Here is a 72089-nt window from a genome sequence, read left to right on the forward strand (position 1 = left end):
AGCTTAGATTTAGAAACAAGAACTAGGAGATTTGGGTGAGAATTGAGAAAGTTAGGAGATTTTTGGTGTGGGTTTGTTTGAGAGAGTATGAGTGTTTGTGAGAGGAAGGGAGAGTGAAAGAGATGAAGGTCGTGGGTATGGGTAGTTCTAGGGTCGTCCGGTTAGGTTTAGGGCTGGTTAACTCGAATTAAACCGGACAAAATCGAAGAGGGACTTACCTGGACCGGCTCGGGAGCGACCTGGAGTGGTCGCTCTGATGGGTCGCTCCGTGTCGCAGTAAACGCGAGCGACCTCACGTGGTCGCTGCGTCACGTCGCTCCCAGCGACAAAAACGCGAGCGACCTCACGTGGTCGCTGCGAGACGTCGCTCCGAGAGCGATTCTCGAGCCTCGGAGACAGAAAACGCGAGCGACTTAGCCGAGTCGCTCTGATCACGTCGCTCCCAGCGACAGAAACGCGAGCGACCTCACGTGGTCGCTGCGAGACGTCGCTCCCAGAGCGACTCTCGAGCTCCGGACACCGAATATGCGAGCGACTTGGACCAGTCGCTCTGATCACGTCGCTCCCAGCTGGAGCGACCTCGTGGCGTCGCTGCGGAACCTCACTCCCACGCTCGAGTCCTTGCCTTGACCGGATCGATGAACCACCTGAACAATACTTCAACACTTTCCCTTCTTTTTTTTTTTTTTATGAAATATGATGAAAATGAAAATACCAATGCAATATGTACAAGGATACGCATGGGACTTCCTCCCAAGTGAGCTTGTTTTAAGTCTCTAGCTTGACTTTGCCTCCTTTTGGACTAGGCTGGGGTAGGATCAGACAGTGGAGTTGAAACTCCATCTTCCTCAGGTGCATCAGCCATGTAGAGCTTAACCCTTTGCCCATTGACTGTGAAGTCTCTTCCATCAGTACTCCACAAAACTATTGCTCCATATGGCTTAACCTCTTTGACCTTGAAAGGGCCGGACCACCTTGACTTAAGCTTTCCTGGAAACAACTTCAGTCTTGAGTTGTAGAGAAGAACTTGATCTCCTTCTTTAAACTCTCTCTTTAGGATATTCTTGTCATGGAAAGATTTAGTCTTCTCCTTGTAGATCCTTGAGTTTTCGAAGGCATCCATTCTTATCTCATCAAGCTCATGTAGCTGAAAAAGCCTTTTCTCCTTGGCACTCTTGATGTCAAAGTTCAGCAACTTTACTGCCCAAAGTGCCTTGTACTCAAGCTCCACTGGTAGATGGCAAGCTTTCCCGTACAATAGGTTGAAAGGTGTGGTCCCCAGAGGTGTCTTGTAAGCTGTCCTGTAAGCCCAAAGCGCATCATCAAGCTTAACTGACCAATCCTTCCTTGTAATCCCCACAATCTTCTCCAGAATGGACTTGATCTCTCTGTTAGAAATCTCAACTTGACCACTTGTTTGAGGATGGTAAGGAGTTGCAACCTTGTGCTTAACACCGTTCTTCCTGAGAAGTCCCTCAAGCAGTTTGTTGATGAAATGAGACCCTCCATCACTGATTACAACTCTTGGAACTCCGAACCTTGGAAAGATGGTGCTCTTGAACATCTTGATTACCACTCTTGCATCATTGGTGGGACTTGCAATAGCTTCCACCCATTTTGAGACATAATCAACAGCTACCAGGATGTACTTGTTGCCATGTGATGATGGAAATGGCCCCATGAAGTCAATACCCCACACATCAAACACTTCAACTTCAAGGATTGGATTCTGAGGCATCTCATTCCTCTTGGTGATGTTTCCCCTCCTTTGGCATGAATCACACCTTGAAACAAAGTCTTGTGTGTCCTTGAACATGTGTGGCCACCAGAATCCAGCTTGTAACACCTTAGCAACAGTCTTGAAGGTAGCAAAGTGGCCTCCATAAGATGATCCATGACACTGTGTAAGGATCCCATCAATCTCCTCATTAGCAACCACTCTCCTATAAAGTTGATCTTTGCAGAGAATGTAGAGGTAGGGCTCATCCCAGTAGTATCTCTTCACATCCTTGTAGAACTTCTTCTTGGCATAACCCACAAGATTCAAAGGCTCTTTTCCTGTGGCTAGGTAATTCACCAAATCAGCATACCAAGGTTCTTTCTCTTCTGTTGCCTTGACTTCTTCAAGCTTCCTTCCAGTCTCACAAACTGCTATCACTGCTCCAATAGCCATGATCTGTTCCTCAGGGAGTCCTTCATCAATGGGAATGCCACACTCCACTCTCAGCCTGGACAAGTGATCAGCTACACCATTCTCAACTCCTGGCTTGTCCTTGATCTCTAAATCAAACTCTTGCAGCAAAAGAATCCATCTCAAGAGCCTGGGCTTTGCATCCTTCTTCGCCAAAAGGTGTCTCAACGCAGCATGATCTGTGTAGACAATGACTTTAGATCCCACCAAGTAGCTTCTGAACTTCTCAAAGGCAAAGACAATGGCTAGCATCTCCTTCTCTGTTGTGGCATATCTCATCTGAGCATCATTCAGGGTTTGGCTCGCGTAGTAGATCACATGGGTCTTGCCATCTTTCTTCTGCCCCAAAACAGCTCCCACAGCATAATCACTAGCATCACACATGATCTCAAAGGGGAGATCCCAATTAGGTGGCTGGACAATTGGAGCACTGATGAGTTCACCTTTCAGCTTCTTGAAGGCTTCTAGACACTCCACATCAAAGCTGAAGGTGGCTTCTTTGCACAGCAGCCTGGTCAATGGTCTAGTGATCATGGAGAAGTCCTTTATGAATCTCCTGTAAAACCCAGCATGACCAAGAAAACTTCGGATGTCTTTCACTGTCTTTGGTGGGGGCAAACCAACCATAACATCGATTTTGGCCTTATCCACCTCAATCCCCTTCTCTGAAATCTTGTGCCCCAGCACAATCCCTTCTTTGACCATGAAGTGACACTTCTCCCAGTTCAGCACAAGGTTGGTGTCTTCACATCTCTGTAGGACCCTGCACAAATTTGACAAACAAGCAGAAAACGAAGATCCATAGACAGAGAAATCATCCATGAACACCTCCACAACATCCTCAATCAGATCAGAAAAGATCGACATCATGCACCTTTGAAAGGTGGCTGGAGCATTACATAGACCAAATGGCATTCTTCGATATGCGAAGGTACCATAAGGACATGTGAATGTTGTTTTCTCCTGATCATTGGGATGTATGGGGATCTGGAAGAATCCTGAATATCCATCAAGAAAACAATAGAATGGATGATTTGCAAGTCTCTCAAGCATCTGATCAATAAATGGAAGTGGAAAATGATCTTTTCTAGATGCAGAGTTCAGTTTGCGGTAATCAATACACATCCTATGCCCAGTGACTGTTCTTGTTGGTATCAATTCATCCTTGTCATTTTTAATCACAGTTATACCACCCTTTTTTGGCACAACATGCACAGGAGATACCCATTTAGAATCTGAGATAGGGTAGATAACACCAGCATCTAAGAGTTTAAGAATCTCTTTCTTTACAACATCCTTCAGGTTAGGATTTAACCTTCTTTGATGCTCGATAGAAGTCATTGATTCATCCTCAAGATGTATCCTATGCATACACAAAGAGGGTGATATTCCCTTGATGTCATCAAGTGAGTAACCTATTGCTTTTCTAAATCTTTTAAGTGTTTTCAAAAGTTCAGATAGCTCAGTTTCAGTAAGTTCACTACTCACAATGACTGGATAAGTTCCATTAGGACCAAGAAATGCATACCTTACACCATTGGGGAGAGGTTTAAGCTCCACCTTAGGCGCCTTAAGTTCGCTCCAATCGTTTTGCTGGGTGTCCTTTGTTGAATGACCGAGGCTTCCTGATGGACAATTAGAGGCAGCTCCTCATACTGATCCTTACTACCAAATCCTCTGTGTGAATCCAACATCATCCCATAGGCAGCACTCTCCAGGTTTTGAATCACTTCAGCTGGCCTCTCTATCGTCAAAGCATGCTGTAGAGGGTCTTCTATTGACAATTCTTCAAGGAGCTCATCAGCAAGGGCATCCATCTCTTCAATGTAGAAAACTTGCCCTTGAACTGTTGGTTTCTTCATTACCTCCTTGATGTCAAAGTGAAGAACATGCCCTTTACCCAAGTGGAGATCAATCTTGCCCTCTTTCACATTAACAATTGCTCCTGCTGTAGCTAAGAAAGGCCTTCCAAGGATTAAAGGATCTGCAGCTTCCTCACCCATCTCAAGCACCACAAAGTCTGTAGGGATCTCATATTTTCCAACCATAACGGGGAGGTCCTCCAAGATACCCACCGGGTACTTCACTGAACGATCAGCCAATACCAGAGACAGTCTACACTTCTTGTACTGAGTGAAACCAAGCTTCTTAGCAACAGATAAAGGCATCAAGCTGACACTAGCTCCCAAATCGCAGAGACATCTATCAAATACCATAGGTCCAAGAGCACAAGGTAATGTGAAGCATCCTGGATCTTCTAGCTTCTTTGGAACAACAAGCCTCTGGATGATGGCACTGCACTCATGAGTGAGAATCATCATGCCCTCCATCTCCTTCTTCTTTGCAGCTACAACATCTTTCAGGAACTTACTATATTGAGGAATTAGCATGAAAGCATCAATGATGGGCATTGTGACTTGAACTTCACTCATTTGCTTCTCAAATAGAGCTTTGTACTTCTCTAGCAGCTGCCTCTTGAATCTACCAGGGAATGGTAGTTTGGGTTCATAAGGAGGAGGAACAAAAGAATTTCACTTGCTGGAGCAACAACTTCACCATCTTTCACTGTTTTCTTCTCTTCCCCAACCTTTCCTTTACCTTTCGCTTCCACAATCTTCTCCAAGATTTCATCATTGATTTTCTCATCAACAATCACCACTTCATCATCTATGTTGATGGCAACCCCCTCACCTTGTTTCTCAGCATCCTTGGTGAGAGCTTTCTGAGGTAACTCCTTACCACTCCTGAGGGTGATAGCTTTCATGGTCTCCTTGGGGTTTTGCTCAGATTTTCCAGGTAAAGAACCTTGTTGGCGATTTTGTTGAGTGTTCATGGCAGCAAACTGGTTCTCCAAGGTTCTGAACTTGTTGTTGAGCTCATTGTAGCTTCCATCAATCTTTGCGTGAAGGTTTTTCAACTCATAGCCAACATGCTTCTCACTTCTTGTCTGAGACTCCAAGATTTGTTTTAGTAGGGCATCAGTGCTGCTGACTGGAGGAGTAGAGGTAGAAGTAGTAGGTTGTTGTTGGGCAGGTTGTTGTCCTTTGTTGTTGAAACCGGGAGGAGGGTTTTGTTGAGGCTGATAGCTGCCTTGCTGGTTGTTCCGAGGCTGATAACCACTCTGTTGGTTGTTGGGGTAAGATCTCTGTTGGTAGTTGTTGTACTGAAAGTTTGGCTCTTTCTTGTACCAGCTACCATTGTTGTTGATGAAGCACAGCTCTTCTTGCCCTTCCAAACCATCAACTTCCTGGACAACAGGTGTGGCTTCTTTGTTTGGGTTACCAACAAAGTGCAGCTGCTCCTGGGTGGCCTTATCAGCAATGAGAATGTCAATCTTATCCTGGAGAGCCTTTAACTCCCTCCTCGTCTGCTTGTCATCTGTTCGACTGCCTCTGTCGTGGTCTCCACTGTAGACTGCATCACTCTTTACCATATTGTCAACCAGCTCTTCTGCATCTTCCTCAGTTCTCCCCAAGAAGAACCCATTGCTAGCTGTATCCAGTCTGGCCCTGTACTTAGGCAGAGCACCACGGTAGAATGTGCTCAGCAAGCTCTCCTTAGAGAAACCATGGTGTGGGCATTGAGCTTGGTAGCCCTTGAATCTCTCCCAGGCTTCACTGAAGCCTTCCAAGCCTTTCTGTTGAAACTGGAGATCTCATTTCTCAGCTTAGCAGTTCTTGAAGTAGAGAAGAACTTCTCCAAGAAAGCTTTCTTGCAGTCATCCCAAGTGGTGATTGAGTCACTTGGTAGAGACTTCTCCCACTGTCGTGCCTTATCCCCCAGAGAGAAAGGGAATAACTTCAGCTTTAAGGCATCCTCAGACACACCATTGGTTTTTGACAACCCACAGTAGCTGTCGAACCTGTCCAAGTGATCAAATGGGTCCTCTAGAGCCAAGCCATGATACTTGTTGTTCTCGATCACGTTGAGGAGTCCTGATTTGATCTCAAAGTTGTTGGCTGCTACAGCTGGTGCTCGGATTCCCAATCTATGACCATGAATGTTGGGGCGGTCATAAGTGCCAATGGGTCGAGCTGCTCGCTGTTGGTTTTGAGGAACGTTGTTGGCATCATTTTGAGGTATGTCTCCCATATCAGTATCCAATCTCTGCAAGTGAGACTGTTGCTCTTCTTCTCTTCTCTTTCTAGCACACTCTCTCTCTAAAGCTCTGATGTCTGCGGCTCTTGGAACTAGGTTTGATGGACCCCTGCTCCTCAAGTTCATACACCTGTAAATTAAAGGGAGGTGAAGAAGGAGAATCAGTAACTAAAGAAAAATAAAATGACTTAGTCTCAAGCAAATGACTAAATCTCAATGTTCAAATCTACTTAGAATTTGGCAACGGCGCCAATTTGATATTAGGAGTTTTCAAGGCTCCTAAGACAAATGTTGTAGTATAAATGATTGTCGAACCAATTCTAAGGGATTTCAAGCACTGAGAATGCAAGTACTTACTTAATCTAAGTGCAACCGATGATTTTAAAGGTTTTCTAAACTAATGATTATTACTAATGCAGTTTCAGAATAATAAAAACGGTAAATGAGTTGACTTTCTTAACTAAGGAAATGAGAACTCATGGGCATAGGAATTAGACCTTGGGTGATCAAGTTTCGAACTAAGGATGGCAAACGAACAATCAAACTATCAACCTTAAGCTTAGACACGATTCTAAACAAACTCTATGTCTAGATGAATGTTCATTTACTAACACATTTCAAACAACAAATGTCTTCGGTTGAATAATATGGAAGCAATCATTACTAACAGGTCTAAGGCTATCTTAGCATTTCTAACAACAAATGTCTTTGGCAAAATATGCTAAAAGCTTAGAAGAGTTGTTTCAGGCATTTCATCGAACACCTTTTGGGTGGGAAATGCCTAAAGATCAACTTTTGAGAAGCTAACTCAGAAGATGCATTATGATTACTCTACTAGCAAGGTTTTGGAATGATCTACTCTAAAACATCCTAGCTCTAACCTAATCACCCTTAATCTTCCTAACCCATGAATTCAAATGGTGATTACTCATTACTCTTCATGATTCCTCTTAAACCCATTTTGGATTTCAGATTAATCATACAGAGGGATACAACAACGAATTGGAAAACACAGAATTGCAATAACTAGATGAACAAAGATGATTCGAGAGATGAACTTTGCAAAGGTTTTTCTTAGAACAAAAAATAATCTGTCTGGTGGCTGCCAAACAGTACTTAAAACATAGGTTTTCAGAAGTAAAAATGTGCATAATGAAATGACCAAAAGGCCCTTGAGTAGAAATGAATTCGAGCAAACAGAAGGCGCGCAGCGACCTCCAGTAGTCGCTCCGAGAGGTCGCTCCAGGCTTCGGGAGCGACCTGGAGGGGTCGCTGCGAGACGTCGCTCTGGATCGCTCTTCGCGAGCGACCTCGCTGTGTCGCTCCGGTCACGTCGCTCCGGGTGATGGAGACGCGAGCGACCTCGCTGTGTCGCTCCGGTCACGCCGCTCCGGGTGATGGAGACGCAAGCGACCTCGCTGTGTCGCTCCGGTCAAGTCGCTCTGAAAGGGTGTCACAGCGACTTCACGGTGTCGCTCCGGTGAGGTCGCTCCCATGCACTGCTCGTCCAATGATCACCTTTATCACCTCTTTTGAGCTCCAAATGCACCCAAATGTCTCCAAGAACTCCATGTGGTACTCCAATACCTGATAAGGACTCATATATGCAAAATGCAACCTAAACATGGCTAAATCCTAGTCTATATGATCAAAATGCACATGGGTGAATGGATAAGACAATGGAAATATGCAAGATATCACTATTATTACCACCTTGTTTCTGTGTGTGAGATGAAGCCATCGTGTTCTTCCTGAACGATCTAATTGGTGGCCAGCCCAACTTGTGCCCTGCTCAACCAAATAATCATTAAATAAAACTCATAAACGATATTAAAAAGAGAACGAGAGAGCTTTTAATCGTACTTTGAAGTTGGAGCTGGTGCATTGCTCTTCTTCTCTGTTTGAACCAAGTACTGTCGATAAACTAGTAAAGAAAAGGGGTGAGTTTTCGTCAGTGGGTCGAGACAAAGACGTTTTACTAGATCAAAGAATCGTTTGGTCGTGTTACAAAAGGGAAAAGAAACAGTGGAAAGTAAGCCGGCAAAAGCTAGTTCGCCGGAAGATATAAGTCGGCGAGAGTAAGATGTAAAACCCTAATTTCTAGCCGAAAGTAAGTGTGTGGTGATTTGCGGATCCCTTCCTCGCTGCCTCTCTCTTCCCTAATATATATTTATATGGACCAACTTACTTTTCTAAGGATTCTAAGAATCATTCTACTGATGACACCTGGCTACGAAAATATGTCGTAATGTTCCAGGATTAATATATAAGAGATTTGTTCCCCTCTTTTGATTTTTCACTTTTAAGGCCCCAAAAGGAAAAAACAGATCCAGAGGTCCAAAACATATGTTTGATTGGTGAAAGTGGATAAATAGTGGTTTAAAGTATTGTATAAATTTAAAAATAATTAATATTAATTTTGTTTTTCATAATTAAATTAAAAAAGTTGTATATATAATTTTAGATGATTTAAAAATAATTATATTTTTAATAAAATAGTACAAAACATAATAACATAAAAATAAGTCTTTCAAATGATATATTAAAAATTATGTATAGCTAAGTATGAAACAATAGGAATATAATAAAAAAATTGATGTATCACGTTATCAAAACAAACAATAGTCATAAATAAATCTTTATTTTCTAAGAGAAAACAGTAGTTCTATACAGAAGAAACACTCGAAATTTGCTGTATTTTACTATTGATAGTGGTCCTACAATTTTTTTTCATGTATTGCTAGTGGTTCACTATTGTTTTATCATTTTTAAATGGCAGGAGAACGTCAGGTGGCCTAGCGGCAGTACTGAATGTTTCTCACACACGACTACCCGAGGTCGCCAGTTCGATACTCGGGGAAAGCGGGGTGGTACTGGGTTAGCTAAAAAATCCCTACGGGGATTTCTGGCGAGGTGGCCCTTCGGGGTGAGCCCAGTCACTATAAAAAGTTCAACCTATACAGTTTGAGAACGTCAGGTGGCCTAGCGGCAGTACTGAATGTTTCTCACACACGACTACCCGAGGTCGCCAGTTCGACACTCGGGGAAAGCGGGGTGGTACTGGGTTAGCTAAAAAATCCCTACGGGGATTTCTGGCGAGGTGGCCCTTCGGGGTGAGCCCAGTCACTATAAAAAGTTCAACCTATACAGTTAAACCGGGCCTCGTGGTCTGGTGGTAAAGGAACCTCGGCTGAGGTGCCCGCCATCACGACTTCGAGCCCCGGCCACAGCGGATTTAACATCCCTTCCGTTGGGGCGCTGGACCCCCTACGGGGGGATAGTTGGGAATGTGGCTGCCCAGATACCAGAGTTATCAAAAAAAAAAAAAATTTTAAATGGCAGTCGAGCATTAACTTAAAAACATTGATGAATGGAAGTACAAAAGCAGTTCCCCCCACTTGACATGTACACCCGTTTTAATGTTTTTACTAAGGTTGACATTCGGAAGACCAATCAGGTTTCGATCTGGATTCAATCAGGTTCGGAATTTTTGGATTTATGAGTTTTGGCTACATTTTGATATTATAAAATTTCAGTTCAGATTCGTCTCGGGTTTAATTGTTTCGGTTCAGTTTTATAAAATTTCTAAAAACTTGTTGAATCTAATATAATTTTGGGTTTCAAACCTTAACTGGGGTTCAGCTTCAAAATATTGTTTTGTACATTGTAAAATCAGAAAACTAGAAAAATATCCAGTAAAACAAAGACCAAAATTTCAAAATTTGAAATGAGCAAATTTTCTTCTCACGGTTTTGTTTTTCTATTGTAATTTTTGATAAGTAAGATTAAAGAGAAAAGACAATGAATTAGAAAACAAAACTAAAACACTTTGTGCAACATCATGCAATAAACCCGAAGTGACTCATCGAACCCCATACACTTTGTCTATAGAGTTCACGAAAAAGCAACCCACAATATATTCAACTAAATAATGAGTTAATTATTCATGTAATAAATATTTATTTTAGGATTTTAATAAAATCTTAGAGTATTTTAGATGCTTATTCGGGATTGAGTTACGGTTTGGTATAAGTATTTTCTGGAATTTTGAATTTTTTGGGGTTTTACAGATATTTATACATACATGTTATGTTTGGGGTTTGAGAATAAAATCAATAATTTAAAATAGGAAAATTTTCCAAAATGAAACAAAAATTCATCCTCTTTCCCCTTTTTGAATAAATTTTTTTTTTCAGTTTTCTCCTTTTTACCCTTTTCATTTCTAAAATTAATGAAATAGATAGTTTTATAAATAAAAAAATTATAAAAATATAAACAATTGATAAAACACCCATATACATAAAGTAGTATTTTTTTGTTGGAAAACTTGATAAATTAAATTTTTAAATGACGTTCTACTAAAAGTAGATTTCATGTTCTACGAAAATTGGTTAGTAGAAATTGAATTTCGGATTAAACAAGTTCGTTTACATTTTTTTTAGAACGAATAATCTAGTTTTAAATAAACTTTTAAATATGGGGAATGCGAATTCTAATAATTGTAAAGATAACTACATTTTTTTGTGAATGCAGTTTCTACTTTTATTAGATATTCTAAAAATTTAGGAATGCAAAATCTAGACACTACTCAAACAGCTACATGTGGTAGAATCTGCTTATGAATTTTTTGTTTTGGTTCAGCGTAGTTTAGAAAGTGTCTTCTATGGATAAGAAAACTCGAATTTGCGAAAAAATTAAGAAATTTTAATTAAGAAAATATTCTAAAAATATTGTATTATTCTAACTTCTCTAAAACGTGTATAGGTCGATTTTCCTTGTCAGAAATATCCAAAAAATTGATTCTAGCTTTTCTTCTCATCAATCTATAATTTCTTCGTAGTTTTCTTGTGATTTTCATAAAACAATGATAGAGATTACAAAATACAGAACTCAAACTCATCAACATGAACAGACAGAACCATACATAATTGTGTTTCCTATTGCAGCAGACTGATCAAAATATCTTATTTTGATTGTTTGTTGTTTTCATTATCAACTTTACGAGGAAAATAAATTTAATAAAAGTTTTTTGATGATTAAATAGTTAATGGTTCATTATGCCAGTGCGTGGAAAACTGATGTGTTTATTAAGTTAGTTTATTCACAAAGACATTTATTCACAAAGACGTATCTTACAACATAAAAAGTGAGTTCACAAGACGTGGCTCTTGCTTTTTTAAATCAATATCTAATTTTTTTCGGGTGCAGAATTGCAGTAACCGCACACGCTACTCCCAGCACCATCCCCACACCGCCTTTCTTTCTCTCTAACTTCACCGCTTGATTAATCACCTGCCAGAACCTAGGCAGCAATCCACCGCATGCCGCCATCATTACATGGTCAAGTCCACCGTAATCTATCATGGCTAATATGGATTGGATCCTATGGCTGATATAGGTCCAACAAACCAATCAAAGCAGCTGCTGCAATTGCTGCATGCCAACTTTCTGTAGCCCTCAAAGACGCAGCTAGCAACCGCTAACCCTCTTTCAAATCAAACAAAGACACAAGTCACAACACACAACAAACACAATCTTTCTGCCAAAAAACAACAACAAATATAACAAACCCGATTCACATTCATTTAGTTCATGCTTTCAACTATCTAAACCAACAATAACAACAAATATAACAAACCCTAATCAATCAATCAATTGATGAGGAACATGGAAAAAGGAACCGATTGAAGAACAAACCGATTCATTCATTTAGTTCACGCTATCATCTAACCAAGCCAACAACAACAACACATAAAACAAACCCTAATCAATCAATCATTTGAGAAACATGTAAAGAGGAGCCCAATTGAAGAACACAAATCCGACATAAGAATACATACATGGGCGAATCAAGAAACTTAGTAAGACTGTGGCACATCAATATTTTAATAATAATAAATAAAATATATTGATTAAATGTAAGATAAATAACTTAAAAATTAAAATAAAACTGAAATAGTTTATAACAACTAAACATAAAACTCTAATATAATAAAATTAATGTGAAAATCTCATAAAGTCATTCTTCGATCTCCCATGTTCTGAAATTTTTTGACCATTGTGTCAATTGTCACTTTGTCAAAGTGATCCTTTTCAGTATAGCAAACCATACAATCATTCAAAAACTCATCACCCATTCGGTTGCACAGGGTAGTCTTCACAATTTTCATTGAAGGGAAAGATCTCTCAACAGTAGCAGTAGCAACATGTAGAGTCAAAACTAGCTTCAAAAGTCGATAAACAAGAGGATGTGAAAGATGTTTTTTGGTCTCTACCATCACGCGTGCAAGATCCCCAAGCCCCTCCAAATTGGCAAACCTTTGATCTTCAGAGATATTATCGATGTAAATACCAAGCTGATGCTCTAGAGATACCCGTTCCATAGAGCTGAAATCTTCACGATAAAACTTTGATAACCTTACAAGTTTTGACTGATCAAACTGTGAGAATGAATGAATGGGGCTCAAAGATGCGGTGCAACCAAGCAGCTCAGTGTTTATCTCGTCAAAACGATCATTAAATTCCTGAATTTGCATATCCAATACAGTGTAAAAACATTCAACTTGATAATAATGCAAGTTTGTTATGTTGCTTCTCTTTCTTGGCCTCTTTGGATCAACAAATTCTTCTTCCATAATAAGTAACTCTGTGTTATTTTTCTCGCAAAAAGAGTTCACCTTTCCAATGACTGAATCCCATCCATTTTCTCTGAGCTTGCACAATTGCTGCTTGGTAGATTTCACTAGAGACATTGCATTAAAAATATCATGATCTTTATCTTGTAAAGCCTTTGATAGATCATTTGTGAGACCAAGAATAAGTAGCATTAGCTGTAAGTAGAACACAAAATCAAATGTGTGGAAGTACCTGAGTAGACCATTAGCTTGACATCTTTTGGTACCATCTGACCCTTCTCTTTCAACATATTCAAGCACTATAATGATGAAAGTGAATAAATCAGCTAATCTCAATAAGATTTTGTAGTGAGAACCCCCAACGAGTATTACCAGGTCTTTGAAGTGAACGCTCCTGATTTAATCATTTTCCTGTCTTAATTTCACCCTTACTAACTCCCTCCTCGAGTATCTTACATTGATCTTCTCGAATCATATCTTGTCTCTTACAAGAAGCTCCAACCACATTTAACAAGATAGAAATCTTATCAAAGAAATCACTAACTTCAAAATGCTTTTTAGAAACTGCTACGACAACCAACTGAAGCTGATGAGCAAAACAATGAACATAATATGCAGAACTATTTTCTCTTAAAATCAGAGATCTCAACCCATTGAATTGACCCTTCATATTACTAGCTCCATCATAACCTTGTCCTCTTAACCTTTTCATGCTTAATCCACGTTTTGCAAACAGTGAATCAATAGCACTTTTTAGAGATGCAGACGAAGTTTCTTGAACATGAATAAGACCAACATATCTTTCCTTGACTATCCCCTTTTTATCAACAAAACGAAAAACCACTGCCACTTGCTCTTTAGTAGAAACATCTGCAGACCCATCCACCATCAAGCAAAATACATCATGATCAAGCTCTTGAATAATAGATTGAATAACTTCCTCTGCAAAGCAATGCGCTAGTTCTTTCTGAATTTTATGAGACACCATTTGATTGTTCTTTGGAGCATTCTCCAACACAACTTTACTTACAAACTCATTCTGGTCTGCAATATATTTCCAAGCTCAACAAAATTCCCCCTATTGGCTGATTCCACTGACTCATCATGCCCTCCAAAATGTAATCCTTGTCGTAATTGATATCTACAAGCATCAATCGAAGCATTCAATCTAATCTTGTATTCATTTTTGGCTGCTTCATTCTGCTTATAAAAAGCATGAACGATTGACTGATTTTAATTCATTAGATTATCAGCCATCGTCAAAGCATTGTTGTGAAAACTATTCACTAGTCCCACATGGTCTCCTAACCTCTTAAGATTTTTCCAAGTGTCAAAGCCTTTTGTCACAAATTCATCACTTCCACCTTTATTTTCGGTATAATCTCTAAACAAGTAGCAAACCAAACAAAAAGCTTTGTCTGTTTTTATACTATATTCTAACCACCTACCGTAGACATTAAACCAATCAGGATTAAATCTTCTTAATTTTATCTCATGCCAGTGTCTTAGGAAAATCATGACCACGAGGTTGACAAGGACCTTTAGTAAGATATTTACGTCTTACCTCATCTCTTTCGTTATGATGATATTCTGATATTCTTTTTCAATCAGCAGGGTTTGAAGGCAAATTTTCCAAATTAGTTTTTGATGTCGAAGGTAAATCTTCCAAATTGGCTTTTGATGTTGACGGCAAATCCTCCATGTTAGTTTTTATGGCGCTACCGAAGGATTTGAAGTCAAGTTCTCCAAGTTAGTGTCTGGTGTTGATAGACGTTGTTTCTTAAAATATTTTCCATGGTACCTAATCAAAAATCTGTTAGTATTCAAAGAGATAATAAACAATACAAACAAATAGCTAACCTAACAATCAAATATATAGCAAAGTGTTATAGATGATATGTATGCTTATTTATAGAAGATACCAAAAGAGCTCTTATGGATTCAGGATTAAAAGATTGGAAAAGAATTTTTTTTCTGCAGAAACTTTTTCTAAAAAATAATTACGTAAGAAGATATTAGGGTTTAAAATAGTTAGACAAATTAGATAATTGAGTTATTATAAGTGAGCTACGTAACTGTTATTGGGCTGTATCATTTTTCTAAATTTTAATTGGGCTGCTGCAGATTTGTTCTAGTTGGTTAGGTGGGGCACTTTGTTCTTTTTTAATATTATACTACATATATTTTTAACTTAATCACTAAAGAAAAGAAAAGAAAAAAAGAGCATGGGCCTGTGCCACACCTCTCATAGTGGTGGGTCCGCCCCTGAATCTATATTATAATAGTTGAGTTTTTGCCCACTCCTCAGCGCGTCACGTCAGCGTTTTATGGACCCCACTTTTAAAAAGTGTGAAAAAGTGTCAAGTCCATGGCTCGAACCCGGGTTATTGAGATATAAACACCAACATTTATACCACTAAGCTAAATTATACTTTGTACATTGATGACCGAACCTAATATATATTTATGAAGGTCGGAAGCTCTTGCTTCTTCGGCTTCCTCTGAGGGTCAAGCCTACAAGTGTGTTATGGATTTTATTTTTAAATGGGATTCATCAGGTTATATGAAAAAAAGCTCAAGTTTGCAACAATTAAAGTTTTTCCATATTGTAAACTGTTGTCGTTTAACATGAGTTTGAGTTCTTTTCATCATTGTCTCAAACAAGTCTGAGTTACAGAGTTGCACCGTGTGTCTGTTTGTAATCTATTTTTTCACTGGTGAACTCTTCATGTCCACATCTTAAATCGCTTGATCATAAATGTTCCTGATTTGTAACCCCTATGTAAACCCTATATATATGATTCTCATCTTTGATGAATCCAATATGCATCTCCACAAAACTCATTGATTCCTCTTAGATTTTAACCATCTTCTAGAAAATGTTTCTCTCTGCCTCTCCAGTTCGTCAAACCGGCGTCCCGGCGGCCGTCACTCAACCTTCGAGTCTCTCCGTCTTGGTCGTAGTAGTCAGAGCATAGCCTCTGGCTTCCTTGCTTTCGGGATTCCCTGAACTTTAAGACAGACAGAGAGTTTGTGGAAATCACGGTTCTCTTCTTTGATGAAAAGATAAGTTAATCTTCGATCTATCACACTTATTTAACATAATTGTTTTAATTGATTTCCTGATTCTTTGTTGAATAATATTATTTGCAGATTCTGTGATTCATGGGTTTACTCCCGTCGGACGTGCTAATCATTACATGCCATCTTTGGAAGCAGGTTCCATTGTGAAAGTCAATTGTTTCGAGGTTGCTAGGTGCTGAAGCATGTACAAGATAAACTGATCATCCATTCCTCGTTCGTTTCATCTCACTAACCATTATTAATGAAGTCATCACGGGTGCTCCTGAGATCAATCTCCAGTCAAGATTAGACTGTTCGAAATCTCCAAGTGATTGCGAACACAAACCTAGAACTCCCAGGCATATTATCATATTGCATCTGGGTTTATATTATGTTTCGATATGATAACTGATATTTAAACTCGCAGATGTGGTTGGGCAAATCCGTTTTGTCCAGGGCTCTGACCTCACCAAAGAAACAACTCGGGTCGTCATCCGTCTCATCATTGATCCGTAAGAAACAATCAACACATAATTCTCTTTATATTACTGTCTATATTGTGCTAACATCAATAATCAAAAATATTTTCTACCCAAGATTTGTGGTCTTCTATTTATCTCCATTACTTATCAATCTAATTTTACACAAATCTTTATTTTACATCTTAAAAGAAACCACAATAACCCAAACAATCAAAACACCAAAAACTAGAATCTCAAAAAAGACGAATCATTAATGATCACCTCTCTTTTTGTCTAATCTTACAAATAAACTTCAAAACAAATATACCAACCAATCAACTCAACTAAAACTCAACGACACATACATTGAGCAAGCTAAACAAATACAAACTACAGGGCCAACTATTTAACAATTTACAAACTTATTTTCGCAGATGATTACGAAGAATATGAAGACGATAACCAAGATCAGTGAAATTACCTATATAAAAAAGCAGAGTAAGTTACAAACTCTGATAAATACAACTAACAATGATTTTTGTTTACATATTACCCATCAAATAAAAGAGAAACAAACACAGCCACACCAGCAGATACAAGAGACAATCCCAACAGATACAAAAGCGGCAACAACATATCACCTGCTCACTCTTCTTGTCTTATGAAAATGGCTTACATGTTCAATGTCAACAGCGCAATGCTATTGTCTTTTTACTAGAAATACATATATTCGTTTTAAGACCCAAATACTAATTGTCACTCATTTTATAGTTATTTCTACAAGTCTTCATGTATTTGTTTTAAATGACCGGTAAAAGCAACAAGTTTAAAAATAAAAAAAAACATATAACCAACATAATAAGAATAAAATAAATTATTACTTATCATACACACAACTTACACAACTAAAATGGAGAAAAAATATTCAGAAACAAAAGGTACTCTCAACAATCTTAGTATAATTTATGTAATCTCAACAGTACAAGTAACAAATTAAAAAGACAAATAAACAATAAGTCTCAGTGACACAGCAAACAACACCACGAACTATATCAATCACATTACTAACACAGTTTAGTCCTTCATGAGTGGAGAACAGTGCATACACAATTCATCATCACAACTCTAATACTATAACAATAAAAATACTTGAAAACAATGATTAACCCAAAACGCAAAATTCACAGCTACAATAACCTTAACAAATATTGAGATGAAATAAGAACTCTGTTCACAATTTCACGCTTGGGCGGAGGCAATGTCCCTGGTATATATAACAAACCCATGTACTAAAGAAACACATTTAGGTTGGTTTTATACAAAGTGGATAAATAGTGTGTTTTTGTTCTATTTTGGCAATTTTTTAAAAAATATATCATAAAAAGAAATTTGATAAGGTATTTATATCAGATTTTGTTCGGTTAAATTCATTTTTATTGGGTTAGATTTCGTTCTGATTTTTGGATTTCGGTTTATTTGTCAACTCTTTAGTTTTTTTTTACTTTCTAAGAGAAATAGCTTTTGCACGTCAGCCCATGTGGCCCGCTGACCCAAATCAGATTTTCATACAGTTTTGTCTTGTAGTAAAAAATAACTGGGCTTTAAAACATGGCATGTTCCAATTACCATTTTGAACCACGGGCAGGGGTACTGTTTTTTTTTCTGTGTTAAAACTTCTATTTTGCATTTATGTGTAAGAACGCAGTCTCCAAAACACGATACTGGAATTATAGTGTATATTGATGTATTTTAAAATTGTTTTCTTGTGATGAGAATTTAAATGATTGTCGTCTAAACAATTTGTATTTTCTTACGTTCGTATTTTAATGCTCCTAGTTTCTAATTTTTCTTATGTTCATTGTTGAAAATGGATGGATCTTAAGTAACACTTCAATTTGTATCATACTTCTTTATTTCTATTTTTTTTTGATTAATTAACAAATTTCTTGTTTGCATTTTTTCACTTGTAGTCAATGTTTTTAAACCCGATCTGGACACTGAACCGAACGACTTACCGGATCGCTGGATCACTGGGTCGACCGCAGGTGAACCGGAAGTTAATAAATGAATTAATTTTATTATATAATAATATATTAGCTATGAAAAAAATATAGAAACTAAAGTTTAATATTTTCTAAATTTATTTAAAGCATAAAATAATAGTTTGGATATGTATATATTTTATGTTTAAAAACATTTAGAAAATACTTAACTTTAGTTTATATATTTTTATTTTTATTTGACATAAAAGATATAAAAAAATAGTCTAGACTATTTAAAATTTTCTGTAACAAAGTAAGGTAAGAGTTATGACATCTAAAAAAAATAAGACATAAAATTCATAAATATTTAAATGTCTAATGTGAATAATAAATTAAACTTCAAATCTAAAATAAACCAAAATAAAAGATCATTGTAATAAATAGTCAATACCGGAAATAAACTAACACTAAATCATAAACTAATTTTGGTTCTCTCTACCGTCGTTTACTTCATTTTCTTCGAGTGACATAGTGAAATCTTCATCAAAATCTAAAAATCAAAAATATAAAGTTGAAAAGGGAAAACCTAACCTCTTTTTTTTTGTCAGCACCTAACTTCTTAATTGGAAACTTAGAATATAAAATATAATTAAAAAAATAAAAGTTATTTATTGGTTCAAGCGGTATTGGTTCCGGGTTTTAGTGGATTTTCGTGAGTTTTTGTGCGTTTCTAAATATCCGGTTTTTTCACAAAATCCAAACCGGATTTTTTTTGAGTCGCCGGATTTACCGTTTCAATCGTCGGTCGGGTCGGGTTTCAAAATACTGCTTGTAGTAATTAAACCTTTTTCGAAATGAAATATCTTTCATATTAAATAAGAGTTTAATGAAGTTTTACATTTTAAATAAAATATGTTACTTCAAATTTTTTTATTTTCAGGCGATATTTTAAATTAAGGTGTATGTTTTATAGTATATTACTGTATAATAATGCATAAATATATTTCTATACTATTTAAAAAGTTAGTGTCTAACATATCTTTCTATGTTTACTAGGGTCGGATCCGCCAGATGGGCGGGTAAGCAGATTGACGAAATAATATAATATATTTCAAAATGTCATGAAACTTTTAGGTTATTTTTAATTGTAAGTTCTCCTATTTTTACTACAAATTTGACTATTTCTTTTTATAGTAATAATATATTTGTTACTATATTAAAACAATTCATAAAAATATAAATATTTTATTTTGTTCACAAGTTTTTCTTTCGTGAATTTAATAGATTTTAATAATTGAATTTAATATTTTAAACAATCCAAAAAAGAAAAGCCAATTTATTGTTTTTCTAAAAGCAAGTCGTATAAAACTATTTATGTATGATTATGTTCGAGAAAAATATATTTTTTATGTATTTCTTTAAATTCACATCAATAAAATTTTGAAAAATAATGAATTTCGCAATTATTTTCCTTTTTTTGACAATCAAAATTTAGGCTACACCCAAAAAATAACAGAAAACCATAACTATTGATGTATCGTTAGTTTAAAAATTATTTATAGCTGACCATATGTATATATATGTTATTTTGTATTTTTAGTGGTGCGATATTTAGTGTGAATTTTTGTCGGTGGAGACTTGTGAATGTGTTTTGTGGATAACTGTCAATTTTAAATTACTCTTACCTTATTATCAAAAAAAAATATTCTTACTAACAGTTGACGTCTTTCGGACGTACCTGAAGTGTTGTTTTCTGCCGAGTTCCAGCTTTCTAGGATGCATGTTAGCAGTTATAATATGAATAATAATGATGTGCATTAGTTTATGAATGTTTTTGTGTGGAAGCGGAACAAAGTCGATCATTTCACTATCAAATGGAAATAGTAGAGTCTAATACCAGATGCATCAAACAAATAATATACTATTCTCATTATATTTGGGTACATTAGTTCGTTTGCTTGGTAGCCAAGTAGTTTATGAAAATTATGTTGTATGTTCTTCCCGTAGTGACCCATTCTTGATGTCTAATTTGACGGTTAATCTCCAGCAAAATTTGGCTAAAACCAAGGTCTTTTCATAATGAATCATCCAAGACGCTATCTTGTTCGGTTGTGATGCAGTATAAAGGTTATAGGTTCCTAAAAAATAATCTATAAAACCTCCATAGACAGTCTTGTTGACTGAAACTTACGATCGTTGAAGTTGCTAGGCTTTTCCTTGACAATAATGTAGAAGGAACTTATGCGGGTGCAGTTGCCAAACACCATTAGATGGTGGATCCGAGCAGATGCCAATCCTCCTTCCTTCCTACATTTATCTCTCTCGAGTCAGCCACATCTGTTCAGCTGACCGCACTCACACTTGTTCGACCCTCGAGATCTTCTGCTGAGCTCAATCAAATAAACTCCCCTGAGATGCAAAAAATACTATAACAGTACAGCAGGAGCATAAGGGAAGCTGAAGGAGACGATGTTGTTACCGTGTCAACAGTAAGAACCAGACAGCAGGGATGTGGGTGACCCATGGAGGCTTTTGGAAGACGGGTTAAGCTCAGGTCCATCAAGAAGCAATGCTTCAAACAGCAGTGACAGGGGCAATCTTTGAGCCACTCGTTGGCTAAAAAGTCCAGTGAGGGTCATACGGAATGATAGGACTTACAATTGTTCAGTGGGCGGTGACAGCTCAAGTGGGTCTACTGTTGCATCATGAGAGATCTCTGGAAAGTGACAATCAAAGGAGCAAAGAAACTTGGGTCGTTGTTCCCTTCCTTCTTGATGAACATGGCTTATTATACCCAGAATTTGAGTAAAAGAAACTGAATATATTTTTCCATGCTTGACATATTTTAAAAAATCTAAATTTAATTTATAGGAGGCATAAGAGAACATAAGAAAAAGAAGAAACGTAGACGTATAGTCTAAACCCTATTAACTTATTCAATACCTCTCATGGTTTTGTCCACATAGAGAACATCGTCAGTCCTCTTGAATAGCTCTCCAACACATCTTTTCCAGCATCCTACAAAAAAAAAATTAAAATCAAATCGACGTGAAAACAACTATAGATCGAGCAAGCAATTGCCAAGCCTCTATATTCGCTCTCTAGTCGACTAATCTTTCACCAAATCTGAGACAGAGCAGAGTTGTGAACTCATTGCCAGCCTCTGCATCGAAGCTCAGCCTAATTACAGATTTTCTGGAAAAAAAGACAACACTTTTGTTCTTCCCGGTCCTCTAATCCCTAATACCATTCAAACCGGAAACCAGATTTAAGTTCATGTTTGCAAAGAATTTATATTAACTAACAAATCAGAAATCATAATCAAGAGAACTCTAACCATCTTGGAAACTGGTGAAATTGACAAATTAATGCGATCTCCAAGTGCCATATCCCTACAGAAACGAACCGACACAACTTCACCCATCTCCCTAAACGCATCGAGAAACATTGAATCTGTGACATTTGCATTCAGATCTCCGAGAATAAATCAAAATCCTAAAAATCTCAAAACTCACATAAGATAAACTGCCATGAGATTTCAGTAGCTCAATCATATTCTGTGAGATATGAAAGGATGATATTTACGGGAATGAGGAATCGTGCTTGGCATGAGTTGAAGGAGTTTAAGAAGTTCGTGAACGACAACAATTGAATGCATCTGTAACGTTTCCGGGTTGTCTTTACGAGTGAAAAAGTAGTTAATATGTGTATATAGATCAGGCGTCACCCCCATAGATCTAACGGGGAGAGACGATCTCCATCGGGCCGCAAAAACATATAATATCTACAGCCCAAAACGTAAACAAACAGGAATCAGAATGAAGCCCAACACGACCATCTTTAATGAAACGATTCGGTTTGTATACTGGACACGTGTCGTGACGCTATGAAATGACTCTCATACGTGGATCCTATGTGTCTCTCTAAGGGAGAGAGACAAACATTTATAAAATAATAGATATACTAGGGTCGGCCCACCTACAGACCGGAAATTTAAAAAAAAAAACTATTTTATATTACATTAATTTTATGAAGCATTTTTTTTAAAAAAATTATAAATTGAAAATGATATTATAAAAAAAATAAATAAATAAAATTTGGAGATCATGTTGTTATTTTTAATAAATATTTTTGGATTGAATTAAAATTACAGTAACTTTCATTTTTCTATGAAGAACAATCTAATATAATAAGATTAATGATGTCTGCATATAATTATGCAATGATCATGCCAGAGAAATATGTTAAGGAAAAAATTTATATTATCTAAGGCAAAACAACCTTTTGTTAGTGTGAGCACTACAAGAAAACATATTTTTTACAAGGGCAATATTCGTTGTAAATTCGTCGTAAACGGGGTTTTACGACGAATTAACCTTGAAATATGTTTCGTTGTAAAACGTCCGTCGTAACGGAGATTTCGTCGTAAATGACTTGTTACGTTTACGACGAAATAAATTCCTCGTAAAGCGCATGGCAAGGTTTCGTCGTAAACGAGACGTAAGTTTTCGTGGTAAACTCCACGTAACTGTTTCGATGTAAAGCAGACGTAAATACTTTCGTTGTAAAGAACACGTAAACATTTCGATGTAAAACCCTCGTAAATATTTCGACGTTAATCACTCGTAAACATTTACGTGAAGTTTACATCGATTCTTATTATTAATATATATAATAAATTTGAATTTATTTAATATTCGGAATTTAAAATAATTTAAATTTTAAAACGAAATATGAAAATAAAAAACATATTTTTAAAAAAGCATTTAAAAGTTATACAATAATATTTAAATTCATAATACAAACAGAAATATAAAAAAAACTACATATCCTCGAAGTAGTCGGTGGGGTTGCTCGGCTGTTGACGGGTTGGATCTGACTCTTGGGTATCTCGTACTGGCAACCCAAGAGCGGCTCGTCTCTCACTCAACATTCTCTGCATAACCGGGTTTCCCACGGCCATCACGTCTAGCAAATACTCAAGAGAGTCTAAACGAACCTGCTGGCTATCCATTCGAGCTTTCATCTGAGAAGTCTCTTCATCCCGTCTCGAAGTGTATGACGAAGTTGTCCTTGCAACTTCGTTAACAGAGCCTATACCGACTATCCGTCCTTTCTTTTTAGGAGCCACCTATAAAATTAAAACATATATTAATATAGTTAATTATGTTAAAATATTAAAAATAATGTAAACAAAGTTTTTAAGTTGTACCTCTTCGAAGATTCTGTCGGCGTCTTCGGTGGACAATGTGACGGGTAATCCATCGGGAGACATCTGGGTTAGTTGCGTCTCCCGTTCTTCAATCCGAGCAGCCACTGCTTGGAAGAGTTTCTCAGATGCAAGATCCACAAAAACTTCGTCGGATGTGGCGTGAGTCATCTTGAATAGCTCAGACAGAGATGGTAAGACTCCCGTCTTCTCGAACTACAAAAAAAAATATTAAATATTAAAAATTATATTAATTTAATATTTTAAAAGATATATTTAAAACAAAACTTAGAGCTTCTAGACGGATTCCTGCATGAGGTTTTTGTCCGGTTCTGTGAAGCATGGGCAAATGACCATCTTTATCCTTCGTCCTACGAGAAGCCGAGCACGAATTGGCATTTTTGATCGAAGAGGGGTGCTCCCAATAGGCGATGAGGCCATCCCACACATCCTTCGTGAGCTCATGGGCTTTCCCTCATACCCGTAGATCTCTCACTTGTCCTTCCAATCGGAGCCTGTGTTGCAGAGGCGGATCTTTGCCTTTGCAATGAATTCCGCCTTCACCCTCTCGGTGATTCCCAAAGACCAATGTCACTTTTGCTGAAACACAAAATTTTTGAAAAAATTACAATTAATAATAAATATTAAAAAATATATATATATTTAAAAGTGAAAATTTAATTAAATTTAAAAATTTTACCGCAAAAAATTTAAACTAAGTGATCTTAACGTAATTTGGTGTCTTGCTCCAGTTCGGATATACCCCGTCATAGTAACCCTTAATCGTCGCTGAAACCGTGTTAGCCCCAAACCTGAAAAAAAACAATTTAACCGTTAGAAAATAAAAATAATTTAAATTTTAATGTAATAAAAATTAATAACTTACCAATAAGTTCCCCAGGGTCTATCGGGGTCTAGAACATCCAAACCCTCCACCGTATATCTCGCGAATGGAGCATATAAAGGCACACGCAAATCCGGATGAACTGCACCTTCTAGGACAGGCTGAGGTGCAGCCGCTGGAAGAGGAGGTGGAGGCATCTGCGGTGGAAGAGGAGGACTCGAAGAAACTCTCTGAGAAGTTTGAGAGTCTGGAACTGCATCGGAAGACGATGGACCGGAAGAAGATGTACCGGAACCATCGCCAACTGGGCATAAGTAGGTGCTGCTGGTTTCCTCCTAGGAGCCATCTAAAAAAAATTAAAATCAATTTAATCAATTACGACATAATTTAAAAATTATTCTGTTACCTAACTAATCACCTAAACTATAGTATTCTGTCACCTAACTAATCACCTAAACTAATTACCTAACTAATCACCTAAACTAATTACCTAACTAATTAATCACCTAAACTAACTTAAAAAAAAAATAGAAGAGGAAAGGGAGTGTACCTTAGAGGGAGAGCAAAGGAGTTTGGGAGGAATGAACGAGGCAGCCACGCTCTCGGCGTCTCAATATATAGAAAACGTTTCTTCGTAAACGCGACGTAATATTACGACGAAGTTACCAGGCCCGCGTTTTTCCATTTACGACGAAGTTACCAGTCCCGCGTTTTTCTATTTACGACGAAATTACGTCGAATCGATTTACCAGGCTTTTCCGTTTACGACGAAGTTACGAGTCCCGTCTTTTTCTATTTACGACGAAATTACATCGAATCGATTTACCAGGCTTTTCCGTTTACGATGAAGTTACCAGGCCCGTCTTTTTCCATTACGACGAAATTACGTCGAATCGATTTACCAGGCTTTTCCGTTTACGACGAAGTTACCAGGCCCGTCTTTTTCCATTTACGACGAAATTACGTGGAATCGATTTAACCATTTACGACGAAGTTACCATGCCCGTGTTATTTTTACAACGATTTTACAACGCTTAACCCTAAACACCGAGAGTGAAATCCCTAAACCCCAAAGTCACATATCATCTAACATCATATCTTCTTCTCTACTACTTCTTGCTCTTTCTCCAACTTAAACTCTAAAACCCTAAACCTCCAAATAAATTTTTAAAAACTAAAGAAATACATATTATATAAAACAACATTTGTTACACATACATTAAGATGGTAAAAAAACAATATTTCTTTAAACATACGTTGCAATAGAGAAATACAACATTTGTTACATATATTACATCACTCTAAATCGTTTTTGTTCTCATCAATATTACATCACTCTAAATCGTTTTCGTTCTCATCACTATCATTACAATCATCATCGTCGCTTCTCTCGAACTCGTCTTCACGTGCTTCATCTGTCGCATCTTCGGGAATATCTTCATATTGAAAGTTTTGTGGGTATATCAAAAGGATTTCATCAGTTGGTTGTTCTGGTACCTCAACTCGTTGATAGCGTCTTCTTCTTGCAAGGGCGGTTCTTCTCCAGCGACAATGTGTCCACGAGGTATAATTTTGATAGCAGCTAACCAGTTGAAGCTAAAATGAAAGGCTCAAATTTGTTGTATCTTCTCCCAAAATTGACATCCACAACACCAAATTTGTTATACCGAATCCCTTGGTTCACAACAGGATCGAACCATTCACATTTGAAGAGGACGCATTTTAGCTTCAATAACCCCAGAAATTCCACTTCAATAATCTCCTGCAAGATCCCGTAAAAGTCTGTTTCACCTTTCACACATATTATGTAGTTACTCGTTGCCCGATGTCTCACATACTCGTATGTGTGAAAGGTAAATCCTCGTGTGATATACATAGGTGATGTGGTGACCTTTGCAACTGGACCTTGAACCAATTCGTGAAACCATACGGGATAATAAGGATCGTTATAATTAACCTGCAAAAAGCAGATATTCTTAATTAATATTGAAGTATCAAAACACTTACTTAATTTATCAATGTATGAGATATATTACGTACATGTGATTTTAACCACTTGACAAAGTGCTTATCTTTAAGTGTGTCCACATCAGTTGCAGATATTCCTGGTATTGCTTCTTCAACTTGAGATACAAACATGCTGCAAATTAAACAAATAATCAAGTCATACATAATTAACTTCAATTCATATAATTAACATTCACAAAAATATTTACCTGTCAAAGTAACGGGTCACTGCATCCTCGCAGTTGAGCAGAATATAAGTGTGGGCACTATGTTTATCCTCTTCACATGACCACCATACTTCTTTCATTTTACCACCAAACCGTCCAATTTCGCAGAAATGTCAGGAACACCATCAATTGGATATGATGTCGGTACTCCACCATTATCATATCTTCTAGGAACTCTTTTTCTCGTACGAACAGTTGGAACAAAGTAGTATGATGTGAAGTTAGATGTTTCGGCTGTCAAACTCTCCGCAACTATTGAACCTTCCACCTTTGCAAGATTTCTTGCTTTCCCCTTCAAATGTTTCATCTGTCGCTCATACGGATACATCCATCCGTTGTGAACAGGTCCACGAAGCAATGCTTCATACGGTAGGTGGACAACTAGATGCTCAATGACGTCAAAAAATGAAGGAGGAAATATCTTCTCCAGGTTGCACAATATGATCGAAATGTTCTGATGAAGTTGTTCGATGACTTCTTCCTTGAACGTACGTGTGCTAAGATCTCTGAAAAATGCTCCGATGACTGTATATTGCAAAAGTAATTAAATTAATAACATTTCATAACATATATATTATAAAATTATAAAATTATAATTACCTGCAAGTGCTTCATGGACATTTGCTGGAGGGAGCTCGGCAAAAGCAAATGGAAGTAGTCGTTACATAAACACATGACAATCATGACTCTTCATTCCGGAAAACTTTTGACCTCATTCAACACATCTTTACAGATTTGAAACATAACCATCAGGAAACTTAACTTCTGATGCAACCCAGTCAAACAAGGTTGTTTTGGCTTCTGATGACAACCGGAAGATGGGAACATGAACGTTTCCATTGCTCTTGATATGTAACTCACTTCTTGAGCAAATATCAGATAAGTCCATCCTTTACTTTTTGTTATCTTTTGTCTTCCCATGGACGTTAATTAATGTATTCATGATGTTCTCAAAAAAGTTCTTCTCAATATGCATGACATCCAGATTGTGGAGTAAGAGAAGATCCTTCCAATAGGGTAGCTCCCAAAATATACTCTTCTTATGCCAATTGTGAGAAACACCATAGCCATCAGGCATATTTCCAGGAACATGCCAATTTCCTCCAACCTTAACTGTTTCCTGAGCTACGTAATAATCAATGTCTGCTTCGATCTGCTGGCCGGTGAGATATGGAGGAAGACTGTCTCTGACAATTTTTTTGTGTCGAAACAATGTCTTATTTCTTCTGTACGGATGGGCAAGTGGAAGAAAGCGACGATGACAATCAAACTAGCAACTCTTCCTACCATTCTTCAGTTGAAAAGCATCCGTCGATCCAAGATAATATGGACAAGATAATCTTCCATGTGTTGTCCAGCCAGACAACATCCCAAAAGCAGGGAAATCACTTATCGTCCACAGCAGAACTGCTCGCATCGTAAAATTGTTTTTCAAGGAACAATCGTACGTCCTCACCCCTTCTGACCACAATTGCTTTAGCTCTTCTATCAACGGTTGAAGAAAAACATCAAGAGACCATTTTGGATGCTTCGGCCCAGGGATTAATATGGTCAAAAATAGAAATTCTTGTTCCATGCACATATCCGGCGGTAAATTGTACGGTGTAAGAATGACTGGCCACAAAGAATATTGTCTACCAGACATTCCAAATGGACTAAATCCATCGGTGCATAACCCAAGATAGACATTTCGAATATTTGTAGCAAAATCTACGTGTACCTTGTTGAAATGTTTCCAAGCTCTTGCGTCTGATGGATGTGCAACCTCACCATATCTCTGGACATGTTCTGCATGCCACCTCATCTACGCAGCAATCCTATCAGATTGATATAATCTTTTCAATCTATCTGTAATTGGTAGGTACCACATCCTTTGGTACGGTACCCTATTCCTCCCACGGCCTTGTGGTTTGAATCGTGTTTTTTTGCAGAATCGACACTCTTCTAACTTGTCATCTTCTTTCCATTAGATCATGCAGTTGTCGATGCAAACATCAATCATCTCCGAAGGCAACCCAAGACTATAAACCAATTTCTGAATCTCATAATAAGATTCAGCAGACACGTTGTCTTCTGGCAAATACTCTTTAAACAACTCCGCCCATGCATCCATGCAATTCTCAGGTAAATTATTATCCATTTTAATATTCATCATCCTACCTGCTAGAGACAATTTAGAGAGACCTTATCTACAACTAGTGTAGATTGGTTGATTTGCAGCATCTAGCATTTCATAAAACCTTTTTGCATCCAAATTAGGTTCTTCTACATTTCCAGTTCCATCAGCTATTGTTGTAGTTGTTTCTAAAAATGCATCACTAATCATATCTTGAACCCTATCATGATCTACCATCTGCTCCTCTTGATGATAATTATATTCATTATGCAAATAATTCGGTTCTTCACTATGATGAGCATCCTCAAAATTATTATTACTACTACTAGTTTCATTTCCCCCATAAACCTCTCCATGTTGATACCAAATGTAGTATTGTGGTGTAAATCCTCTGTTTACTAAATGTTTCCATACAGTTTCACTACGTGCAAATTTTGAATTCTTGCATTTTTGACAGGGGCAGAACATCTTACCGCTTTCCTGTGTGATCGGTGTACAGCCCGCCTGGTGCATGAATGTCTCTAGCCCACTCAGAAATGCGTTCGTCACCCTCCCGTCGGAATCTTTGTGCAAATACATCCAACTCCGTAACTCGTAAATACTACCGCCACCGGCCATTTTTTTCTTAGATTTTTTTTTGAAATTTTTTTTTTCTAATTTTTTTTTTTCCGTTTGTGTGTTGTGAGGAAGAGAGTTGTGGGAAATGACATATATATAGAGAAATTTTCGAGTTGAGTAGTTGAAATATAACAACGACTTTACAAGGAATGTTTTACATGGATTTTACATGGTTTTAACATAATATTTACAACGACTTTACAATGAAATTAGGTAAGTTAAAGCACATTGAATACACGTTTTCACCTAAATATAACGGTAACATGTTTCGTTGTAATGTCGATGTAACGATTACGACGTATTTCTCATTCCACGTACTTTCGTCGTAAACTTACATGGACTTTACGACGAAAATATTTCCTCGTAAATTTACATGGAGTTTACGACGAAATTTGGTATCCTCGTAACTGCGTTGTAAACACCATGTAAATTTACGAGGAAATATTTTTGTCGTAAATCTTCGTTGTTATGGAAACGTTTTCTTGTAGTGGAGTAATTTGGTCTGTGTATGTTTTAATTAAAATGTGATAGTTTTCTCCTAATGAAATTCATACTTCAACTTCCATGTCACTCTTTAAATTGAATACAATATATCGTTATTAAATAAGTTTAGAATTTATTAGATAGGTTTTACTATTAATTTAGAAGTTATTAATATTGTAGAAACTTGCGTTGTGAATTAACAATATATTTAAATTAAATGATAATATTGCATGGACGTTTTTATTGAATATATGCTCGTATGTAATAAGCCGCAGATGCGTGTAATTATCTTGCAAAATATATTTTTGCATTGGTGTATTATTACTTTGAAATAAAATTGTTTACCGTACAAACGGAATCGTTCAAAATTTTCAAATATCAGAGTGTTCATTTATTCAAATAGCTAAGTCGGAGTAATATATAATAATATGTTTGCGCTATTGTATGAAAAAGAAGAAGAAGTTAGGAGCACTATTTATCGTGAAATCATGAACCTTAAAAAATAAATTGATGTAAATGGGTAAAACAAATAATTATAAGAGCGAACACTATTTATCATGAAATAAATTGATGTAAATGGGTAAAGCAAATAATTATTCACATGCTTTTTTTTTATAAAACATTATTCGTATGTTAAATGCTCAGTATACGTATATCAAATTAGTAAATTCAATTTTGCATTCACTATATAATATTATACATTTTATATGTATGTTCACTAATACACTATAAACTTATTGGTTCATCTAGTTTCACTACAAGAAAACACATGCTTTACGAGGAAATTTAACGAGGAAAAATAATCCTCGTAAATTTACGTCGATTTTACGAGGAACTTACGTGGAAAACTAAAGTCATCGTTATTTCCTCGTAACGTAACGACAAAAGTGTTTCGTCGTAAAGTGGATGTAATTTGACGAGTATTTTACGAGGAAAAACTATTTCCTCGTAAATACGACGTAAACTTTGCGTGTTATTTACGAGGAAATAGTTAAAGTGTATTTAGCGAGGAAATTTTGAATCCACCAACTTTGTAGGTGTTACACGTTTTTTTGCCACCTAATTAATTTTCGTCGTAAATTCATAGGAAAATTACAACTACCAGATTCGAAATTTTCTATAAATATGGATGTTTGAACATCATTTTAAACACACTAACAACAAAAAACGTGAAAGAAAAAAAAAAGGGCTGGCTCCGGGACTATTTACAAGTTGCGGAAGTGGATGTATATGTATAGAGATGCTAACAGGAGAGTGACGAAAGAATACCTTGCGGGCCTGGAGACATTTATGCATCAAGCAGATTCAACACCGCTCACCCAAGAAAGTGGTAAGATGTTCTGTCCTTGTCGGAAATGCAACAATTTGAAACTTGCAAACCGTGAAAATGTTTGGAAGTATTTAATAAATAGAGGTTTCACGCCAAATTACTATATCTGGTTTCAACATGGAGAAGGTTTTAATTATGATCAGAATGAAGCTAGTAGTAGTAATAGCAATTTTCAGGAAAAAGAACCGGTTGATCATCATTTGCATAATGAACATAGTTACCTTAAGAAGGAGATGGTAGATTATGATAGGGTTCATGGTATGGTAGCTGATGCATTCGTAGCTCATGATGAAGATGAAGAACCTAATATAGATGCAAAAAAGTTTTACGAAATGTTAAATGCGTCGAATCAACCACTTTACAATGGTTGTAGAGAAGGTCTCTCTAAATTGTCGTTAGCTGCTAGAGTGATGAATATTAAAACTGATCACAATCTACCTGAAAGTTGCATGAACGAATGGGCGGACTTGTTTAAAGAGTATTTCGATATCTTGCATATTTCTAATGTTTTATCCATTCACCCATGTGCATTTTGATCATATAGATTAGGATTTAGCCATGTTTAGGTTGCATTTTGCATATATGAGTCCTTATCATGTATTGGAGTACCACATGGAGTTCTTGGAGACATTTGGGTGCAATTGGAGTCTAAAAGAAGTGTTAAAAGTGATCATTGGGCGAGCACCTTACCGGAGCGACCAGTCCGGAGCGACACCGTCAAGTCGCTCGCGTTTTCATGTCCGGAGCGACCTTACCAGAGCGACGAGCGGAGGTCGCTCGCGTCTTCATGTCCGAAGCGACCTTACCAGAGCGACGAGCGGAGGTCGCTCGCGTCTTCATGTCCGGAGCGACTTTACCAGAGCGACGAGCGGAGGTCGCTCGCGTTTTTATGTCCGGAGCGACCTCTCGCCGCGACACAGCGAGGTCGCTCCCGAAGCATGGAGCGACTACTCGGAGCGACGAGCGGAGGTCGCTCGCATTTTCATCACTCGGGAACGCGAGAACGAGTCCGGAGCGACCTCTCGCAGCGACACAGCGAGGTCGCTCCCGAAGTGTGGAGCGACTACTCGGAGCGACGAGCGGAGGTCGCTCCGCGTTTTATTTCTGCTCGAACTTATGATTTCTCAAGGGCCTTTTGGTCATTTCATGATGCACGTTTTTTATTTTCTAAACCTATGTTTTAATACTCTGTAAGCCACCAGGAGGAGATTATCTTTTGTTCTTAAGAAAAACCACCAAAAACTCTTGGAAAGTCATCTCTTGAATCAATTGATCAGTTTTGTTATTGAAATTCTGTGTTCTTATATTTATTTTCTTTGTGTTTCTCTACATGATTAATCTGAAATCCAACATGGGTTTAAGAGGAATCATGGAGATTAGTGAGTAATCCCCCTTTGAATTCATGGGTTAGGGAGATTAAGGGTGATTAGGTTAGAGCTAGGATGTTTTAGTGTAGATCATTCATATTTCCTTGCTAGCAGAGTGAACCTAATGCATCTTCTGAGTTGGCCACTCAGTTGTTGATTCTTAGGCATTTCTCACCCGAAAGGTGTTCGAGGAAATGCCCGAGACAACTCTTTCTAGCTTTTAGCATACTTTGCCAAAGACATTTGTTGTTAGAGGTGCTAAGATAGCCATTGGACTTGCTAGTTATGATTACTTTCATATCATTCAACCAAAGACATTTGATGCTTGGATTGTGTTAGTAAATGAACATTCATCTAGACATAGAGTTTGTTTAGGATTGTGTCTAAGCTTAAGGTTGATAGTTTGATTGATCGTTTGCCATCCTTAGTTCGAAACTTGATCACCCGATGTCTAATCCCTATATCCATGAGTTCTCTTTTCCATAGTTAAGAGAGTATCATTTAGTTATTCCTTTTAGTTAGTTATAGTTTAAAAACCCTTTTAAAAACCATTGGTTGCACTTAGATTAAGTGATTACTTGCATTCTCGGTGCTTTCATATCTCTCAGAACTGGTTCGACAATCATTTATACTACAACATTTGTCTTAGGAGCCTTGAAAACTCCTAACATCAAATTGGCGCCGTTGCCAAATTCTGAGTAGATTTAAACATTGAGATTTAGTCAATTGCTTGAGACTAAGTCATTTTTATTTTCTTTTGTTACTGACTCTTTTTCACCTCCTCTTATTCTACAGGTGTATGAACTTGCGGAGCAACGGTCCATCAAACCTAGTTCCACGAGCTGCAGACATCAGAGCTTTAGAGAGAGAGTGTGCTAGAAAGAGAAGAGAAGAAGAGCAACAGGCTCAACTGCAAAGACTGAACACTGATATGGGAGACGTTCATCAGCATGATGCAGGCGTCAATGGCGCTAATAACAATGCTCCAGCTAACCAACAGCGAGCAGCTCGACCCATTGGCACTTACGATCGCCCCAACATTCATGGTCATAGATTGGGAATCCGAGCACCCGCTGTGGCAGCCAACAACTTTGAGATCAAATCAGGACTCCTCAACGTGATCGAGAACAACAAGTATCATGGCTTGGCTCTAGAGGATCCATTTGATCACTTGGACAGGTTCGACAGCTACTGTGGGTTGTCAAAAACCAATGGTGTGTCCGAAGATGCCTTAAAGCTCAAGCTATTCCCTTTCTCTTTGGGGGATAAGGCACGTCAGTGGGAGAAGTCTCTACCCAGCGACTCTATCACCACTTGGGATGATTGCAAGAGAGCATTCTTGGAGAAGTTCTTCTCTACTTCAAGAACTGCTAAGCTGAGAAATGAGATTTCCAGCTTTCAACAGAAGGGCTTGGAAGGATTCAGTGAAGCCTGGGAGAGATTCAAGGGCTACCAAGCTCAATGCCCACACCATGGTTTCTCTAAGGAGAGTTTGCTGAGCACATTCTACCGTGGTGCTCTTCCTAAGTACAGGGCCAGACTGGATACAGCTAGCAATGGGTTCTTCTTGGGGAGAACTGAGGAGGATGCAGAGGAGCTGGTTGACAACATGGTTAAAAGTGATGCAGTCTACAGTGGAGACCACGACAGAGGTAGTAGAACAGATGATAAGCAGACGAGGAAGGAGTTGAAGGCTCTACAAGATAAGATAGACATCCTCATTGCTGACAAAGCTACCCAAGAGCAGCTGCACTTTGTTGGCAACCCAAGCCAAGAGACACCAGTTGTTGTCCATGAAGTTGAGGGTTTGGAAGGTCAGGAAGAGCTGTGTTTCATCAACAACAATGGTAGCTGGTACAAGAAAGAGCCCAACTTTCAGTACAACAACTACCAACAGAAATCCTATTCCAACAACCAACAGAGTGGTTATCACCTCGGAATAATCAGCAAGGCAGCTATCAACCTCAGCAAAACCCTCCTCCTGGTTTCAACAACAAGGGCAACCATTCTTCCCAACAGCAATCTAATCCCTCTACCTCAACTCCTCAGGTCAACACCACTGAAGCTCTACTGAAACAAATCCTGGAGTCTCAAACAAGAAGTGAGAAGCATGTTGGCTATGAGTTGAAGAACCTTCACTCAAAGATTGATGGGAGCTACAATGAGCTCAACAACAAGTTCAGAGCTTTGGAGAACCAGTTTGCTGCCATGAACACTCAACAAAATCGCCAACAAGGTTCTCTACCTGGAAAATCTGAGCAAAACCCAAAGGAAACCATGAAATCTATCACTCTCAGGAGTGGTAAGGAGTTACCTCAGAGAACTCTCACCAAGGATGCTGAGAAACAAAGTGAGGGGGTTGCCATCAACATAGATGATGAAGTGGTGATTGTTGATGAGAAGATCAATGACGAGATCTTAGAGAAGATAGTGGAAGCCAAAGGAAAAGGAAAGGTTGGAGAAGAGAAGAAAACAGTTAAGGATGGTGAAGTTGTCACTCCTGCCAGTGAAAGTTCTTTTGTTCCTCCTGCCTATGAGCCCAAGCTCCCATTCCCAGGTCGATTCAAGAGGCAGCTGCTAGAGAAGTACCAAGCTCTATTTGAAAAGCAAATGAGTGAAGTCCAGATCACAATGCCCATTATTGATGCTTTCATGCTGATTCCTCAATACAGCAAGTTCCTGAAAGATGCTGTAGCTGCAAAGAAGAAAGAGATGGAGGGCATGGTGATTCTCACTCATGAGTGCAGTGCTATCATTCAGAGGCTTGTCATTCCAAAGAAGCTAGAAGATCCAGGATGCTTCACATTACCTTGTGCTCTTGGACCTATGGTATTTGATAGATGTCTCTGCGATTTGGGAGCTAGTGTCAGCTTGATGCCTCTATCTGTTGCTAAGAAGCTCGGCTTCACTCAGTACAAGAAGTGTAGACTTTCTCTGGTATTGGCTGATCGTTCAGTGAAGTACCCTGTGGGTATCTTAGAGGACCTCCCAGTGATGGTTGGAAATTATGAGATCCCTACAGACTTTGTGGTGCTTGAAATGGGTGAAGAAGCTCAAGACCCTTTAATCCTTGGAAGGCCTTTCTTAGCAACAGCAGGAGCTATTGTTAATGTGAAAGAAGGCAAGATTGATCTCCATCTGGGTAAAGGGCACATTCTCCATTTTGACATCAAAGAGGTAATGAGGAGGCCAACAGTTCAAGGGCAAGTGTTCTACATTGAAGAGATGGACGCCCTTGCTGATGAACTCCTTGAAGAGTTGTCACTAGAGGACCCTCTACAGCATGCTTTGACTGTAGAGAGAGAGGCTGTGGTGATTGAGAACCTGGAGAGTACTGCCTACGGGATGATGCTGGATTCACACCAGGGGTTTGTCAGTAAGGATCAGTACGAGGAGTTTCCACAGATGGTTCACCAAGAAGTCTCAGCCACTCAGCAAGATGACACCCAGCAGAATGACTGGAGTGAGCTTAAGGCACCTAAAGTGGAGCTTAAACCTCTACCCCATGGTGTAAGGTATGCATTCCTTGGTCCTAATGAAACTTATCCTGTCATTGTGAGTAGTGAACTTACTGAAACTGAGCTATCTGAACTTTTGAAAACGCTTAAAAGATTTAGAAAGGCAATAGGTTACTCACTGGATGACATCAAGGGAATATCACCCTCTTTGTGCATGCATAGGATACATCTTGAGGATGAATCAATGACTTCTATCGAGCATCAAAGAAGGTTAAACCCTAACCTGAAGGATGTTGTAAAGAAAGAGATTCTTAAACTCTTAGATGCTGGTGTTATTTACCCTATCTCAGATTCTAAATGGGTATCACCTGTGCATGTTGTACCAAAGAAAGGTGGTATCACTGTGATTAAAAATGACAAGGATGAATTGATACCAACAAGAACCATCACAGGTCATAGAATGTGCATTGATTACCGAAAACTAAACTCCGCATCTAGAAAGGATCATTTCCCATTACCATTTATTGATCAGATGCTTGAGAGACTTGCAAATCATTCATTCTACTGCTTTCTTGATGGGTACTCAGGATTTTTCAAATCCCCATACACCCCAATGATCAAGAGAAAACGACATTCACATGTCCCTATGGTACCTTTGCATATCGAAGGATGCCATTTGGACTATGTAATGCTCCAGCCACCTTTCAAAGGTGTATGATGTCAATTTTCTGATCTGATTGAGGATGTTGTGGAGGTATTTATGGATGATTTCTCTGTCTACGGATCTTCGTTTTCTGCTTGTTTGTCAAACTTGTGCAGGGTCCTACAGAGATGTGAAGACACCAACCTTGTGCTGAATTGGGAGAAGTGTCACTTCATGGTCAAGGAAGGGATTGTGCTGGGACACAAGATTTCAGAGAAGGGGATTGAAGTGGATAAAGCCAAGATCGATGTTATGGTTGGTTTGCCCCCACCAAAGACAGTGAAAGACATCCGGAGTTTTCTTGGTCATGCTGGGTTCTACAGGAGGTTCATCAAGGACTTCTCCACGATCACTAGACCTTTGACCAGGCTGCTGTGCAAGGAAGCCACTTTCAGTTTTGATGTGGAATGTCTACAAGCTTTCAAGAAGCTGAAAGGTGAACTCATTAGTGCTCCAATTGTCCAGCCACCTGATTGGGATCTCCCTTTTGAGATCATGTGTGACGCTAGTGACTATGCTGTGGGAGCTGTTTTGGGGCAGAAGAAAGATGGCAAAACCCATGTGATCTACTATGCCAGCCAAACCCTCAATGATGCTCAGATACGGTATGCCACAACAGAGAAGGAGATGCTGGCAATTGTTTTTGCCTTTGAGAAATTCAGGAGCTACTTGGTTGGGTCTAAAGTCATTGTCTACACAGATCATGCTGCCTTGAGACACCTTTTGGCCAAGAAGGATGCAAAACCCAGGCTTTTGAGGTGGATCCTTTTGCTTCAAGAGTTTGATATGGAGATTAAAGACAAGCCCGGAGTTGAGAATGGTGTAGCTGATCATTTGTCCAGGTTGAGGGTAGAGTCTGGTATTCCTATTGACGAAGGACTTCCTGAGGAGCAGATCATGGCTATTGAAGCAGTGATAGCAGTTTGTGAGACTGGTAGGAAGCTGGAAGAAGTCAAAGCAACAGAAGAGAAGGAACCTTGGTATGCTGATTTGGTGAACTACCTAGCCACAGGAAGAGAACCTTTGAATCTTGTGGGCTATGCCAAGAAGAAGTTCTACAAGGATGTGAAGAGATACTACTGGGATGAACCCTATCTCTACATTCTCTGCAAGGATCAGCTTTATAGAAGAGTGGTTGCAAATGAGGAGATTGATGGGATCCTTACACAGTGTCATGGATCATCTTATGGAGGCCACTTTGCCACCTTCAAGACAGTTGCGAAAGTATTACAAGCTGGATTCTGGTGGCCACATATGTTCAAGGATACACAAGACTTTGTCTCAAAGTGTGATTCTTGCCAAAGAAGAGGAAACATCACAAAGAGGAATGAGATGCCTCAGAATCCAATCCTTGAAGTTGAAGTGTTTGATGTGTGGGGTATTGACTTCATGGGACCATTTCCATCATCTTTTGGAAACAAATACATCCTTGTGGCTGTCGATTATGTCTCCAAATGGGTGGAAGCTATTGCAAGCCCCACCAATGATGCTAGAGTTGTAACCAAAATGTTCAAGAGCAACATTTTTCCAAGGTTTGGAGTCCCAAGAGTTGTGATCAGTGACGGAGGTTCCCACTTCATTAACAAACTGCTTGAGGGACTTCTCAAGAAGAATGGTGTGAAGCACAAGGTGGCAACCCCTTATCACCCCCAAACAAGTGGCCAAGTTGAGATTTCTAACAGGGAGATCAAGGAAGGATTGGTCCAATAAGCTCGATGATGCACTTTGGACTTATAGGACAGCGTACAAGGCACCACTGGGCACCACACCTTTCAACCTAGTGTATGGGAAAGCTTGCCATCTACCAGTGGAACTTGAGTACAAGGCACTATGGGCAATAAAGTTGCTGAACTTTGACATCAAGAGTGCCAAGGAGAAAAGGATTTTTCAGCTACATGAGCTTGATGAGATAAGAATGGATGCTTTTGAGAACTCAAGGATCTACAAGGAGAAGACTAAAGCTTTCCATGACAAGAATATCCTGAAGAGAGAGTTTAAAGAAGGAGATCAAGTTCTTCTCTACAACTCTAGGCTGAAGCTATTTCCAGGAAAGCTTAAGTCAAGGTGGTCAGGTCCTTTCAAAGTCAAAGAGGTTAGGCCATATGGAGCAATAGTTTTGTGGAGTACTGATGGAAGAGACTTCACAGTCAATGGGCAAAGGGTTAAGCTCTACATGGCTACTGCACCAGAGGAAGATGGGGTTTCAACTCCACTGTCTGACCCTACCCCGGCCTAATCCAAAAAGAGGCAAAGTCAAGCTAGAGACTTAAAACAAGCTCACTTGGGAGGAAGTCCCATGCGTATCCTTGTATATATTGCATTGGTATTTTCATTTTCATCTTATAAAAAAAAAAAAAAAAAAAGGGGAGAGAGAAGTCGTGTGCAGGTGCTTGATCGATGCAGGTTCGAGCAAATGTCGTGCGTGGGAGCGACCTCACACAGCGACACTTCGAAGTCGCTCCAGCTGGGAGCGACGTTACGGGAGCGACACCTCGAGGTCGCTCGGCTTAAAGACGTTTTGTGCTCCAAACACGCTCTCGGAGCGACCTCTCAGAGCGAGCACATGAAGTCGCTCCAACTGGGAGCGACGTTACGGGAGCGACACCTCGAAGTCGCTCGCGTTTTCGTCGTCACGGAGCTCAAAAACTGCCTCGGAGCGACGTCCTAGAGCGACACCTCGAAGTCGCTCCATCTCCAGAGCGAGGTTTCGAGAGCGACACTCCAGAGTCGCTCGCGTTTTCGTCGAATCACGACGCGAGAGAAGGACTCGGGAGCGACCTCTCGCAGCGACACCCTCACGTCGCTCCCGAACCGGTCCAGGTAAGTTTTCTGACTCTAAACCCCGGTTTACTTCAAGTAAACCGACCCTAACCACCCTAGACCGAACCGGACGACCCTAAACCTACCCCCAGCCCCCGCGAATCCATCTCTATCACTCTCCCCTCCTCTCACAAACTCTCAAACTCTCTCAAACTCACCCACACCAAAAATCCCAAAACTTTCTCAATTCTCACCCAAATCGACTAGTTCTTGTTTCTAAATCCAAGCTTTCGCCCCTGTAGCCTATTCCTCACCACCCATTCACCATTTCTTTTCATCCAAAGCAAGGTATTGAGTTTTAAAATTCAAATTCGTAGGTCCATGAACCCTAGGATTTAAAAATCGAAATTTGGTCATTTTCTTGCTAGATTGTGGTGAAATGGACTAGGGAAAGCTTATCTATCAAGTTGGGTTGTCGAATAAATGGTGAAATTGAGTTTAATTTGCAGTTTGGCAAAGTTAGGGTTCATGGATTTGGGGGTTTTCGAATTTGACCTTAATTGGGTGTGTCTGTGAGTGAACTAGATGCGTTAAGGTGTTACAAGAGTGAGAATCATTGCATTGTGTTGAACTTGAGTTTAAATTGATAATTCATTTGTTAAGTTCACTTTTGCAATTTTCACTTGCAAAGTCTTGCCCTTCTTTACTTCCATCTACTTATCCCTTTTCAAGTTTTTAATTTTTCAGGTGAAAATGGTTAAGAAGACAAAGGGAAAGTTGGAAGCTGAGAGGCAAGAAGCTGAAAGACAAGAGTTTGCACTAAGAGGAAAAGCTTTGCCCTCCGAGCCAACTGGCTCAGGGACGCAGAAGACTGTTCGACAGCAGACCTTGGCTGCAAGGAAATCGAAAGAACAGGAGAAGAGGGCAGGGAAAAGTGTAGCAGTTCCCATCCATGAGGAAAGTGAAACTGAGAGTGCTGATGAGCAGGCACCTACGAAGAAAGCCAAGATGTCCAAAGGCAAAGGGGTTGCGGTTGATCGAGATAGGGCGAAAACTCCATCTGTGGAGGAGCTGTATGATCACTTGAAGAATGAGGTCACTTGGACTCCAACCAGGTTCGCCGACCTTGATCTGCTGAAGGAGTTGGGTCTTGACTCTGACATTGAAGAGATGCTAGGACATTTGAAGATGCCAAAACTCCTCACCATGGCATATCCTTTCTACAAGGATGTCACTTGTCAGTTCTTATCTTCTCTTGCGGTCACTTGCCACGACACCGCGCATGTGAGGCAAGGATGGGGAAAATAAGTTTTAAGGTCAATGGACGAGAATACAACATGAACTTCAAGGACATTGGGAGAGTCATGGGGTTCCAAGACCTAGAAGACCACTCCCTACCCAAGTGTGAGAACCTTCCCACGGAGCTTTGGAGGTTGATCACTGGAAACAGACACACTACCGGGGCTGACAAGAATTCACACATCCGACACCCGTCCGTACGTTACCTCCACAGGATGCTAGTCCATGCATTCTACCCACGGAAGCAAGCTGGTACGGTTACTGAGGAAGACATGCGACTGCTCTGTCCGGCTATCCGTCCCTACGCCCAACCTGGAGTTTTACCCCTTCCCAGCACCGACATCTATGCTACCTTCGGGATGGTCAGTTTCTTTGTGGGTCGTCTCCAGCACTACAGAGACTGGGCGTGGTCCACCACTGACTCGCGCCCAAAGATGGGGATAGGTGGAATGATCACACCACTGCTCCAATTTCTGAATGTTCCCTTGGGAAAGGACGCAGTGGGACCGAAGTTCATTGATGGCACCTACTTGAGGATTGCTACCTATTTTAGTGGGATGTATGGGAAGGACTACGTCTACCACTACTATTTGCAGGGCAAGCCAGTCGAAGTGGTTCTTCCAAACCGGAACCTGACGAGTTTAGAGATACCTGGAGCTATTAGCTTCAACATACCCCAGGAGTACTTTCTTGGAGAACACGGGCCTCTCGATCCAGTTAATGCTGCTCCATCAAGGAGAAGAAGTGTTCCTACGCGACATGACTCGCCTGTTGCAGACCCTTCTGAGCATATCTACGGACCTCCGCGCTACTACTTCAAGCCACATGACGGAGTTCTTCCCCCTGGAGCTCTTCGTGATGCTCATGACCACATTAGTCGCCTTCAGAGGTGGAACAAGGCTCAGGACAGAACGATAGAAAAGCTGAAGGATAAGTGCAAGGCGCTAAGCAAGACAGTAAAGAAGCAGGCAAAGACCTCAGCCAAATTCATGAAGAAAGTAGCTGATGTCTTAACCAGGGGAGGAATTGCGGGATGTAGCTCAGCAGACTTCGCTTTCGCGAACACCTCAAACCCCCAGCCTCCACCTCCGCCTGATGCTCTTGGCTTCCCCCTCACTGCTGCGCAGCTTCAGCGTAAGAGGAGGAACCCACCCACTCAACCTTCCACTTCCGGTAACAAGTCCCCTCCCTCGCTTCTTCTGATAGTGAGGTCGAGATTGACGAGGTTGAGAGCCAACCATGGTATGGAGGCTCCGGTTCAGCATCCGGTGGTTACTACACCTCCTTCCCACCTGACGACGACGATGCTGGGGCATCAGCCCCCACCTACTATCCATAGGAGGTACTTCTTTCTCTCCCTTGTATATACCATTCCCTTTTTGCATATTAGTTTTCATTTCGGTATCTCTCTCTTTACTTGACAACACAGAGACTGTGTAACTCAAGTTTGGGGGAGGTACCAAGCATTTGATCATGTTTGCTTTGATGTTGTTTCATGAGTCATGCATTGCATACCTATTTGCATATAAAAAAAAAAAAAAACAAATTCATTTAGTTTGCATCATTTTGCATTTCTAGGAGAGTCTAGGGCATATAGGTTGCATTCACTTGCACTGGGAGCAATGATTTTAAATGCCTTATAAAGAACACTACGTTTCACCTGAAAAGCTATGCACCTCTCGAAAAGACTTGTATGTTTCGTGCCTTGAAAACTCTTCTTGAAACTTGTTGATTGCTGAAACCTACTCTTTGAAGCCAACTACAACCCTATTTGAACTAAACGAACTTAATGCTTCTTGCTTAGGGTCCCTTGTGTACTGAGTCATGGCTATACACACTTGAGTTGTCACATCTTTTATGCCAATCTTTTTTGACAAACTCTAGTGGTAGACCACTCCCAAAAACCTTTCCCTCCTTTTAAGCTTTCATTGTTTGATGAGTGAGGCCTTCTTAGGAAAGTCTTACATGTGCATAATGTTGAGAGTATCGGGAACGACAATGCTTGATCTTCATTCTTGCTAGATTAGGCACATCATTGTCTAGCCATAGATGGGGGTGAGTGTTGTAAAGTTTGATTTGGGAGTTTGAGAAAATGGAAGGAAAAGAGTGAACTCTTGTGCTTAATTGGCTAGTCTTTATGGGATAAGTAGAGAAACTTCTAGCTCAGTTTATGAAAAGTCTTGGCCCCCGAAAGAAAAAAAAAAAAAAAAAAAAAAAAAAAAAAGAGAAAAAAAAAGAAAAAAAGAAAGAAAGTGGGCTAGCAAAACTGTTTAGAGCTAAGTTTTGTTTTGAAGTTGAGAAAAATCCTTATGAGATTTCAAAGAAAAGAGTTTTGTCGTGCAAGGTGTTCTTGAGATCTTTTGGTGAGAGATGTGAGTTGGGCTTGACATTTGAAAAAAAATTGTGTAATTGTATGTTTGGGAAAAGGGTAGAACAATGGAGATTGAGCATTGTATGCATGAGTTGGTCCCTTTCTTAGATATATTATGTGCAATGTCAAGGCTACTTGTTTCGAGAGTAAACCACCGTAAAGATTTTATGTTTCGAACCTTTTGATTCACCTGAACAAAAGCCTTCCCTTACCCAAATGACTTGGACCGACTGACCATTTGCAAGAATTCACTAGATGTTTTGTGCTTAATGAATGTGAGAGTTGGTTGATTTGAATGTGTGGATGCTTGATGACGAGTGTAGGGACAAAAGGAGTTGAGATAGGCCTAGAGAAGCTAGAGTGTAATAAGAGAGTGTGCTAATCGTGTTTGCTAGTTGTGTTTCTTTTGGCTATGAGCTCCCACCTTCAAACCTCTCTCCCTATGAGTTCTAGAAAGTTCACTTGTGGACAAGTAAAGAACAAGTTTGGGGGAGTTGATATCTTGCATATTTCTAATGTTTTATCCATTCACCCATGTGCATTTTGATCATATAGATTAGGATTTAGCCATGTTTAGGTTGCATTTTGCATATATGAGTCCTTATCAGGTATTGGAGTACCACATGGAGTTCTTGGAGACATTTGGGTGCAATTGGAGTCCAAAAGAAGTGTTTAAAGTGATCATTGGGCGAGCACCTTACCGGAGCGACCAGTCCGGAGCGACACCGTCAAGTCGCTCGCGTTTTCATGTCCAGAGCGACCTTACCAGAGCGACGAGCGGAGGTCGCTCGCGTCTTCATGTCCGGAGCGACCTTACCAGAGCGACGAGCGGAGGTCGCTCGCGTCTTCATGTCCGGAGCGACCTTACCAGAGCGACGAGCGGAGGTCGCTCGCGTTTTTATGTCCGGAGCGACCTCTCGCAGCGACACAGCGAGGTCGCTCCCGAAGCATGGAGCGACTACTCGGAGCGACGAGCGGAGGTCGCTCGCGTTTTCATCACTCGGGAACGCGAGAACGAGTCCGGAGCGACCTCTCGCAGCGACACAGCGAGGTCGCTCCCGAAGTGTGGAGCGACTACTCGGAGCAACGAGCGGAGGTCGCTCCGCGTTTTATTTCTGCTCGAACTTATGATTTCTCAAGGGCCTTTTGGTCATTTTATGATGCACGTTTTTATTTTCTAAACCTATGTTTTAATACTCTGTAAGCCACCAGGAGGAGATCTATCTTTTGTTCTTAAGAAAAACCACCAAAAACTTTTGGAAAGTCATCTCTTGAATCAATTGATCAGTTTTGTTATTGAAATTCTGTGTTCTTATATTTATTTTCTTTGTGTTTCTCTGCATGATTAATCTGAAATCCAACATGGGTTTAAGAGGAATCATGGAGATTAGTGAGTAATCCCCCTTTGAATTCATGGGTTAGGGAGATTAAGGGTGATTAGGTTAGAGCTAGGATGTTTTAGTGTAGATCATTCATATTTCCTTGCTAGCAGAGTGAACCTAATGCATCTTCTGAGTTGGCCACTCAGTTGTTGATTCTTAGGCATTTCTCACCCGAAAGGTGTTCGAGGAAATGCCCGAGACAACTCTTTCTAGCTTTTAGCATACTTTGCCAAAGACATTTGTTGTTAGAGGTGCTAAGATAGCCATTGGACTTGCTAGTTATGATTACTTTCATATCATTCAACCAAAGACATTTGATGCTTGGATTGTGTTAGTAAATGAACATTCATCTAGACATAGAGTTTGTTTAGGATTATGTCTAAGCTTAAGGTTGATAATTTGATTGATCGTTTGCCATCCTTAGTTCGAAACTTGATCACCCGATGTCTAATCCCTATATCCATGAGTTCTCTTTTCCTATAGTTAAGAGAGTATCATTTAGTTATTCCTTTTAGTTAGTTATAGTTTAAAAACCCTTTTAAAAACCATTGGTTGCACTTAGATTAAGTGATTACCTGCATTCTCGGTGCTTTCATATCTCTCAGAACTGGTTCGACAATCATTTATACTACAACATTTGTCTTAGGAGCCTTGAAAAATCCTAACATCAAATTTGCCGGAAGACAATGTGTCTGCTGATTCTTATTATGAGATTCAGAAACTGGTTTATAGTCTTGGGTTGCCTTCGGAGATGATAGATGTTTGCATCGACAACTGCATAATCTATTGGGAAGAAGATGAGAAGCTAGAAGAATATCGATTCTGCAAGAAGCCATGATTCAAGCCGCAAGGACGGGGACATAATAGGGTACCGTACCAAAGAATGTGGTACCTACCAATTACAGACCGATTGAAAAGATTGTATCAATCAGAGCAGACTGCTGGAAAGATGAGATGGCATGCCGAGCATACTCAGACTGATGGTGAGATGACTCATCCATCAGATGCAAGAGCCTGAAAATATTTCAACAAAGTACATCCGGATTTCGCTAGCAATAGCCGGAATGTGTATCTCGGACTATGCACAGATGGATTTAGTCCGTTCGGAATGTCAGAGAGACAATATTCATTATGGCCAGTCTTTCTTACACCATACAACCTGCCACCGGAGATGTGCATGCAACAGGAGTTGCTATTCTTGACCATATTAATACCTGGTCCGAACCATCCAAAAAGGTCCCTGGATGTTTTCCTACAACCACTGATAAAAGAGTTGAAGGATTTGTGGTCAACAGGGGTGAGGACGTATGACTGTTCAACGAAGACGAATTTTACTATGCGAGCGATGCTTTTGTGGACCATAAGTGATTTTCCTGCCTATGGGATATTGTATGGATGGACTACACATGGGAGATTAGCTTGTCCATATTGTAATGGAACGACAGATGCGTTTCAACTGAAGAATGGTAGGAAGACAAGTTGGTTTGATTGTCACCGTCGATTTCTTTCCATTGGCCATCCTTACCGAAGAAACAAGAATTTGTTTAGGCACAAAAGGGTTGTGAGAGACACTCCTCCTCCATATCTAACAGGAGAACAAATTGAAGCGCAAATCGACTACTACGGAGCAAACGAAACAGTTCGTTGGGGTGGTAATTGGCATGTCCCTCGTAATATGCCTGATTCTTACGGTGTTCATCACAACTGGCACAAGAAGAGTATATTTTGGGAGTTGCCATATTGGAAAGATCTTCATCTGCGCCACAACCTCGATGTGATGCATATAGAGAAGAATTTCTTTGAGAACATCATGAATACAATATTGAATGTCCCAGGGAAGACAAAAGACAACATAAAATCGAGGTTGGACTTGCCGGATATTTGCTCAAGAAGCGAGTTACATATTAAAAGCAATGGACAAGTTTCCGTTCCGATATTCAGATTATCTTCAGAAAAAAAGTCGGTGTTGTTCAACTGGGTGACATCAGAAGTGAAGTTCCCTGATGGGTATGTTTTGAATCTCTCTAGATGTATTGAAAAAGGTCAAAAGTTCTCCGGGATGAAGAGTCATGATTGTCATGTCTTTATGCAACGACTACTGCCCTTTGAATTTGCGGAGCTACTTCCAACAAACGTACATTAAGCTGTTGAAGACGAGTTTAATGAAAATGATGATGTTTCTAGTGATGACGAGAATGTCGATGTATCCGATTGATGTATTTGTTTTATGAATAAGATGTGGGAGTTTGTTTTATGAATAAGATAGTGTGGGGTTTGTTTTATGAATAAGGTAATGTGGGAGTTTGTTTTATGAATAAGCAAATGTGGGAATTGTGGTTTGGAATAGAAATAAAGATGGGGTTTGGAATATATGAAGTAGAAAATAAGGAATATGGGATTTGGGGTTTGGGGTTTCGGATTCTAGGGATTTAAACATAACACTCGTTAATTCCACGTAAGCACAAATCATCGTAAAGGACTCGTAAGCCAACGAGGAAATAACGACGAAATATAAAAATAAAGAACGCGGGGTTCGTTAATTCCACGTAAGCACAAATCATCGTAAAGACCACGTATGATAAATCGTCGTAAATACCACGTATGAGCAATCGTCGTAAATACCTCGTAAGCCAACGAGGAAATAACGACCAAATTTAAAAATAAAGATGGGGTTTGGAATATATGAAAATAAGGAATATGGGGTTTGGGGTTTGGGGTTTCGGATTTGGGGTTTGGGGTTTCAGGTTTGGGGTTTGGGGTTTGGGGTTTGGGGTTTCGGATTTGGGGTTTGGGGTTTGGGGTTTCAGGTTTGGGGTTTGGGGTTTGGGGTTTAGGGGTTTCGGATTTTAGGGATTTAAACATAATACTCGTTAATTCCATGTAAGCAGAAATCGTCGTAAACACCACGTAAAATGATTTAAACAAAACACTCGTTAATTCCACGTAAACCCAAATCGTCGTAAAGACCACGTAGGATGAAATCGTCGTAAATACCACGTAAGCAGAAATCGTCGTAAATACCTCGTAGTGTAAAAACTAGAAAAAAAAAGGAAAAGGAGAAAAATACCAGATTAACATGTGGCAAGACTTCCAGCAATTATAATACGTAAGTCTCGCCCACATGAATTCTAATATCTTCTCATTTTCCTATTTTTTTCAAATATTTATAATTTGAATATGATTTTGCTGAGGAATGTGATTTGAGATAGGGTGTGATTTGGGAGTTTGTCTGTGGTTTGAGAATGAGAGTTGTGGGTATATTTATAGGAAAGCAAGGCTCGTTAATTCCACGTAAGCAAAATCGTCGTTAATACCTCGTATATAAAAACACGGGCCTCTATGATTCCTCGCAATTTCCTCGTATTGAAAAACACGGGCCTTTGTAACTGCTCGCTATTTCGTCGTTACCTTACGACGAATTTGCGACGATATGTAATCTTATATATACCCCCGAGCGCTCACTCTTTCTTTCCTCTCTACTTCCTCTCCACTTCCTCTCCATTTCGTAGCAATGGTAAGCCTCTCTAATTCCTCTCTAATTTGGTTAGTTTAGGATAGATTAGGTGGTTAGTATAGGGAATTTAGATAGGTTTATGGATTTTATGTTATTTAGTGTTCATTAGGTGGATAATGTTGGAAAATATACTATTGATGTTAATTTTAAAAATTTAATTTTTTTCTCAGGTTCGAAAAGGAAGACTTACTGCCCATTACAGAGAGATCTTCGGTGAGCCGGGTATTCGTTTAGACCCGGCCTCTTCTTCAGCTCCCGGTTCTTCGGGTGAGGAGACTGTCCCCGAGACTCAGTACACTCAAAGAGTCTCTGGGTCTACTTCTTCTAGTGCACCATCGGCTCCTCATGTGCCTTCCCTGATGGCTCATCCGACGATGCCTCCTCCTGTGCATCCTCCGATGGCACCTCCGATGGTCGCCGATATTCATCCCGATTTGATGGTGCCTCCGAGTGCTCCTTACTCGCAGTACACTGTAGAGGACATTATCCGTCTGCCAGGCAGAGAAGGTTTACCAGTCATCGACCCCGACCGACCGGACGGAACTTTGTGGTATGTTGCATTAATTTTTTTTTTAATTCGTTTATAATTTTTTTATAACATTAAAAAATAATTTATATTTTAAATTTGTATTTTCCAGGTGGGGGGTTGACAGATGTCTTGCATCGGACGTAACCGACACGATCAAAGGTTACTTCTCCATGGCACATCCGAACTGGAGTAAGACGCCTCACTACGTCAGAAAGACGTGGTTCAAAATTTACGCTGTAAGTTTCTATTAATTAATTATATATACTTTAATTTTTTCATGATTTATATGTATACTTTCTAAAAAACTAATTGTTAATTTATTTTTTCCAACAGCAAAAATATAATTGGGCCTTGGGGATCACTGAGAGAGTGAGGAAGAAGTCTAACGCGAAGGCGAAAGTTCGCTTGTTGGACACGGTCTCCAACTGGAAGGGTGACTGGATCGTGAAGGGGTATGAGCGTGGCAAACCCGCTGAGCTCACCACGGATGTGTGGGATGGCCTCATCCGTTATTGGCGCCTTCCTGATTCCATTAGAATCGCCCAGGCTTGCTCTAACTCCCGTAACACGGTCGATGAGCACGGAAACGGGCCGATGCTTTACACTACGGGCCAAAAACTCCACGCCGGTGTCCGTTTGGAAATGGTAATTAAATATTTTATTAAATAATTTTTTTAATATATATATTTTTATTCTAACTTTCTTAAATGTTTTTTAGGCCAAAGAGACGGGACATCTCCCGTCTCTTATGTAACTTTACGAGAGGACCCACAAGAACAAGGCAGGCGTATTTGTAGATGGCAAGTCCGAGCAAATCTACAACGACGTGGTTGCTCGGGTTGAAGACCGCCAGACCCAGCTGACCCAGCAGTCTACCGACGGATTACCCGTCACCTTATCCACACTTGAAGTGGATAAGATTTACGAGGAGGTAAATTTTCAAAAATTTTAATTTTTTATTATTCATTTAATATAACTTTAAAGTTTTACTAACATTATTTATTTTTTGTTTTTAAGGTTGTCCCTAAAAAAGAGGGACGGACGTTGGGGATTGGTTCCGTCAACGATGTTCCGAGAGCGACATCGTCTTATGGTCAGCGACGGGATGATGAAGTCACTGAGCTGCGTAACAAGTTGACTGCGACATAATCTCGTATGGGTAGAGTCGAGGGCTTCTTGGACGTTATAGCGGCCACAAATCCGGAATGGGAGTCCATGTTGAGGAACATGCGACAACAACATCCCGTTCGAGGCGAGTCATCCGACGTACATAGCGAGGCGGATGTTACGAGGAGGAGTGATGAATTCTACCAGGCAATGAACGACCCTTAGTTTTTTTTTCCGGTTGTTGTATTATAAATTCAAAACTTATTTATATATAAAATATTTTCGTATTGATTTATTTTTATTTTAAATTATAATTTTATTAATAAATTAAATTATTTTAATTATTTTTTTATTTATATTTTTAAATTCTGTAAAATAATAAAAACGAAGTAAATTCGTAGCTAATGTACGACCTATTTACGTGGAAACCTTACGAGGAAATGACGAGAAATAATAAATGAGTATTTTACGAGAAAACATTTACGAGGAAATAACGAGGAAAGATAAACGAGTATTTTACGAGGAAATACTTTCGTGGCCGTTACGTGTATTTTGCGAGGAAACACTTTCAAGGTATTTACGTGTAGTTTACGAGGAACTCGTTTCGAGGTATTTAGGAGGAAATATAGTGACCTCCTTACGTGGAATATTGACGTGGTCTTTACGACGAAATGATATACTTTGTCTTTACGACAAAATATATTCCTCGCTAAGTTACGACGAATTAGCGAGGAAATATGTGTTACGACGGATGAGTAACGAGCATACGTGGTTCCTCGCTAATTCGTCGTAAAGCATCTTTTACGACGAACTCACGAAGAAAACCGCACTCGTTAAGATTATGTTTTCTTGTAGTGTTTTTTGGTTTTTACGGGCTATTTTACACATTAAAATAAATAAAAACATTTTATTGTATTTTCGACACATGTAAATCTAATTAAAATTATCGTACTTGGTTCTGTTGATTTACATTAATTTGTCATACCGGTATGATCGGATTGAATATCAACAATATCATAATCACTGTTTTTATGACGTATTCATAAGACGAAGAACACAACATCAAAACTATAATTTTCTTATTAATTTATTGAGATATTAATTTATCGATATACTAATTGAACCAAAAACTCAATTTAGGACTATAAAATTATATTATTTTATAGAGATTTTTAGTGTATATTAATTTATAGAGTATTAATTTAAAGAGATTATACTGTATACTGTTAAAAATATTTTTTTTAATTTGATCTAAAGCCCACACAACAATATTCTCTCATGTTTATGAGTTACACCAAAAGCCCACACGATCTCCAACTCCGAGTTAATGAAACGCCGCGTTTTGGACGCGGACACGTATCGGCTTCTCAAGACTCGAATTAGTGACGTGTCCGCCTAGGTGGACAGCTTAGGATGGAAACAAACCCAACTTTATATATAAAGATATATATATTCTTATAATGAGTTTTACAAAGATAAATTTAATGAAGTATAAATTATACATAATAGAAATTATTATAAATATATTTATTTAATAAATTTGTTGTTATATTTTAAATTTGAATTTATTTTAATTTTATTTATACAAAAACCACATAGATAATCAAAATGGAATATCTATAAAATACATAAAAAAACACACATATATAAATAATTTAAATTTATTTTCATCCTATTTTTTAAGTTATCATAAAAATAAATATCTAAAAGTTTTAATATATACAGATTTTTTTATAAATGAAACCTAGTTTCAAAAAATATATATGGATATTTGTATTTAAAACGAAAATATCATATTATCAAATCTAAAACTTAAAATTAAAACAAATGCAAGAAAATTAATCGGTTATAATCTAATTACAGCAAAAAAACAATAGTTTTTGTTCATTTTAAACAAATATATAGAACTCAACATATCTAAACAATCAATAAATGAATCGATCATCATTCATATATTCAAAAAGTCAACTACATATTATTATTTAGAATATTTTATTTATTTATTAAACTTATAAATTACAACACTCAAAACTAATGAATAAGTGTAAAATATTATGTTAACAAATTATTATGATTTAGTTAGTCATAAATACTTATATACATGCATAAACTTTAAAAATTATATTACCGATTATGTTTACTTATCCAACTTCAAATTGACAACACTTTTCTCTTTATTTCTCAAAATATCATATATCAAATTTAATATATTATGAATCCAAGATAATAAACTAAATTAAATGCAAGTAATAAAATTATTCTAATTTTAACCTATTTAGAATCAAACATCTGCGCTTCAGTTGAGATAAATAAATACTAGCTCATATGCCTAAAAATAATTGAACGGTCAAATTATTTATAAGCAAAATCAGATGCATGTTTAAAATATATATATTTATATTTATATATTTGTTTTTTATATATACAAATTACAAAACGATTTAAAATTTATAAACATAAAACAAAATATTAATCAACTAAAGTTGACAAAATTAATATTAATCAACTTTTCTAAGTTATATATTTGTAAATATTTATCTCCGTATACGAGCACGAAAATATCACCAAATACACATATATTAACACTGAATATATACTATATATTATAAAATAATATAATTATATATAATGTATTATATATGTATACTCGATATATACTTGAGTTTATATATACTTGAGTTACGAATATATGGATAATATTGTTCTTCCACCATCCACAAAAGTATAGTTGGCTTGCTTTATATGTGAGGAAAGTAATTAGAACTCAATGAGTGGAGAAAAACTGCAAAAGAAAAGTTTAAATATTTAACTAAAAGCTTTATATTTATATAGAAGACAAGAAGAAAAATACAACGCATGAATTTAGGTGTTTAGGATCTGTAGTTTGGTCACCCTTATTCTTTTGTATATTAATGGATGATTTTTTATAATCTAGATATGGTCTACCAATTCAATTCTTTTTATTTTATTAATATAAGTGATATACATGAGTCATGGAGCATATGGTAATTGTCATGGGGTTTTAATACCAAATAAAAATTGCTAGAAAGAAACCTTGTTTCTGTTTTTTCTCGAACGTTACAGAGGCGTTACAACATCTGCGATGCAAAAGACGGGATTGAAGAAGACGAAGTTATTGAAAGAAACATGGGCTATAAATGGACTATGTTTATGTTATAGAAGGTCAACAATATTAGATTCAACTTGTTATGGTCTTTTTGGGCCCATTCGTTGGAACAATTTTTCATCAACGAAAGTTTAGAACTTTATAGAGAAAGCTGACCTGTCGAAAAACGCCCCCTCCTCTTTGCTGACGTGGAGGGCTGTGCGCATAACACAAGTCAATTTTATATAATAAGATATATATATATAAAGTTGGTTTATTCTCTTCTTCTGACAAGTGGCAGGGAGCTTTTGCGACACGTGTCATCCATTTATATTTTTTTTTATTTTAGGTCTTTTTTTTTTAGATTATTACAATTTGGTCAATTACTTTCTAATTGTGCACTATCTAATCTTTTTCGCACTAACTATTATCGTATGAAGTTTGATAATCTATTTTATTGTTCACTATCATATCAATATGAATAAATAAATAAAATAATAGAAATAAATTTTACAAATTTAATTTATTAATAACTAAAAATGACATAATTTTTGTTATTTTATTATTTTTTTACCATTTTCTATTATTTAATTTACAAATTATATATTTATTTAACTATTAAAAATATAAAATAACCAAACTAATAAAAAGAAATTAGAGTGCAATACATAATCTAAACATAAAACTTCCACAATCACAAAGAAAAAACAAAATACCATAGTAATACTAACTCAATAAAAGTTTAGAGCTGAAAAAAGATCAACAAAGAAGATTAAGCTATCTCATCTTAGCATAGAATGTCTTGGCTAGAACAAGCAAATGTCAGAAAAGGGTAAAAAGATAAAATATGAGATAAAGCAATCTCCGGAACACAAAAGATCGCGATCAAGCACCACCACAAAAAACCAAAAAAATGGGTCAGAGAAAAAATAATCATCGGAAGAACAAAGTCATCACAAAACAAAAAGACGCATGTCTAAAGCACCGGCTGCACAACTACCAGCTAATAGATAAGAAACACCTCACAAACTAAACAAGTATATACAAGGTGCCCATGACAGCGAAGAACCACCAAACTCTGAATAGAATAAACCAAAGTTCCAAAAGACTAGCTACGCACACCTACACCAAGGGATGCATGAGAAAGATATAAACAACCTGAGTATGGGAGAATGGAAGCCAACCACCGAGAAACCAAAGCTTAAGCTTGAGACCATAAACAACTTTCCAAGCGCACAAAGTATACACAGAAAAAAACACTATCCAGATCTGGAGTAGCAAATATGGCGAGAGAGAGAGCCACCAAGACGTGATCAGCGATGAAAGGTGCAACGAGATGAGATGACAAAGAGATAAAAGAGACAAAATTAAATCAAAGAACCGTGGAGCCATCCTCGAGCTATGAAAAAAGAACATAGAAATCAGATCACTAAAAACCAGATCTTGAAAACCAAGAAGAGCGGAGATTATCGATGGCAAACCAGCGACGAGGAAAACAACATCAATGACAACTAAACTCTGACCTAACCCAACGAGATGTAGTTTCTAACCTTAGCCAAAATCGAAAGAAAAAGACGACCAATATTAACCAAAATAACATACAACGCCGTAAGAAACAACCACACAACGTGGAACTAATATGTCTGATCTATAACAAATACCAAATAATCTCACAAAAAGAAGGTGAGGAAAAGAAGAGCACGGAGGTAAGTCTTTTCCCAGTGATGGTGAGAAGCACTGCACACGGAGAGGTAAACGAAATACATAGATGGGGACGGCTCAAGGTCAAAATATGGAGAAAAGTGCAAAAAACATCTAAAAAAAAGTAATGCGAAAAAATGTGAAAAACTAAAAATAATTTGACGTTGTTGATCTTAGCTACTACTACTACATAACATAATAAAACAACACATTATTAAGAAGATAAACACATAATATATTAACTTATTAGCTACTACTACTACATAACATAATAAAACATCAAATAATGTTATTCACAATAAATACTAACCACATAATCACATCATCCAAAAATAATATTTAAGAATAATAAAACAATATTTCGCGCGAAGCGGAGACACCCTCCTAGTAATACATAATTTAGATGATATATGTTGTGATTTGGATGCCAAATCCAAATTTTAGAACATTAAATAGTTGGTCCAACATGATGTATACAATTTATGTTTGATTTTGTAAAAAGATGAACTTTTTATTTTATTTTATCGTCATTTTTCTCGTCAACCTATCTTCTTTATAGAGAAACATTACAACTTCTTTTTGTAGTCACGTGTCATCACTAAGATGATACTTAAAATTATTAAAGAAATATGTTGGTCTATCTAATTATGTAATTAACTTTTTAGTAAAGTACCATAAATTCATTATTAATGTTCTTTATTAATTCTTTAAATAAAAGTTATGAAATTTCCTAATGTGGCTAAAATATATATGTCAATTAATGATTTTGAATAATAAAGATTTGATAAAAAGTAGTGTATTTTCTATCATATTTGTTTAATTTTAAGCTATTAAAATAAATTAAACAACCATAATAACCATATAATAAAAATTTAGATTTTTATGTATATGTTATATTTTGAATTTCTTAAAATGACTATTAATTACTAAAACTGTAAAAAGTCTCACATTCAAATTTTGTGATCCATGATTTAAATTTTTTGTTATGACAAAATGCAAATGATTACAAAATAATATAAGTAAAAAGCCTAATTTAATTAATTATTAAGATTAATATATATATATATCGTTTTAAACTAAACTCTAAACCATTAAAGTACATAAATATTTTAGTTTCAAAATTTACTTTGAACAATTTTTTGATAAAAGCTTTGAACGAACATTGACAACTTTTTAAAAAAAAAATTATAAGTTACTAAAACTATTAATCCTACAGTGAAAATTTTGTTATCAGTAATTTAAAGTTTTTGTTATTAAAGATACAAATGATCAAAAGAATCATATGAGTAGAAAGCATCAATTAATAGATATTAATATTAAAAATATACTATGTATGTTAATATCATTTAAATTTAATTACATATCATATTAAATAGAAAAAAAATTATTGTTTGGATTAATAATAATTTTTAATTACTGACAAAATTAATATATATATATATATATATATATATATATATATATATATAATAGTTACTGACTTTTAATTGTTCAATATATATTTATTATTTCATAATATGTAAAAACATATAATACATAAAATAATATATATATATATATATTGTTCATCCTGCGCAAAGCGCGGATCTTAGCCTAGTTACTTATTAAATGGACACAATTGATATGTGTAACCAAAAAAAAAAGAGACACATTTAATTTAAGTTGTTTCTAACATTATTTAGCATTAACAGAAGAGAGAGATTGGCTTCTCAAGGGTCAGTGTTCTAATTTTGAGGAAGAAATAGAAACGGCATTTGGAAGTTTAGAAAAGGGTCCATTTCAAGTAGAAATTCACACATCCGAAAACAAATTCACGAACGACTACGGCAGCTTATATTTTAATACCGATATTTAGTTTGATAAGTCGTGCCAATACTACAGTATGTCGGCTTCATTCCTTTTAAAAATGGTTATCTTTTCATTTTCAATGGTTTTCGCTTTACAAACAATAATTGGTCCTTTATTATTATTTAAAACTGAAGTTAAAACTAAATTTTATCAATATATATATATATAACTTATAAACTAAACCGTCCGTTTATGGATTATTATTTTTCAAAAAAGAATATGATTATCCGTATGATTTTTTTAAAAAATATTTTTTTTGGATAATTCCTCAGAAAAGGTTAACAGTCAAACGAATTAATTAGTCCAATTTAAACATAGTAATTCACTGAAAATAACTTTTAGCTACGTGTGATTGAATACGAAACACACAAGAATATATGTGATAGTCTCCTAGATTAACTGCAAATTTACAAAAATAATTAATATAACAAAACGATCATATGATGACTGAAAATAAACGTAGAGGTTCACCAAAAAGAAATATAGTTGAGACCTATAATTAAGTAATATGCTTATTTAATATATTTTAAGGAGTGGTGTATATAATCAACTTAGAATTACGTGCTGTTTACGTACATTTTGTGATATCCCTGTAGATTTTATCTTCGTTTGAAAATTCTTTTATATGGATTGTGATTATTCAGTTATACACATAGCCACAAATATATGTGGATACATTTCCCACAAAACATTTCAAAAATCTCTTACGTAAATAAATGATTTTATTCATGATATAGACATATATATATATATATATATATATAGTTTTGTTTGTAGTTACTTTTCAAAAATCACTTTTGTGGTAAAGAAGTACTACCCACCAATCATAGCTAAAACTGAGTCTAAGACTTATACTAACAATTAATATACTTGGGTTGATACCCAATCATTCCAGTGTTTTTTCAATCATTCCAGGTTACTATCAAGTTTAACCGAGTTAGATTTGTGTATCTCCAACTCAGTCTTCTTAAAAAATGAATAAAGGTAAATAAATAGCATGAGCTATGAAGAAGTGCTTAGATAATTTTGAAAAAAGGAGGACTGAGGAAGAAAAGAAAGAGAAATTTGGTGCTTGGTGTTTGTTTGCAAGCGTTAAAGGATAAAAGAAGAAGAAGTAAGAAAACATTAAAAAAAACGAAGAGAATAATTATGGGGAGAAACGACACATCCTCTCCGACAAAGATTTAGAAGCGTGTTAAAAAAGAAAACTCAAATCCGAATGGTGACCGCGGTTTTGATAATATAAACGGTGCAGATTTCAGATGCGGTGCGGTTTAACTGCGGTTCATGCAGTTTGCGGAATAAGTGCGGATTTAGTTGAAAAAGTAGTGCGATTTTGATAAAAGAGTAGTGCGGTTTTGAGAGAAAAATAATTAAAAATTAATATATTATTACGATTAAAATTAAATTTGTGTTAGTGACAATGTCATCATAATTTTCTTTCTAATATAAATTTAAATATTAAATTATTTTGAAATAAAATTGTTGTAATCATAATTTATGAAAAATATTGAAATATTGTTAATTAATTAAAAATTGATGTTTAAATGTAAATTATTGATGACAACTTATAAAAACTAAACTAAAAATAATATGATTAGTATAAAGTCAGTTTTAATAAATGAGTGATGCTCTTAATTTAATTAAAAATACTCTTATTATCGTTCTATATAGATTAGTCAAACTAACCAACAAGTTTTTAAATAATTTTTTGTCAGTTTTTTGTGATATTTGGTTCAATAATTTTCTGTCAGTTTGAATTATACATGAACTATTTAGGTATTTACATAATTCAAATTTTATTTAAAATTACATATTTTATCTTGATAATATATTTAGATATTTAGTTATTTTAAACCAAATATAATTAATATTTAGGTAGATAAATCATATTTTTATGATTTATTTCTATTAAAATTGATTATTTTATAAATTTATGGAGTAATAAAAATATATATTCCCTCTGTTTCAGAATGATCCATGTTTTAGAAAAAAAATTGTTTTTAAAAGATTGATATTTTACCTTTTCAATGTACGTAATAATAGCAAATTGTAAATTTCAAAAACATTAATTGTATTTACTGAACTTTGATTGGTTAAAAAGCATATGAAATAGCTAAACACAAAATAATATATTTATTATCAAAAAGTTACGCGTTTTCTTAATAAGTGTGAAAACTTTAGAATATACATTATTTTGAAACGGATGGAGTACTAAATTTTCTTTCAAAAAGACAGTTCTTAGAAACGTAAACCAAAAGCATTCGTCTCATAGATTATTTACTAATGTCGATAGATATGTTTTTCTTATCATAAAATTAAATTAAAATGTTATATTAGGTGCGGAATTCATATTAAACCGCTGGTTAGTAATAGGGAGACAAATAATTGCGGTCCACTGAGTAAATTTTTTTTTGGAAAACCGCAAATAAGTTTTTGTTGTCTTTTTCAAAAAACGCAAATTAAAAAAGAAAAAACACGATTGGTGACGAATCGCGGTTTTCAAGAAACACAATATCGCACTCAAAGTTGCAATATATTGTGATTGGTAACAAAGTTGTAGGACCCACAAATACCGTACCGCTTTTGTGAAAAACGTTGTTGCCATTCATTACCATTGAATCGGAAAAACCAATTTGACTCTGGACCAAATGCATTCTCTGTTTTTGATAAATTAATGTTATGAGTTCTTTTAATAAGTTGATATTTCAAAATTTTGGGATACAAATGTGAAAAAATCAAACTTCATTTTCATAAACAATAGTATTAATCACCATCTTTTGTGTTCTGATTAAATTTTTTCTCTTTTTCTAAATAAACAATAAACAATTAATAAAATCAAATAATTCATTTTAGTATATGTAAAAGCCCAAAATTTCAATCTATTAGAAATAGGAGTAATATAGTTCAAATTAAATTAAACTGTATAAAACATAAATTCGTAACCCCCTATCAATCTTTTTTATTTTGTTACAAACCCTCTATCAATTTTTATAGACTAGTTTTCATCTTTAAAGAGATTGTCGCTCAAAAAAGTGGTACAAAAAAGAAATTATCGCTCTATGTAAAATATTTTTTACTTCTAACTTTTCACATAATATCATATAATCATGAAAACTAGGCTATAAAGATAGATACAAAAAAAACTTGCATTAATATTACGAACACGAATATGAAGATAAATTTATTATTTCATACATTAACAAAAGTTGCATTAAATCTTACAACAATAACCATATTAGTGTCTTTCTGTTATCAAATTGTTTATCTCAAACCTATTAATCATCTAACATATTAACAAAAGTATAAAGATGAATTTATTTTAGGTTTGGACGATAAATAGGTTTGGATGAAAACTGGTCTCCAAACCTAAAATAAGTTTAAAGATGAAAATAGTATATATAGATTGATAGAGGGTTACAAATTTATTTCAGGTTTGGAGACTAGTTTTCATCTAAATCTATTAATAGTCTAACAAAAATTTGTCCAACTTTGTAGAGATTGAAGAATTTATTTCGTATTCTCCAAAATCGAAAAAAAAAATTACGAATAAGATAAATTTGAGAAGAACTTAAATGTATAACTATAGTTTGTGTTAGGATAAATGAACTCATTACTTCTATCTGATCTCCAAGTTAAAATTAGCAACTTTATTCAAGTTAGATACCTATATATATATTTTTTTTTCTTTTTGAATTAAGAAATTCTAGGTTAGAACCTATATATTAATTGGCCTTTTTTTTTATCTAACAGTTGCTAAATTCCATTTCTATAACCGATGAGCCTTTTTTTTGTAACACTATAACTGATGAGACTTGAATCTAGTATTTCCACCCTTAAGACGAAAGCTTTTACTAGTAGATGTAGCAGCTCCGGTAAATACCTATATATTTCCTTCTGCTTAATTTCTAGCGTTACTGTTAAAGTCATATTGATACATTAATAAAATATATTTAATACCCGATTAGGTAAAATTGTCCTTGGCCAGGTACATGATTTGATTTTTAGTTGTGTCAAATTGGAAAGGTAGATTCTATGTGCTAAATAATTCTTGTTAATGTGCGAATGAATGAACACTAAGAGTTTTATAAGCATCAGTTTTTCCAGGTTTGACTACACATAGTATCAGTATAGACATATGAAATAAACGTGCGCATTTTATCCGATATCTGAAGCCGATCGAAAAATCTAAACAGAAATTCGAACCAAAATAGTAAAATACTCAAACAAAATTAAGTTATGAGAGACTAGATATCTGAATTTAAACGAGTAACATCCGAACCCGAATGGATATCCGAAGATAACTGAACATTTGTATATTTAACCATATATTCCTAATTTACTTTTTTCATATTTTTCAAAATATTTATATTGATACTGCATATGGCTCAAAATAAAATAATATATATATATATATATAATTATGAATAAAGTGATTTGCTACTTACTAAAAATATATGTCAAACTTATTATTTCATACATTAGCAAAATTTGAATTGTATATCTTAAAACAACAACTATATCAGTGTCTTTCTAAATCTAAAGTTTTATCTCAAAACTTATTAATCATCCAACATACTAAAAATCTGTTAAATTAAATGGAAATTTTAAAGTACAAATACTTAAACTATAAAGAATTTGAATATCTTTTTCAAAATTTAAATATTTGAACTTGATCCAAAATAATTGAATTTGAACTAAAAATATAGGCAAAATACCTAAATGGATTTTAAACCTCAATACCAAAATATCTCAAAACTTGAAGTAATATAACAATTATTTTTTAACAAGAACTAGTATATTATATTTTATGACACGTATCCTGTATGTTTTACAAGTAGATGTAAGAATTTCTTGGAATTTGAAATCACTTAGGAAGAGAATATTAGGGATTTCCAAACCCTAGACCATCGACTCATTCGAGAAATTGGTCTTCTTCCTTGTTTGCAATAAAAGAAAAACCTTAATTGTATTTTTATAAAGAATTTTATACATCCAGAGACACTTTCTCACATTTAAATTACACTACAAGCATTTATCACTTGCGAGTCAAACCTCACTCTTTTTCTTATTTTATTTTATTATTTTTCTTATTCTACTTTATGTTTTTATTTACTTTTATCTCAGGTTCTAAAATATATTAAACAAAAATAATTGTCATAATAAACTATATATAAAATTCTATATCTTTTAAGATTCATTTATATATATTGTATATATATTAATGTGTAAACAAAACTAAATGTGGACGTAAACACCAAAGCGTGGATAACAGAATTATAAATTAGTCGTAGACATGAACATCTTAACAAAATTGTAAACTAGTTGTGGACATGGTCAATATTCTTTCGATTTCATTCATCATCTCGGGATCTAAATTCAACTCTAATCAAATTTACATCCATCCACATCATGACAAAGCGAAAATTCCTTAGATTGGAAACCTCTGACATACAAGATCTATTACTCTCCTAGAGAAGGTAAACGTTTCTTCGATTTTTTCTCTGCTCATACTCACAATATCATCCCTTTCTCATCTTGATTGAAGTTTAATTGTAGATGATTTGTCAATTGGGCTGAAGAAGCCAAATGCTTGTGTTGGAGATAACAGAGTTCGTGTCAATGTTTTATGGTATAGTTTTGGTAACATGAGTCTATGTCCACATATTGTTGTATAGTTTTATGGAATCAAAACATAGAGTTTGTCCACGTTTACTATAAACACATTAACATCACATGTCCACACATTACTCATAACTCATCCACACATCACCCGTTCACAAATCATCAAACCACGTATCACTCATCCATAAATCATTCATCCACAAGATTAAAAGCAAAATTGTCCATAATCTATCGTTGGTCCACAACAAAGTGTGTCACATGTAAAAAATGTCTCTAAATGTAATATAAAGTTGTCATCGGTGTAATCAACTCTTATATCGATCACGCTTATGCAAGATCTATTTATGTGCGTCATATGACACAATGCCCTCGTCATCTTATGGGTGAGTGGCAAACTTTTTTTAATTACATTCAATAGTTCTTTCTTTTTTTTTTTTTTTTTTTTGACATTCAATATTTCTTAAAAATCAATTGTCCTCGATTTCTTTTGTCGAACAATTTTCCTCTATTAAACTAGTGGTGTATATAGCCACATTTAAATATGCCATTTTATTGCTCCACCCTATTATAGTTCAACAAAGAACGTACACTTGTTCTTTTTCTTTTTGTTCAATAACGTACAATTGTTAATGTATACATAAATACATATAAAATTACAGTTAAGAGTATCCCCAACAAGTATTCTCATTTTAGGATGAGTGAGCCTCAAATTAAAAGATTCAAGGGTAAGTTACTCCAATAAAAAACCTTAAATCTATATATTTTTTATTTTTCATCAGTTTAATAATAATTAATTATAAATACTAAGTTTTTATAAATAAATAATAAATACACACTAAAATGTAACACATATATTTGTAACTCATCTATGGACATTTTTATTTCACCAAATGAGTAAATTCTTGATTGTAAAAATAAAGTGTACCAATGAAAGTAAGTATTTATGAAATAATTCAATTCAATATAAGTAATATTTCTATTTTACATAATATTATTTTATATTAATAATTTTATTTTAATTTCAACATATTTATAAATTTTAAGTACTAATAAAAATACAGATGCAAAGATATATTTGAATATTTAAGTGAAATATAATTATAAGGATTAAAATAATACAATATCAATATTGGTAGAATTATATGTACATTATATAATTACAGAAAATGGAAATAATAATAATGTTTTGAGGTTTTGAATAGTGCATCTGCAAACCTTTTAATTTTCAATATTTAAAAGTTTGTTAGGGAGTCAAAACCTCAAAATTTGAGGGTTTAAAGGTTTTTTTTTTTTTGACATCGGTTTAAAGGTTTGTTAAAAGATGTGCTAATACTGAAAATATACATTTACAACAATAGTGCAGGTAATTAATTACACTACTATAGATAAAAGTTCAAAAACATAACATTTTGTTAAACAAGACACACATAACCCCGAAAAACTAATATAATAAAGATATTAGCAGATGGGAATGTTGTTCTTGGTTTGAAGCTAATCTGGCTTTTATTTGCGGTAGGAGGATCATTGTGGGTTTCTTGGGTTAGAAGAGACTTGATAGGAAGAGAGAATTTTTGGATGTTGGTTCCGAACAGGAGGGGTAGTTGGATTTGGAGGTCGTTATGCAAGCTGAGAATTAAAGTTCGGCCCTTTATTAAGTGTCAAGTAGGCTCAGAGATTACAACGAGCTTTTGGATGGATGATTGGACCTCTCTTGGTCCTCTTATTGAGCTGATAGGTGAGAGAGGACCAGCTGTTACTGGATTGAGCATTAATGCAGTGGTGGTAGATGCTCTAACAAGTGATGGGTGGTGTTTTGAGCGAAGTAGAAGCAGGAATCCGATCATCACATTGCTCAGAGAGAGTATGCCTGATGCGCAACCAATTTTGAGCTCAGAGGTTGATGATACTTATGTTTGGGCCACTAATGGTCAGAATAGTTCAGAGACATTCTCCACTAGTGAGACTTGGAAGACTCTTTTTCCTTGCACGTTGGAAGTATTTTGGCATGAAGTGATTTGGTTCTCAGGACGTATTCCGAAGCATGTATTCTTATCTTGGGTGGCAGCAAGAGATAGGATGGTTACAAGAGATAGACTCATCAGATGGGGATAAATAGTGCCGGCAACGTGTGTGATGTGTGTTCGTCACAATGAAGATAGACAACATATGTTCTTTGACTACGACTTCAGTAGACAGGTGTGGTCTTTCTTCACCAATAGCTGCAGTTGGTACCTCCAAGGCTTCAATCCTGTTCGAAGATGGCCTAAGATGGTTGAAGAATCCATCGAGGGAAAAGAATGTGAAGTTGATTGTGAGGTTACTCCACCAGGCTTGTCTCTATCTTATTTGGAAGGAGAGAAACTCAAGAATACACACAGATGTAGCTAGACCACCTGAGGCCATTATTGCTGAGATTAAGCAAATCATTCGGCTAAGGCTGGATCCTCTAGCTCGGGCTCAAACGCTAGTTCACCGAGAAGACTCGGTTCTGGCCACTTGGTTTTCTATATTCTAGAGAGTGAAGTTTTGATAGCTTAGAATGCTTGTAAATAGTGCTTTTCTGGCTTTCTTTGTAACCCAATGTTTTTTGGTTGAGTAAAATTAGAATTTTTTTTTTTTAAAAACTAATATAATAAAACGTTAATATGTTAAGTAATAATAATATACGTGAATCTAACGTATAAGCAGTATACACATAAGGTTATTTGTAAGAAAATGAAACATTTAGCATGCCACAAAATATTCAAATTTGATTATTTGCAATATATACAGTCGCCAATAATTTTGTATTGTATTAATAAAATGTTGAGCTGATTTTGAGATTTTGTTTATTATATATAATATATTCATTAAATAAAATAAAGTATAAAACGAATTATAGTAATTTTATAGTGAATTCTTTGAAAATATATTCATCACATTTTATAGATCTATTGAGAAATGTTGAAACTTTTAGTATTGTTATAAGAAAATTTCTTTCTTTTTTTTAATTAAATAAATATATTAAAATCAACCGGAAAACCGGGATACAGTTTGGATTACAAGGTCGATTTCAAACCCAAGTTTAAAAATTGTTAAAATTATCTTCGCCCGTCCACCAAATCCGGCACATTCCGCTAATCCACTTTTAATAACCCTAGGAACCACGTAAATGTTCTCAACCTTAGGCGGTGACCACGGGAACGTGAGGTTCTCCTCATTGCCTCGGATGCCGGGAATTCCCATGTCGTCTTCGGAGTAGGTAGTTACTGGTGAATGCCTCGATACTTGTAATCGTCACCGCCAATAATCCCAAAAACGTTATAGAAGAAGGTTATAGAAAACAAACCAAAAAACCGTACCACAACCTCCTGTACATCTTCTATAACGCTTTAAACCGCTCGGGAAGCACCATGCAAGGATCTCCAATGATCAAGAATGCAGAAAGTCGGGAACGGGACAGCAAATGCTAATTGAACCAGTACCTTACTCCAAACCTGCAAAGACTATAGCTGAGAGACGCTACCGCAAGCAGAAACTCACGGCACTGGGATATGCCTCACAGTAGACTGATCCACCGAAGAACAAGAAGAGACTCCTCATACCACAAGAAGCTTCCATTCCTCGTCAATCTCCTCCTCCGAAAACCGAAGAAAAGGTCAATCTTTGATGTCGAGACCATGAACCGGTGGCACGATTCAATCTGCACAGAACAAAACAGAGCAAGCACAAACCCGAACAAACAAGTCGACAAAGCTCGCCGGGAGACTGAAACTAATTAACCGGGAAGAGAGCATTTGGTTGAGAGGGAAGTCACAGCACCGCCTCGAAGAAGCCATAAACGACTGTCTTCAACACCGCGGCGTTGCAACACTCCACGAGCCATCACCACGAGCTTCGATACATGCCGGCAACAAGGGCTAAAACTCGTCTCTGAGTAAACAGATCTCCAGAGCTCACAAGGCAGAAGAAAATAGCACCTGTTCAACCAAGACGCCAAGGAAGAAACAACAGCTCTACCTCTACTCACCTCTCACCGTAAGTCCAAGCTGAAATCGTACCAAGACTACAACCATGACACAAAGGTGAGCCAAGCACACGCCTCCACGCGCCACCATCCCTCCAAGAGGCTTAAGGGACCTCCTGCATAACCCTAAAAACAGACTTCAACATCAGAAATCTTCACTCATCCCGTGTTGAAACTCCATCATCTAGCTGATCATCGCCAGAGTCGGAACTTCTCTGCAATGAAACCGAGATCCGTCGTGCCTCCAGATGTAGAGTACCAAACAAGACAGGGAGAGTGAAGGAGACTATGGTGAAGCAAACACAAAATAAGCGGTTGAGAAAGAAGAGGGACGCCTCCGGCGCCGGTACGCGCACGCACGCGCCGTCTGGTCGCCGGATCAGTTGAGATCTCCTTTTGTTCGCGAGAGAGTAAAGATAGTGAGAGAAAGTAGATTTTGGTCTTTTTTTTATTTAATACTTACTGACTTCTTCCATATGCTGAAAAGTTTTTGCGAATACTTTTTAGGTGACATTGCCTCATTACATATAATACAAATACACAGTGAATTTGTTCCACGGTGAAATGATATCAAGACATACATTTTTTTTATTTTTTTATTTTTTTATTTTATATCAAGACATACATGTTCTTACGATAGTTACCTTCCTTTTCAACGGAAAATGAGGAACGCTTTAAGAAAAATGTTGAGGAATTTGATCAACATGTAAGATAGAAAAATGTTGAGGAATTTGATCAACATGTAAGATGCATACCGACTTTGTGACTTGTTTTTATGTATCATTTCTATCAGCTAAATACAGAGTTCGTTAAACGTATTTCAGTTTTTACGGATACAGAAAACCCTACGCAACATATTTCAGTAGTTTAACGTCAGCAAAAATAGGAATCTTTCGTTTAAAACAACAACAAAAGAATCATTTTTGTAATTTTTTTTTGTTTTCTTCTTTAGATATTGAATATGAGTTATCGAAGTGAATAATTTTACATTCCCGACTATGCCATGTATAACATGTTCAAATGTTATCAAAACACAATAATTATTCTGTTTGTAGGTTCTTTTAGTAATTGCAAAAATTATTTCCAATATACGATTTCCTCAGCGAGTAATTTGAAAATTCAATTATAGCAAAAGGATCACAGAACTATTTGTGTTATTAGTAAAACTCAAATAGCACGGTTTAGAAAAAAAAGTATAGATGAGTTAATTTATCAACAAATTTTTAGCTAATTTATCATTTTAACTTAGTTTAGGGGTATTAAATTAGGGGAAAACTGTTAGCTCGAGTAGCTAGTACCTACAAAATCCAAACACTAGTATTGGTTCAGAATATAATCATTGCGAGTTTAGAATAAATATTAATTAATCTAAACCGTTAAATCAAAGATGCAATTTTACTAATTGATAAAAAAATCACATTAAGAAAATCACTAAGTTTGAAGAATGATTAAAGATGGAAAAAGGATAATTAAATTTACATTCGAAGAAAAAGGCAGATGCATAGACCATAGACGTAAGACACTTGTGATATACCCAAATATTTTTAGTAAAATATATACGAAATTTTTATACACTTGATTAAAAATACTGTTTGTTTGTTTTTCTCAACTCATGTATTGATTTAAATAATAAACGTAGCTACCACCTTTCTCTGCCCCACTTTAAGATAAAGCTAAAGCATGGGGAAAAGTGTATATATGATATAGAATCAAGTAAATATAAGAAAGAAAATTAAAGGAACGAGAAAGAGAGAAGAAAACGAAGACAAAATTTAAAACAATTTTTTTTAAATTTAAAACTCCAAATAAAACTAACATCACATGTTAACAAATTAATGAGATCAAAATATGTTAGTTTTGAGTTTTCATTCTCTTTCTCTTTCTCTTTCTCCAAGAAACTAATACTACTTAAGCTAAAGAACTAACACTTCTCTCAAAGTTTCTCCAAAGCCCTTTATTAGTTAACACATAAAGAGATCTAAAGAGAGAGTGTAGAGAGAGAAGGGGATGAATAGAGGAGTTTCGGAGAGTTCGCCGGTTCTTCAACAGATGATGGCGGCCGGAAACCCTAATTGGTGGAAAGAAAGCGGTGACATGAGGCCACCACCACCGTTAATGGGTCATCAGCAAGGGCCATTGCCGCCACAAATGACAAATAACAACAATTATCTCCGACCTCGAATGATGCCGACTCTCTTGCCGCACTTTTTACCATGTCCATCGACTTCTTCTTCACCATCTTTGCCTAATAACCCTAATCTCTCTTCTTGGCTTGAAAGAAATGATCTCCCTCCTGAGTCTTGGAGCCTTAGCCAACTTCTTTTGTAACTCCCCATCACTCTTTGTCCCTCAACGGACATATTCTCTAAGGACATGATCTTGAGTTCTAGTTAACTTTATGGCTTTGTTCTTACATATGTTGTAACCTAATCTTGATTTCTTCATTTACATTAACATGTGTGTTCTTACAGTATCAGCTTCCATGAAACCAAAACTTTTCTTTGTGTGTGTGTTTCTAGTATTTTCAGTATCAAATACGCAAATCTAATACGAATATTTTATTTGTGACCTAAGGGGTGGATTAATGATGGAAGAGGAAGAGAGATTGGAGATAATGAACCATCATATTCATCATGATGGACAACACCATAGTTTTCAAGGGAAGATGAGACTAGAGAATCGGGAAGAACAAGTCCTAAGCCACCAAGAAGCTTCCATGGGGGTTGTTGACATCAAACAAGAGAGTATCATTAACAACAACAATGGCCATCATCTCATATGTTCTCCAAATTCACCTCCTAACAAATCTTGTGTCACAACCACAACCACAACCACAACAAGCCTCAATAGCACCGACGATGATAACAACAACAACAACAATATTATGTTTGATTTCTCTAGCAATCACAATGGTCTTAATTTTTCCGAGGGCAGACACACTCCCCCGGATCAATCTTCTGAGGTAATTCTTTTTCTAGATCTAATAATTTGATTGAATACATATTTTTTTAAAAAAATAATAATATTGCTAAATAGATTTAAAAGAGATAGTAGAAAGAGAAAATTCCGAAACAAGATCTAATTAATAAACATATAAATCAGTAAGCATGTACTATGTAAAAGTGAATTCTTAAAGGTCATTTAAAAGAATAGGACAAACTATGTCTTATTTCAAGGTTTGGATCTAAATTCAATACTCATCAAAATAGGTTTTGCTATGATTTTTTCGCTTAATGACTAATCGATCTTGACTTTGTTGGTATCCATATATGTGATGAAGTGTAACAGCTTAGATATTGGTGGGTCTACTAATAAGAAGCCAAGGCTTCAACCTTCTCCTTCGTCACAGTCAACCCTCAAGGTAACGAATTGATTATAACATCTAAACTTTAATTAACCTATATAACTTCAATATATAAAATCTCTCCCTGACATCATAATAACAAAACAAAAACCCAAACACAAAGGAGAACAGAAGAAACAAAAAAAACAGAATGGGCACGGAATAAACTGTGGTTTTTTGTGTGTTCGTAACTCTTTCGTTCTTTTTTTTTTTTTTTTTTTTTTTTTTTGAATAATATGTAAAATTTATTCAGAAAAAGTAGTTTTTACAGCCATAGCTACTTTAGATAGAAAAGTTTGTCTTCACAAAATAAAATTTAAACTATCTTGTGGAGAACCATAGTTGCAAAGCACCCTCATAGGACCGAATTCTCTTGGAGTCCATTATTAGACATTGATTACGAATCTGTCTGTCGATGATTGTAATCAGGTGTCCTGCTAGAACCGGCTGAGATCCATGACGACGGTTGTTTCTTTCCCTCCAAATGGAATGCAAAGCCACTTGGAAGCTGTAGCGTACTAGGTAGAGGTTCAACGTCGAGAGATTTTTATCTGCAAGGATCACCATAATTCCTTGCCATTGATCAGTGAAACGTGAGAGAAGTAGTCCCTGCGCCAGCCCCGACCAGACCTCCCGAGAGTATCTGCAACTGAAAAAAAGATGATCTCTTGTTTCCAGATGTTGTTGGCACAAAACACAGCTCGCATCAATACCAACATTCCATAAGAGCATTCTGTCTCCAGTTGTTAATCGGTTATGCATTGCTAGCCAAGCCATGAATGCATATTTTGGTGTTGCATAAGGAAACCAGATGCTAGCGTGCCAACTCACCGTAGGCGCATGACTTCGAAGAAGAGACCATGTATTTTGCGTACTGAACTTTGGTTTAAAAATGTCTGTATTAGACTTCCAGACTGGTACATCTTTTCCCATTGTCATCTTGTTACGCTGCTTATGGAGAGCCTCCTCAATCATAGTGTAAAGGTCTGAGCGATGCCGACGAGGCCGTCTAGAGACAGCAGTTGCCACACTTGCCCTCAATGAAATCCCCATGTCTACACATCCCCGGACTCCCGTAAGATCCAGAAGACGACCCATATCTGACCAAGCATCATACCAAAACGAGGAATCTTGACCATTTCTCACCTCCATTCGATGAAAACCTTTTGCTTTGTCTCTATATTTTAAGAGTTTCCGCCACATCCATGAACCCAACGTTGTATTACTCTTAGCTGACCAGAAAGTTTCGCCTTTAAGCAAATAAACCTTCACCCATTGAGCCCAGAGGGACTGTGAGGATGTGATTCTCCATATGAGCTTCATACAACATGTGACGTTGGTCTCTTTTAATGGCCGCAGACCGAGCCCTCCTTCAGATCTCAACTTCGTGACTGTGTCCCAAGCCACCTTCGCTCGCTTCACATTTAAAGTTGGGCCAGACCAGAGAAAAGCACAACACAATCTGTCAATCTCTTTCAGACACTCTCCCGGTAGACAGAAAGCAGACATCCAAAAGTTGACTATGCTCAGCAGCACTGACTTAATAAGTTGCAACCGTCCCGCCATAGATAAGAACCGGTTTGTCCACAGACTGATGCGTTTCTTTATTTTCTCAATGAGTGGTTGATAGTCCGTCTTTCCCATTCGCTTAGTTAGGAGGGGGAGCCCTAAATAGCGAACAGGAAGCACACCAACCTCCATACTGAATTGATCTTGCAGTTCTTGTCTTATACTTTCTTGAATTCCAGCACAGTAAATGGTAGACTTTTCTACACTCATCATTAAGCCCGAAAAACCTTCAAACTGCTTAAAAACCTCCATAATACTTTCAATGGATCGAGAATTTCCATCCGAGAAGACAAGTATATCATCCGCAAAACTCAAGTGTGTGAGCCTCAAATTCTTACATTTAGGATGGTATCCTATCCTATGCTCCTCAGCTGACTTATCCAACATCTTTGATAGAACATGCATGCTGATCACAAATAAATATGGCGAAAGGGCACATCCCTGCCGAAGCCCTCTTTCACTCTTTCATGTTTTGTCTTCTTCCTTGTTCATTATTCCTTTTTCTCTCTTTCACAAAAATCAAACTCAAATACTTCTGAACACCCTTTATTATACATTTAGTCATTTAGTTTTTAGATTTCAAGGTTTGTTCTTACTGTAAGATTTCGATACGTAGAAGTAGCGAGACTCGTCTAAGAATTCGGATTCAATGATAAAACTGTTAGCTATAAACACAAATATATTAATCACTTACACTTGCAAAGGAAGCACGTTTTCTCTATGCATGATTAGTAAGAAAACATAACCATACATGCATATAAATTAAGCTTTTACTTTATGCTATTAATTATATAGATTTTGATAATTAAAGGTGAGAAAGGAGAAACTAGGAGGACGGATCGCAGCGCTTCATCAGCTAGTATCTCCATTTGGCAAGGTAAAGATCAATTTTAATTAATCAATCGCATTATTAATCTTATCAAATCAACATTTTACCAAAAAAAAAAAAATCAACATTGTAACATAGATAAGTTTTATTTATATTAATATAAATCATTATTCTTCCCTTTTTACCCATCTTTTGCAGACTGACACAGCTTCTGTCCTGTCGGAAGCTATTGGATACATTAGATTCCTTCATAGTCAAATTGAGGTGTGACTCGTCTTTTCCAAATTCTCAATATTCTCATGCTAAAC

General features: G+C 36.7%; 3 protein-coding genes, 1 long non-coding RNA gene, 2 other non-coding genes and 1 pseudogene across 18 annotated transcripts in view; 4 read left to right on the plus strand and 3 right to left on the minus strand.

The window, feature by feature from the left end:
* The first annotated feature begins 5754 nt into the window (after positions 1–5754).
* LOC125592090 lies at positions 5755–5860 on the plus strand. Its single transcript, XR_007327940.1, has one exon. It is a non-coding gene; the product is annotated as a small nucleolar RNA R71 (small nucleolar RNA).
* Positions 5861–11134: 5274 nt separating this feature from the next.
* LOC125591485 lies at positions 11135–14212 on the minus strand (annotated as a pseudogene).
* Positions 14213–20331: 6119 nt separating this feature from the next.
* Positions 20332–22168, minus strand: LOC106433047. 9 transcript variants are annotated; one of them, XR_007327564.1, is made up of 6 exons: positions 21946–22167; positions 21768–21858; positions 21552–21670; positions 21089–21448; positions 20910–21002; positions 20332–20839 (listed from the first exon to the last, which is right to left on the minus strand). It is a non-coding gene; the product is annotated as an uncharacterized LOC106433047 (long non-coding RNA). The 9 variants fall into 9 exon arrangements; XR_007327566.1 differs by having other exon boundaries at positions 21089–21264; positions 21374–21670; positions 21946–22163; XR_007327565.1 differs by lacking the exon at positions 21552–21670 and having other exon boundaries at positions 21946–22163.
* An 11835-nt stretch (positions 22169–34003) lies between these two features.
* Positions 34004–34110, minus strand: LOC125592097. The gene has a single exon (XR_007327947.1). It is a non-coding gene; the product is annotated as a small nucleolar RNA R71 (small nucleolar RNA).
* Positions 34111–37768: 3658 nt separating this feature from the next.
* Positions 37769–38623, plus strand: LOC125591486 (uncharacterized protein K02A2.6-like). Its single transcript, XM_048765814.1, has one exon. The coding sequence runs from the start codon at positions 38047–38049 to the stop codon at positions 38500–38502; it is 456 nt and encodes a 151-aa protein (XP_048621771.1). The 5' UTR covers positions 37769–38046; the 3' UTR covers positions 38503–38623.
* Positions 38624–63726: 25103 nt separating this feature from the next.
* On the plus strand, positions 63727–67601 carry LOC106383266. The gene is made up of 2 exons (XM_013823390.2): positions 63727–64077; positions 64190–67601. The coding sequence occupies exons 1-2, from the start codon at positions 63727–63729 to the stop codon at positions 64547–64549; spliced, it is 711 nt and encodes a 236-aa protein (XP_013678844.1). The 3' UTR covers positions 64550–67601.
* Positions 67602–67794: 193 nt separating this feature from the next.
* LOC106383137 (transcription factor bHLH68) overlaps positions 67795–72089 on the plus strand; it is a 6165-nt gene continuing 1870 nt past the window's right edge. For 2 of the 5 annotated variants that reach the window (XM_013823275.3, XM_022710316.2), the window contains exons 1-5: positions 67795–68364; positions 68615–69002; positions 69321–69401; positions 71764–71829; positions 71980–72045. In XM_013823275.3, the coding sequence (XP_013678729.2) occupies positions 68048–68364; positions 68615–69002; positions 69321–69401; positions 71764–71829; positions 71980–72045 (918 nt within the window). In that variant the 5' untranslated portion in view covers positions 67795–68047. The remainder of the gene's footprint in view (positions 68365–68614; positions 69003–69320; positions 69402–71763; positions 71830–71979; positions 72046–72089) is intronic. The other 3 variants (XM_013823273.3, XM_013823274.3, XM_013823272.3) reach the window with 2 other exon arrangements.

Source organism: Brassica napus, chromosome C8, assembly GCF_020379485.1.
Source record: "Brassica napus cultivar Da-Ae chromosome C8, Da-Ae, whole genome shotgun sequence".
In the NCBI taxonomy this organism is placed as follows: domain Eukaryota; kingdom Viridiplantae; phylum Streptophyta; class Magnoliopsida; order Brassicales; family Brassicaceae; genus Brassica; species Brassica napus.

Excerpts from the sequence above, each read along its gene's own strand:
- LOC106383266 (XM_013823390.2), top strand. The coding sequence starts at position 63,727 with ATGGATGATTGGACCTCTCTTGGTCCTCTTATTGAGCTGATAGGTGAG. Across the intron at positions 64,078-64,189 it reads CAGGACGTATTCCGAAGCAT|ATAGACAACATATGTTCTTT; the intron begins GTATTCTTATCT and ends GTCACAATGAAG.
- LOC125591486 (XM_048765814.1), top strand. The coding sequence starts at position 38,047 with ATGTTCAAGGATACACAAGACTTTGTCTCAAAGTGTGATTCTTGCCAA.